Below are 72,089 nucleotides of genomic sequence, written 5' to 3'. Positions count from 1 at the left end.
ACTGTCGTCCTAGCACATTCAGTGGCACTGAAGGAGCAGTTGGACTCCTCCATTGGTTTGAAAAGCTTGAGTCCGTATTTGAGATGTGTGAATGCCCTGAGGCTCGCAGAGTGAAGTACGCTACTGGTACTCTAGAAGGTATTGCGCTGACTTGGTGGAATGCGCAAGTTCAGATTTTAGGGTTGGCAGCTGCTAACGCCACCCCTTGGAATGATTTCAAAGAACTGATCAAACGGGAATACTGCACACGTGATGACATCCACAAGCTAGAAGTGGAGTTCTTTCATTTGAAAATGACGGGGTCGGAAATTGAGGCATATACTAAACGGTCAAACGAGCTGGCCATCCTGTGTCCAACTATGGTGGACCCTCCTATCAAGCGTATTGAGTTGTATCTCAAAGGGCTAGCACCAGAAATCCAAAGTCACGTGACATCGGCCAACCTTGATAATATCCAGGATATTCAACGTCTTGCTCATCGCCTCACAGATCAGGCAGTGGATCAGAACAGGCTGCCTAAACGTATCAGTGCTACCAATGCTACTACTTCCGCTACTCCTAGTGAAAACAAGCGGAAATGGGATGGGGATTCCAGCAAGGGTTCAGCTACAGCTTAGTCTCAGGTTCAGCAGCGAAAGACTGATAACTACCAGAGCCCTAGTCAACAAGCTTCGGGTAATCAAAGACAGGGTGGATATCGGGGAAACCTCCCAAGGTGCAATACTTGCAACAAACACCACAACGGCCAGTGCAACAAGGGTCGTTGTCAGCGGTGCCTCAAGATGGGTCATGAGGCTAAAGATTGCAGGAGCACACGACCTGCGAATCAGAACCAACAACAACAACCACCTGCTCCATGAAACCAGCAACAGCAACAGTAGCGAGGCAACAGGGGATGCTATCAATGTGGCGCTGAAGGCCACTTCAAACATGATTGCCCCCAGTTAAACCAGAACCAGAACAACAACAACAATAATAATAATCTGGGCAATGGGAACAACAACGGGAGAAACAATAATGGCAACGACGCTAGGGGTCGTGTGTTCGTGTTGGGGCAGGGTGATGCCAGGAATGATCCTAACGTGGTTATGGGTAAGTTTCTTCTCGACGACTTTTATGTTACTGTTTTGTTTGATTCGGGTGCGGATACCAGTTATGTGTCTCTAAAAGTTAGTCTAATGTTAAAACGTACACCAACACCCTTAAACACCAAACATGTCGTAGAGTTAGCCAATGGTAAAAGTTTAGAGGCCACACACGTAGTCAAAAGTTGTAACATCATCCTGGCTGGTCAGACTTTCTCCATCGATCTCATTCCTATAGTTCTGGGTAGTTTCGACATCGTCATTGGTATGGATTGGTTATCCCAACAACAAGCAGAGATCTTATGCAAGGAGAAGATAGTTCGTATTCCCCGTTCTAGTAAAGAACCTCTCGAAGTTCAAGGCGACAAGAGTGGTGTCGTGGTTGGCATCATCTCCTTTCTGAAGGCTTAGAAATGTTTACGAAAGGGTCACACTGCCATTTTGGCACTTGTTACAGACGCATCAACGAAAGAGATGAGATTAGAGGATATCCTAGTTGTACGCGATTTTCCTCAAGTGTTTCCTGAAGATTTACCTGGGCTACCGCCTCACCGCTAGGTCGAATTCCAAATCGAACTAGCTCCAGGAGCAGCACCAATAGCTCGTGCACCGTATCGATTGGCTCCAACTGAACTGGAAGAACTGTGTAAACAACTACAGGAGCTCTTGGATAAGGGTTTTATTCGTCCTAGCTCTTCGCCTTGGGGAGCACCGGTATTATTTGTGAAGAAGAAAGACGGTACCTTCAGGATGTGCATAGATTATCGTGAACTCAACAAGGTGACAGTGAAGAACCGCTATCCTCTTCCACGTATTGATGATTTGTTCGACCAGCTGCAAGGGTCGAGCTACTACTCGAAGATTGATCTGAGGTCAGGTTACCATCAACTGAGATACCGGGATGAGGACGTCTCCAAAACAGCATTCAGAACTTGCTACGGCCACTACGAGTTTCTTTTCATGCCATTCGGATTAACGAACGCACCTGCAGTCTTTATGGACCTTATGAACAGGGTGTGCAAAGCTTACTTGGACAAGTTTGTGATTGTCTTCATCGATGACATCCTGATCTACTCTAAGAGTCAGGAGGGACACGAGCAGCATTTACGACTTATTTTGAAGCTCCTTCGAACAAAACAGTTATACGCCAAGTTTTCGAAATGCGACTTCTGGCTTCGTGAAGTCCACTTTCTAGGCCATGTGGTGAACAAGGATGGGATTCATGTTGATCCATCCAAGGTAGACTCGATCAGGAACTGGCCTGCACCGCGTATACCGACGGAAATACGCCAATTCTTGGGTTTGGCGGGTTATTACAGATGGTTTATCAAAGACTTCTCAAAGATTGCACAGCAGCTTACACTACTGACACAGAAGGGTGTTACTTATCGTTGGGGTAGTACACAGGAAACAGCTTTTCAGCACTTAAAGGATAGACTATGCAGTGCACCTATTCTCTCACTGCCAGAGGGCACAGACGATTTTGTGGTTTATTGCGACGCATCGATTCAGGGTCTTGGTTGTGTACTGATGCAACGGGATAAAGTCATTGCTTACGCTTCGCGCCAACTTAAGATCCACGAACGGAATCACACTACGCACGATTTAGAGTTGGGAGCTGTTGTTTTCGCGCTTAAGATATGGCGACACTACGTGTACGGTACCAAGTGTACCATATGCGTCAACGTCGATGGGTTGAACTACTGAATGATTACGAATGCGCCATCAAGTACCATCCAGGCAAAGCCAATGTTGTGGCTGACTCCCTCACTCGATAAGACACTACGCCTAGACGCGTACGAGCATTACAACTTACTATTCAGTCTAGTCTTCCTGCACAGATATGAAATGCTTAGGTAGAAGCATTGAAACTAGAAAACGTCATGGCTGAAGCCCTACGCGGCTCAAGGCAACGATTAGAACAAAAGGAAGACGGTGCTTATTACGTAACAGGACGTATTTGGGTCCCATTTTATGGCAACTTACGCGAGCTTGTAATGGACGAAGCACATAAGTCTCGCTACTCGGTACATCCAGGTTCGGATAAAATGTACCACGATCTCAGAACTACGTATTGGTGGCCTAGCATGAAGGCCCACATAGCAACCTATGTCGGCAAGTGTTTGACTTGTGCGAGAGTCAAGACGGAATATCAGAAACCATCAGGCCTACTTCAGCAACCCAAGATACCACAATGGAAATAGGAGGAAATTTCCATGGATTTTGTTACTAGCCTACCTAGATCTCAGCGTGGTAACGATATTATTTGGGTGATCGTGGATAGACTCACTAAGTCTGCATACTTCTTGGCTATCAAAGCAGACAAGTTCTCTACCTTAGCAGACATCTACTCGAAGGAAGTGGTTTTGAGGCACGAAGTGCCAACCTCTATTATTTCGGATCGTGATGCACGATTCACTTCAGAACTGTGGCAAGCAATGCACAAGGCTTTTGGCTCACGATTAGACATGAGCACAGCTTATCACCCTCAGACGGATGGGCAGTCTGAGCGCACTATCCAGACCCTAGAAGACATGCTTCGGGCATGTGTCATCGATTTCGGCGACAGCTGGGAAAAGAATCTCCCGTTAGTGGAGTTTTCGTACAACAACAGTTACCACACCAGCATTCAAGCCGCTCCATTCGAGGCATTATACGGGCGTAAATGCCGATCACCTCTTTGTTGGGCGGAGGTGGGTGATAGTCAGATCACAGGTCCAGAAATGGTAGTAGACGCAACATAAAAGATTGCACAGATACGACAACGCATGGCGGCAGCTCGTGACCGTCAGAAAAGCTACGCTGATAAGTGCAGGAAACCACTCGAGTTCCAGGTTGGGGATCGAGTGCTACTCAAAGTTTCGCCCTGGAAGGGTGTAGTTCGTTTTGGCAAACGGGGCAAGCTCAATCCGCGGTATGTCGGACCGTTCGAAGTCATAGAAAGAATAGGCAAAGTGGCCTACAAACTAAACCTACCAGAAGAAATCAATGCAGTTCACAACGTTTTCCACGTGTCGAATCTGAAGAAGTGTCTATCAGATGAGACCCTCATAGTTCCTTTGAAGGAGCTCACTATCGACGAACAGTTACATTTCGTCGAGGAACCTATTGAAATCACGGACCGGGATGTTAAGGTCCTCAAGAACACCAGGATACCACTTGTTCGAGTTCGTTGGAACTCCCGTCGTGGCCTCTGCCTGGGAACGAGAAGACCAAATGGAACTCAAATATCCTCAGTTATTCCAGAACAATGCAACTACTACTGAGGCTGAAGCTACTACAGAATTTCAGGTCGAAATTCCAAATCAACGGGGGGATGATGTGACACCCCAGGAAAACTAGTAAACGATACAACTTAACTAGTTTCCTCAGTAACCGCATGCTAAATTTCGGGACAAAATTTCTTTCAAGTTGGGGATAATGTGACAACTCGAGTTTCCAAGATTCTGTTTTCGCATTAAATGCACGTTAATTATTAACTTGGTGGTTCATTTGATTTGTTTGCTTTGTATTTATACACGTTGTGATATGATAAAACATATTGTGTTTATTACATGATTATGTGTTTAGTTGTATAGCATGAGGCTTGTTAGAAAACTTAAACTGTTTAACATATGAGAAGACCCGACGAAACGAGAGTGTTTCGCCATATTCCAATATTGACGAAACGGAGCCCATGTTCGTCACCTCCATCTCGACGAAACAAGGTGTTTCGTCACCCTTGTCTCGACGAAACAAGCTGACTCGCCGGTCCACTGATTCGCCAAGGCCCAGTAAGGGCCCAACTCGTTATACGGAATATTTATTCACTATTCTGTTCCATTCGTAACACTTTTAGGCAAAAGTTGAAACCCTAGAGCTCTCTTCCACTGTTGACGGCAAATACGTGTCCTCGCATCCCTCTCTAATCGATCTAGTTGTTATTCCATTCATCACGGTTAGTGTTTAACCTTTGTGTGATTGTTTGATTGTACCATCGTCTACTATTCTTGCTTGGAATCTCGATGTTAAATAATGGTTATGTTCATGATTGATTAGTGAGTTAGCAATAATAAAATCTATTGTCTGTTACGGATTCGTGTGTCGGATTAGATTGCTTGTTGTCGAATCATTAGAGTTTATGTTTATGACTTCAATTGTCCATGTCATGGTCCATAAATGGTACGAACATGTTACTAAATGATGAAACTGAGATGTGATAATTGCATGCTAGATTCTCAGAAATTAACAGATGATTATGCTATGATTCGTTAATCCATGAAATCGATGAATTGTTGAAGGACTGTATGATTCTGTATGACGGCTATTAGGGTTTTTCTGTACGTAACTGTTTTGTGAAGTAACTGACTCTTGACGAAACATTTTATGGCGAAACAAGAGTGTTCCACCGACACAAATTTTGACGAAACGTATATGGCGAAACACAAGTGTTTCGCCGAGACCTTTACGACGAAACAAGCGAGACGAAACAGAAGTGTTTCGTGGAAGGGGTTCATGGCGAAACAGGGGGGTGTTTCGTCGAATGGGTAATCTGCACAGTAACCTGGTTAAATGCTGTTAGAAGTTAAGTGGATTTATTAACTGCTGTTAGATGATATGCATGACTTGTATGAACTTGGAGATGTGCCTTATGTTATTCGTGATTGCTAATCCAATACTATGATTGTACATGCTTACATGGACTTAGTGGATATAAACTGATTATGTATACGTGCGTACTCAAGGACTTGATTAATTAACTGTGAGCATCCCTTAGCATACCGAGCAAACCAAGGTGAGTTCACACTCTTACCAAGGCATGGGATTCCCGGGGTAGGGAATGGGATTGAATGATTACTTGAACTTACATTGTTATAGGGAATTATGGATCACTGACTCGCTAGAAGAAGGTCACTTATAGATACTGCTAGACTAGTGATACAAATACTACTCTTCGCACACATGCCTGGAATGGCCGCGATACGAATACTAATCTTCGCACACATGCCAGGAATGGCCGCGATACTAATACTAAACTTCGCACACATGCCTGGAGGGCCGCGATACAAATATAACTAGTCTACAATACATGGGAAAATCCCACTAAACTTCGCAAACATGCCTGGAGGGCCGCGATACAAATAAATACGATACATGGTTTATTAAACGAACATATGATTTACAAAACGAACACTGTAACTAAACAACCAACTGTGAACTCGCTCAACTAGTTGTTGACTCTCTGTTACATGCCTTGCAGGTCGTTAGGTACACATGGAGCTTGCACAGGGAGGCGTGGTCGTTGTGGACAGGGATCGTGGTTGCGTTGTTAAACATTTATGACGTTTCAAACTTTATACTTATGTTGGGTTTACATTTATGCTTCTGCTAAACTTTGAAAATACTTATGTTTTGAACACCTTTCATATTGGTTTGGTTGAATTACATTTACTATTTACGTTGTTCAATATGGTTGGTGGCTTGATCCTGGTCATGTCACGCCTCCATGCGGTGATACTCTGCGTGTGGATTTTGGGGGTGTGACACTATAGACCATGCGTATATCCTGTTTCCCTCACGTCTTAAGAACCAAAAATACTAAAGGGAATACGGGCAATTTCTAGACATCTTCAAACAATTGAACATTAATCTTCCGTTTATCGAGGCACTTCAATCGATGCCTAAATACGCGAAATTCTTGAAAGATCTTCTTAGGAACAAAGAGAAGTTAGGGGAGTTGTCGAACGTTCCGTTGAATGGAGGGTGTTCCGCCATTGTGTTAAATAAGCTTCACGAAAAGCTTACCGATCCCGGTATTTTTACCATTCCTTGTCTATTCGGTAGTAATACCAACACTAGAGCTTTGGCCGACTTAGGTGCTAGCATCAATTTGATGCCCTTTTCTATTTATGAGAAGCTAGACCTAGGAGAGCTTGCACCTACCCGAATGACATTATCGTTAGCCGATCGGTCCGTTAAATACCCTAGGGGTATAGTTGAGAACTTGCTAGTTAAGGTAGACAAATTCGTGTTTCCCGCCGATTTCGTAATCTTGATATGGAAGCGGATGAGAGAGTCCCCATTATACTAGGTCGTCCATTCTTGCGTACCGCTAAAGCTCTCATAGATGTTTACGATGGTAAGATCACCCTTAGGGTCGGTGAGGAGAGAGTTACTTTTGAGATAGACCGTTCCATGAACCACCCGAGTGGTTCGGATGACTATAGTGGTCCTTGCCATTCCGTCTACTTCTTGAATTCGTTCATCTCGTGTGTCGATCATTGCTTAGAGTATATTAGTGGTGCGGACCTAGTGGTAGGAGAGAAGGTAGAAGAGGAGGTGAGGAGTGTAGATGAAGTTAAAGAGGAGGGGATTCCTTTAATCCCCGATGTGTTAGCGGTTAGTGATGACACCACCCAGACCCCACCCTTAGAGCTTAAGGTACTTCCATCTCATCTAGATTATGCTTTCTTAGGGGAGGGTTCCGAGCTACCCATTATTATTTCATCCGCGTTAGAGGGAAGTGAGAAATTGAGGTTGTTGGATGTGTTGAGGGCCAACAAAGAGGCCATTGCATGGAGGTTGTCCGACATCAAGGGCATAAGCCCTTCTTATTGCACTCACCGGATACTCATGGAGGATGATTATAAACCGGTGGTGCAACCCCAAAGAAGGCTTAACCCAAACATGCAAGATGTAGTGAAGAAGGAGGTTCTTAAACTCCTAGATGCCGGGATGATCTATCCTATTTCTGATTCTCCTTGGGTTAGTCCCACTCAGGTTGTCCCCAAGAAGGGGGGGGGGATGACCGTTGTCATGAACGAAAAGAACAAGCTTATCCCTTCACGTACGGTCATGGGGTGGCGCGTGTGCATCGACTACCGAAAGTTGAATGATGCCACCCGTAAAGACCACTTCCCACTGCCTTTCATAGATCAAATGTTGGAGCGTCTAGCCGGTCAACAATTCTATTGTTTTCTCGACGGCTTTTCCGGGTACTTCCAGATCCGCATCGCACCCGAGGATCAGGATAAGACCACCTTCACATGCCCCTATGGCACCTATGCGTACCGACACATGCCATTTGGGTTATGTAACGCTCCAGCTACTTTTCAGCGGTGTATGGTCGCCATATTTCAGGATATGATAGAGAGTTCCATGGAGGTTTTCATGGACGATTTTTCAGTATATGGTGATTCTTTCGATGCGTGTTTGAAGAACCTAGAGAGAATGTTAAACCAGTGTGTGGAGACGAAGCTTATGCTAAATTGGGAGAAGTGTCACTTCATGGTGACGGAAGGCATTGTTTTAGGGCATAAGATCTCTAGGGAGGGTATTGAGGTAGATCGTGCGAAAATAGATACCATTAGTAGGTTACCTCCGCCCACGAGTGTGAAGTCGATTAGGAGTTTTCTAGGGCATGCGGGCTTCTATAGACGTTTTATTAGGGATTTCTCAAAAATCACCCGCCCCATGACCTGTTTGCTAGAGAAAGATGTTCCATTCGTCTTCGACGAGGAGTGTCTTAAAGCCTTCAACTTTTTGAAGGAACAGCTCGTGAGTGCACCTATTCTTATCTCGCCAGACTGGAGCTTACCGTTTGAGCTAATGTGCGATGCGAGTGACTATGCCGTTGGAGCGGTATTAGGACAAAGAAAGGATAAGCACTTCCATCGAATCTACTACACGAGCAAAACACTCAATGATGCTCAAGAAAACTACATCACCACGGAAAAAGAGCTTTTAGCCGTAGTTTTCGCTTTTGATAAATTCCGCTCGTACCTCGTGTTATCCAAAACGATAGTATTCACCGATCATGTCACACCCCGACCACGTAAAACAACAAAACGTGGCGGAAACGTCGGGGAGTGTTGTAACAAAATCATTGTTTCACAACCATGGAATAAATAATTTTGTTTTATTGAATAAATGAACTCATTGTTTAAATACAATCAAATAAGTACAACTATTATCTTTCAAGTTTTAAAGTCGCTAAGGCATGAGTCCATCCTAAGTGTAGCATATATGATCAGTCATCTCAAAGCAGCACCTGAAACATGTGTAAAACTAGCTACGTCAGCATAAAAATGCCTGTGAGATACATAGGTTTTATTGATTTAGGATTCATGACTTATAAGTTTAAGGAAAAGGTTTTAATAAAAGTAGTCATGATCCTTGAAAAAAAGGTTTTCTTTTATAAATCATACCAAAATTTATAAGAAATCAGATGATAGAAATAATAATACATAGGTAATTAAATAATTAAGTAAAATGAGTTTGTATAAAATGTATTGTTTGAAAAACAATATTTTGATAAAAAGATTTATAGTATATATAAAAATATACTTCGGTTTTAAGAAAGTTGATTAAGTAATATATTAAAATATATTTTAGCTCCAAAACCATTAACCCATGTGTACTAAATAACGCCACGGTATGTAATGCGATGAAAACACTTATATATAAGAAGTACCAGCGGCGTATCTACCATGTTTTCATCACATTACACCCGTCCCGTTATCTAAACACTAACCAAAAACCAGTCATTAAGTAAATAGTATATTAACCATACTTTAGTTGGTAACATAAATAAGTTTTCAGTAGTATATCAAAAGTATACTTTGGATTTATAAATAACATATTAAACTATGTTTTGGTTTGAAAATAACATATTAAAACTATGCTTTGGATTATGAAGATAACATATCAACCTATGTTTTAATGATTAACAAATTATATGTTGGTTTTTGTACAATATCCCATATGAGAGCATATCAAACTATACTTTTGGGAGTATAACTTAATATACAAAAATAATGTGATTTAAGAATTCATTCAGACCTAGTGTATCAAAATACACCTTTGAGACTATAGAAATACCACAAAGGCAATCCCTATTTGGATGGAGCAACAAATTGGTTTCAGACATTCCATGACAACAGGAATGGGGTGTCAAATCCAATAACGCTATATCATACTACCAACCGGTCTGGTGAACAAAAATAAGTACTATTCCAACAATTAATTTCATAATCTTTGAAAAATCAGTGTTTAAACCACAACTAATCATTCAGTTTGTCAAAAGATAAGTATTAACATGTATAATCAATTATACTTTGAAATCATGAAAATAACAGATAGGTACACATGCTTCACCCCAAAACAGTTGTAAACAGTAAAAGAGGGGACTATGTACTTACTTGAGAGTGCTTAGAAGTCTTGAACAACTACCAAGCAAGCTAGAGGAGTCCCGGAATCAAACGGCACCTAGTATTGATAACTACATAAATAAACCGGACCCAAATCGGGAGATTGGATAGTATGAGGTCTCGTGAACCAAATGAGCGTGGGAACTCATATGATATGGTTTAACAAGGCCTACATACCAAAAGGAAACCTATCCTAAGTGCTTACGACCCATTATGATCCATTAAGGTAGCTTATGCTACTTTAACGCGTCGCATGCGCAATGCGCGTTCGAGACATCTAGCGCGTTCGAGACGTCTAACTAGCCTTATGACAAGTATTATATGCCAAAACATGTTTAACTATGCTATATAATCAGTTATGTGACAAAAACTACTTAAACTAGGTGATCATAAGGTATAACCTCGGAAGGTTATTCCCTATACAACTATGGTCACTAAACATGTTCGGTCGGATCCTAATGATCGACCAAACGGGTCGGGTTCGAAAGTATAAGCGATTGTTTAGATCGCTTACCTTACGGCCCTACACAAGCACTAATCTAAAAAGTGACGAGCTAAACATGCTAGAACATGTTTAGTTAAGTTAGAAAACAGGTTTGGTATTAAAACAAACGGTTTTAATACCCTAGAGTAGTTTGGTTACAAAATACGCGAGAAAACGTATTTTGGCCGAAACTACGACACGTCACTGAGCCTAGATAACGTGGTAATCAGTAGGTATAGTCACTAGGGACTATAACCATCGTGATTACGCTCACGTTATGAAGTTCAAACGAACTTCGCATTGACCATAAACTGGTCAATGCAGAAAGTCAAACGCAGTTTGACTTTAACGATAAAAACGAATGAAAAACGCGAAAGAATACTTACAGAAGGTCCCCGCAAGATTTGAACCCGATTCTCTCTCAGGTAGGAAGCATATACTTCCACTTAGAGAGCTTGAATCAGATTCAAATGTGAGGAATGAATGAAAACATGGTGGGTATATATAGGAAATCTAGAACCGTTAGGATCGTTCATCGTAAAACGAGCTTCGATCTCATCCGTACACATGTGCCCATGGTTTTGTGAAACCATGGGAGCCCATAGTTTCATTAAAACCATGTGCAAATGAGGGGAACAGCTGGAAAAAGCTGGAATTTAGATTTTTCATTTTGGTCCCTTCCTAAGATAACTATGGCAGAATGTCAATTTTGGTCCCTGAACTTCAGAATCTTGCATTTCGGCTCATTTTTGACACATTTAAGTCCCGTTAACCTCATTTCAAGGCTCTAAAATGAAGTTAAAGTATAGGGAACTTGAAATGTGCTCAAAAATATCCCGGATGTCGGCTCGTTTGGTCGTACGGTTGCGTTGTTCGGTAAATTACGACGGAAGTCGTAACGAACGCAAAAACGATCCAAATTAAGCGACGAATGGAATTTTATCATGCCAATCACTAAAATAAAGTATTTTAAAGATTACATAAATTTTTGGATGTCCGAATGTATTCAGAACGTAAGATATGAGCGAAAATGCAAACTTGTGCACTTTTTTGACGCTTTTAGTCCCTGAATGACCAAAAGTTTATTTTTGCGCACCAAACACCTCAAAGTCTATTTCTAAGCTATGTAAGGGATATTTAGGGCATATTTAACTTATGGTCAAGTTCCGGAAGGTTCGTTACTATACAAATCGATATAGTTTCGCAGTTTGACACAATTAGTCCCTGCGATCGAACAAACTTGATTTCAACACACCAAACCCTCCAAAACTTGTTTCTAAGTTATGTAAAGGTTATTTAAGGTATGTTAAGCCTATTTCACTATTCCGGAGTGTTTGTTGCATTGAACTGGTTATATTTACGCATCAGTGCGTGTATAACCTTCCAGAAAGCGATTTAGAGCTTGAAATCAGACAAGAATTGATATGTGCAAACGATACATATATTTTTACAAATCTCAAGTATGAAACACAATGTTTCATTGATTTTGATTGAAGTGACACAGGTGTCACAGTCTCCCCTACTTTAGGAAATTTCGTCCCGAAATTTAATTTTAAGGGAACTTGTGAAGATAACTGTGATGGTTTCGCTTTCGAATGAATCCCTCAAACCCTAAGTAAAACTCTGGGCCATGTTAGGATTCTTAGCGAAATTGACAACTATCAAAGTGAAGTCCTTGTAGTAACAAAATATGGAGTTTCGAACTATGGACAGAAGAACGTTTCTCATGAAGACTTATCATAGGAAACTTGTGTGTGCTTGAAATCAGAATTGGGGAGTGTAAGATAAAATGACATCGGTCAAGGTCCAAGACTTCTCCCGTATCATTACTCTTGTCACTATAGGTCTTAACACATGACAAAACTTCTTGTGGTTTCTGTGCACTGAATTCCATAATTATGTAGGCCTCCATAATTACGTAATTCCTTGCACAGTCCGCACAGTTCATTTCATAATGCGTAAGGGAAAAATCAATTGAATAAACATGAAGTGATTTGACTAGACCACCAAAGGATCTTTTTAACTAGATCAATGAACGATCTTTTTAACTAGATCAACACATGATCTCCTTAACTAGACCGTCGTACGATCTCCTTAAATAGACCACTTTAAGGGATCTTTTCAATTATATCATCACATGATATTTCTAACCAGATTTTCAAATCAATCTGTTTAACTAGACCACTCAAGGGGTCCAATTATAGTATAGTACTTTAAAACCCAAGGGACTTTACTACAACGTAGAAGTCCATTAAGGATTTAAGATAGTACCTTTGGATATCCTACTATGAATCCCTCATATAAGATATGGAAGATTTTATGAGGATTTGGATGGATCACACAAAACATATAAGAGAACATATAAGCACATAATCACATAATTAGTTAACTTGATCTTTAATTTGTTATCTTTGGACACGGATAATTAAAGCACACCAGGAATCTAATCCGTGGATTTCATTTGGCACTTTAATCATTATAAGAATCTATCTATGGAGATAGAAGGATCTTCAACAGGAGTTTGGTTTTGTTTCTTAAAAGAAACGAGCGTTAGAGATTCTTGGGGAGATCACAAGTGATCATAATCATGACAGAACTACACGAGTAGTTTGTCTTTATGTTGACATCATAAGGTTGCATCAAAACATTCACACAATCGCATAAGTTTTGCAGAAATAAAAACAACAAATCTTTATTTATGTAACAACCGAATTGTCTTGAAATGTCAAAAGATAACAACAAGAGGAAAATAACAAAACACTAATTGTTCACTGCTGCATCATTGTTCATGTTTGCCTCATTGATGTTAAACGCCCGTCCACGAGCTGGAGGTATGTTAACAAGTCTTGGGCAATTGTTTCTGTAGTGAGTAAGGTCACCACAGTTATAACATGACCCTGGTGGGAATCGTGCTTGAACAGCAGCAGGGTTTGCAGCAGCTTGATTTGCATAACGGCAGACGTTGATCAAATGTCCCAACCGCCCACAGTGGGTACATTTGTGACACTGCTCCTGCTCCAGATGATGACGGTTGCACTTGTTGCACAAAGGTGCGGTACCAACATAGTTTTGCCTTTTACGAGGTTGTGCTGGCTGGTTTGGTGCAACCTGCTTCTCTTGAGCAGTGATGGCACAGTTTTGAGAAGCCTTACGCTTCTCCTTTTTGGATCCTTCAACCTGCTTTTTTGGCTCAGCTGGAGCAGTCTTGTCAGATGGTCTTGGGTTGCCTTTTCGAAAAAGCTTTTTCTTCCTGATGTGGGATTCAGTTAAGGTGGCAAACAATTCGATGGCTTGTCTGACAGTAGTAGGGTTGCTGCCAGTAACAATATCTTGAACTAGGCCAGGAAGACCATCAATATATTTCTCAATCGCCTTATCCACAGGTGTAACCATAGCAGGACATAGCAGGCTCAATTCCTCATAGCGGTCAGTATAGGCGCGATGCTCATCGCTGTCTTGCTTCAGGTCATCAAATTCCCTTTCTAAAGCCCTCAATTCATGACGAGGACAAAACTCCCTCATCATAAGAGCCCTAAGCTCAGCCCAAGTTTGTGCTAATGCGACCTCAGCACCACGGTCTCTCATAATTTCGTTCCACCATGTGAGAGCCCTCTTCTGAAACACACTGGATGCAAATTCGACTTTTCGATTGTCTGGACATTGAACATGACGAAATGTACTTTCGATGCTTTCGAACCACTGTAGGAGCCCAGTTGCTCCTTCAGAACCGCTAAACTTGAGGGGGTTAGCTGAATTGAAACTTTTGAAATTGCAGGGAGCATTCTGGTTGTTATTGGTTTGGTTCACTTGAGCTATAATGTTTGGGAGTGCGGCAGCCATGTGCTGTGCCAGAATATCTGCCATTTCGGCATTTGAGAGCGGATTTTCGCGCCGAGGAGGCATTCTAAAAGGGGAAACAGGAAGGAAAACAAGTGAAAGGATTATACAAAAAGAATGAGATGAGACAAAATTGATGAAAGCAAAGATGGTGGTCATTTGTTTGTTACTACAAGGCAACAAACGACCCACGGTGATTAATCAAAGTAAATGGGTCAAAAATAATGTATCGCGAAGACATGCTCGCCTATAAGTGGACACTCACCCCAAGAGTTCCTAGGTAAGAGTGACTGGTCCGATACTGCGGATTTGTACGAACACTCTAGCCTTAGACAGAAAACTCAGGGTACAGGCATCCACCCTTCCAGTTTGCACGTGTTCACATTATTTAGACAAAACTTTGACGGGATTTTGAAAACTTAAAGGGTACAAAACCATATAATAAATCATCCTAGAACAGATGATTAGTTTTCAAAGCGGGATAGAAATTTGTGTTCTTATTGTGGTTGTCACCTAAGAATAAGTGACGGTATTGTTTTAAAACTAAACACAAGATAACTTGTGTTAGGGTCCTAGGAAGGTTATAGTCTAGGTCAAAGCATTACTAATAACCTAATTCCCTATAACCATTGGCTCTGATACCAACTTTTCTGTCACACCCCGACCACGTAAAACAACAAGACGTGGCGGAAACGTCGGGGAGTGTTGTAACAAAATCATTGTTTCACAACCATGGAATAAATAATTTTGTTTTATTGAATAAATGAACTCATTGTTTAAAAACAATCAAATAAGTACAACTATTATCTTTCAAGTTTTAAAGTCGCTAAGGCATGAGTCCATCCTAAGTGTAGCATATATCATCAGTCATCTCAAAGCAGCACCTGAAACATGTGTAAAAATAGGTACGTCAGCATAAAAATGCCTGTGAGATACATAGGTTTTATTGATTTAGGATTCATGACTTATAAGTTTAAGGAAAAGGTTTTAATAAAAGTAGTCATGATCCTTGAAAAAAAAGGTTTTCTTTTATAAATCATACCAAAATTTATAAGAAATCAGATGATAGAAATAATAATACATAGGTAATTAAATAATTAACTAAAATGAGTTTGTATAAAATGTATTGTTTGAAAAACAATATTTTGATAAAAAGATTTATAGTATATATAAAAATATACTTCGGTTTTAAGAAAGTTGATTAAGTAATATATTAAAATATATTTTAGTTCCAAAACCATTAACCCAAGTGTACTAAATAACGCCACGGTATGTAATGCGATGAAAACACTTATATATAAGAAGTACCAGCGGCGTATCTACCATGTTTTCATCACATTACACCCGTCCTGTTATCTAAACACTAACCAAAAACCAGTCATTAAGTAAATAGTATATTAACCATACTTTAGTTGGTAACATAAATAAGTTTTCTGTGACAACTTGAACTTTAGACTTATTTTGAGTAACGATACGTGTTTACGAGAACGTTATTAATTGAATGAATATTTGGGTATGTTACGTTTATGTGCATTATGTGTATGTATGTTATGTGTTGCACGAACCCAAACCACACACTAAAACCCGATCGCACAAGGCTAACCGGTCACACAAGTCCATTTGGGCCACACTTTGAAATCGGACCCCACTAGATAACCGAGTTGGGCTCGGCCCACTCCCCACTCGCAAACACTAAACCCTTTGGTAAGGGTTTGATTCTCATTATTGTTACAAAACATAACACACACACAACCCTAGAAGCTCTTGCTCTCCCTCCCTCGTTTTGCTTGGAACCCGACGGCAAGACCATCCGATCCTCCTCTTGTTCGGATCACCCTTCTTCACTCGTAATCGGTTAGTATGTTTGTTTGGTTGTGTGTTATGGATATTATGTTTTTATGTTTACCATGCTAGATGATCCTATCATGTATGAATTAGGGAATTATGCTAGTTATATTGAATGCATAGTAATCGGAATCGAAGGCCACTGTTATCGATATTGTTTTTATTTGAACACATGTTGAATAACCGGCTGTAAATTGATAAGGGATTTAGACTTAAGTTGCATGATAATTGGTAATCCTTGTAATCACATAGATCCGATTATATATTCTGTGTATTAGTATATTGATGTTCTTGAGATGAACACGTTGAATATGATATAAAAATCTGCTAATTTCTGTGATTGATCTGAAATCCGAAACTGCCTAAGTTGTTTGCTAGAATCACGGGATGATTGTTACAGGAATTATGGAAACCAGTTACACACACGGTTGCGACTCGGTACCACTCATTGCGAGTCGGTACCCCACTCGAGACCACAACAGCACAAGCCGGAACCATGGTTGCGAGTCCCGTTGCGACTCGTAACCAGACCATGATAAGCCGAAATCACCAGTTGCGACTCGCAACCTCCTGTTGCGACTCGTAATCTCCGGCTGTGACTCGTAACCGGGCCATGATGAACCGAGACCACCTGTTGCGACTCGTAACCACCGGTTGCGACTCGAGATCGCTGGTTGCGACTCGAGACCTCCTTTGCACGTACACTGTTTTGGGCCTACACTGTCACGGGCCCAACCTTATGACTGTTATGTTATTGGACTTGTTTACATAGTTGCTAGTTGGACTGCTTATGTTAATTGGGCCGACTACTTGGACTCGTTACTTGATATGAACTGCTGATACGTTTGTGTGATTTGCCATGATCATACTTGATACCATACGTGATACAAACGTGCTACATACGAACCTAACTTGCATAAGTAACTATGATAGGACGTGGTTGATCCCTTACTTGTATACTTGAGCATTTTATTGTCTGCCGAGCAAACCCAGGTGAGTCCACACTCCTACTAAGGCATGGGATTCCCGGGTCGTGGGAATGGGTTAAAGATTACCATTTACTAAGAACGTACATATGCTTTCCTAGACTATCACCTACCATGATCCTCGGATGTCAGGACGGTTCCGTGGGTTAGGATAACACCTACGTGGTCATATGCCAATTACTGCCTCGGATGTCAGGCACGCACGTAAAACCTACGTGTACGCATTACTTACTTCTATCCTCGGTACAAAGGATACGTACGTGAAACCCACGTACACCCCCGCGTCTCTTATCCTCGGTTGTGAAGGATACGTGCGTAAAACCTACGTACACCCCATACGCGCTACTGTTCTCGGAAGAAGAACAGGGATGATATGAGTAGTTGATACGAATAGTCTAGTGGTTACATAACATGGGAAGCCCCCACCTATACAACGTACTAACGGCCCAGTAGAGCCGCCCTTTACTTACTGTTACGCACTTACTTACTGTGAACTCGCTCAACTAGTTTGTTGATCATTCTGTTACATGCCTTGCAGATCGTTAGGTACATGGAGCTTGCACAAAGAGGAGCCGGTCGTTGTGGACAAGGATCGTATTACTTTGATTAGACACTTATGACATTTCAGTATTTTAACTTGGGTTTATAACAATGCTTCCGCTACTTAAACAATGCTTCGTTTTTGAAACATCGATCATGTCAGGATGAACTACTTAATGACTTTTATTATTATTAAATGCTATGTTTGATATGATTGATGGCTTGATCCTGGTCACGTCACGCTCCCAAGCGGTGGTACTCCGCGTGTGGATTTTGGGGGTGTGACAGATTGGTATCAGAGCCATTGGTTATAGAGAACTTTGTTTTAATATGGGAAAACGTTTTTATTAAAACCGGACTATAACCAGAACAGTGCTCTCAACGATCCACAACGACGCTTCGCTCCACGTGCAAGACTCGACATTTTAGGTAATAAGGTTTATGTTTATTGCCTACTTGCTAGAATTACTTAGAACTTTGCTCGTGGTATGCTTAGACTACAATGCTCACTATTTGCTATTGCTTAAGAACCCTTACGTGCTTACACTTTTCTGTCATCGCACTATTCGCGAACTTTTCTCACCTATTTCGCCTTTGACATGAAGATCAATGGCTGGAAGAATTAACATGACACAAGCCCAGTTAGAGGCTCTTGTTCAAGCCCAAGTTGCTGCGGCAGTTGCAGCAGCTCAAGCAGGTCAACACGCGCAGCAGCCTGTCTGCACTTTCAAGAACTTCATGGACTGTCGTCCAAACTCTTTCAGCGGCACAGAAGGAGCGGTTGGACTCCTCCACTGGTTCGAGAAGCTAGAATCAGTATTCGAGATGTGCGAGTGCCCTGAGGCTCGCAAGGTCAAGTTTGCTACTGGCACCTTGGAAGGAATCGCGCTAACCTGGTGGAACGCGCAGGTACAGATTCTTGGGTTGGCAGCCGCTAACGCCACCCCATGGAACGATTTTAAGGAACTCATCAAGCGTGAGTATTGCACGCGTGAAGATATTCACAAGCTAGAAGACGAGCTGTATAATCTGAAAATGGTTGGGTCGGAGATTGAAGCGTATACCAAGCGGTCAAACGAGCTGGCCGTGCTGTGTCCAACTATGGTGGACCCTCCATACAAGCGTATCGAGATGTATCTCAAGGGATTGGCACCAGAAATCCAGAGCCACGTTACTTCGGCTAACCTCGACAACATCCAGGAAATCCAGCGTCTCGCTCATCGCATCACCGATCAGGCAGTGGAACAGAATAAACTGCCTAAGCGTGTCAGCGCTACTACTACAGTCACTCCTTCAGCTACTCCCGTTACCCTCAGTGACAACAAGAGGAAATGGGAGGGGGATTCAAGCAAAGCATCAGTTTCGGTTCAGTCCCAGAATCAGCAGCGAAAGACTGACAACTATCAAAGCCCTAACCAGCAGTCGTCAGGTAGCCACAGGCAGGGTGGATATCGCGGAAATCTTCCAAAGTGCAACAACTGCAACAAGCACCACAACGGTCAGTGTAACAAGGGTCGTTGTCAAAGATGCCTCAAGATGGGTCACGAGGCCAAAGACTGTAGAAGCCTTCGTCCTGCGAACCAAAACCAGCAGCAGCCTCACGCTCAGCCTAACCAACAACAGGGCAACAAGGGATGCTACAATTGTGGTGCTGAAGGCCACATCAAGAGACACTGCCCACAGCTCAACAGGAACCAGAACAACAACAACAACAACCAGGGCAACGGCAACAACAACAACGGAGGATATAACAACGGCAACGAAGCTCGGGGACGCGCTTTTGTGCTAGGTCGAGGTGACGCAGTGAACGATCCCAACGTTGTTATGGGTAAGTTTCTCCTCGACAATATTTACGTTACTGTTTTGTTTGATTCGGGTGCGGATACAAGCTATATGTCTGTGAAAATGTGTCAACTGCTAAAACGTGCACCAACACTTTTACCCACCAAACATGTAGTAGAGTTAGCTAACGGTAAAAGTCTAGAAGCCACGCACGTAGTTCAGGGTTGTAACCTTATTCTAGCTGGTCAAGCCTTTTCTATTGATCTCATTCCCATAGTTTTGGGAAGTTTCGACGTCGTGATTGGGATGGATTGGTTATCCCAACACCAGGCAGAAATCCTATGCAGCGAGAAGATTATTCGCATTCCTCGTTATAGTCAGGAACCTCTCGAAGTTCAAGGCGACAAGAGTGGTGCAGTGGTTGGCATCATCTCATTCTTGAAGGCTAAGAAATGCTTACGTAAAGGTCACACAGCCATTTTGGCTCTTGTTTCAGACGCATCAGTAAAGGAAAAGAAATTGGAGGATATACCAGTCGTACGTGACTTCCCTCAGGTGTTTCCTGAAGATTTACCTGGCTTACCGCCTCATCGTCAGGTTGAATTTCAGATCGAGCTCGCTCCAGGAGCAGCACCCATAGCTCGCGCACCATATCGTCTAGCTCCATCAGAATTGGAAGAATTGTCAAAGCAGCTACAAGAGCTCTTGGAAAAGGGCTTCATTCGTCCAAGCTCTTCGCCTTGGGGAGCTCCAGTGCTTTTCGTGAAAAAGAAAGACGGTACGTTCAGGATGTGTATAGACTACAGGGAACTGAACAAGGTGACGGTGAAAAACCGTTATCCTCTTCCGCGCATCGACGACTTATTCGACCAGTTGCAAGGGTCGTGCTACTATTCGAAGATAGACTTAAGGTCGGGGTACCATCAGCTGAGAGTCCGGGATGAGGACGTCTCCAAGACAGCCTTCAGAACTCGTTACGGTCACTACGAGTTTCTCGTCATGCCATTCGGGTTAACGAACGCGCCTGCTGTATTTATGGATCTTATGAACAGGGTGTGCAAACCTTATCTCGACAAGTTCGTCATAGTATTCATCGACGACATCCTGATTTACTCCAAGAGTCAGGAGGAACACGAGCAACATCTACGTCTTATTTTGGAACTCCTTCGGAAGGAACAACTGTACGCTAAGCTTTCTAAATGCGATTTCTGGCTTCGTGAAGTCCATTTTCTAGGCCACGTAGTGAACAAGGATGGGATCCATGTCGATCCATCCAAGGTAGACTCGATCAGAAACTGGCCTGCGCCACGAACGCCAACGGAAATACGCCAATTATTGGGTTTGGCAGGATACTACAGACGGTTTATTAAAGACTTTTCAAAGATCGCGCAACCACTTACGCTACTGACACAAAAGGGTGTCACCTACCGTTGGGGCAACACGCAGGAAACTGCTTTTCAGTATCTAAAGGATAGGCTCTGCAGCGCACCTATTCTTTCATTGCCAGAAGGCACAGAAGACTTCGTAGTATATTGTGATGCATCCATCCAGGGTCTTGGATGTGTGTTGATGCAACGTGATAAAGTGATAGCCTACGCTTCTCGGCAACTCAAGGTTCATGAACGCAACTACACGACGCACGATCTAGAGCTGGGAGCTGTTGTTTTCGCGCTTAAGATATGGCGACACTACCTGTACGGTACCAGGTGCACGATTTACACCGATCACAGGAGTCTCGAGCATATCCTTAAGCAGAAGGATTTGAACATGCGTCAACGACGATGGGTCGAGTTACTTAACGATTATGAATGCGCTATCAAGTATCATCCAGGCAAAGCCAATGTTGTGGCTGACGCCCTCAGCCGGAAAGACACTTTACCTCGGCGCGTGCGAGCGCTACAGCTTACGATTCAGTCTAGCCTTCCAGCACAGATACGAACTGCTCAGATAGAAGCATTGAAGCCCGAAAACGTCAAGGCTGAAGCCTTACGAGGCTCACGACAGCAAATGGAGCAGAAGGCAGACGGCGCCTACTATGTAACGGGGCGTATTTGGGTTCCACTTTATGGCGGTTTACGCGAACTTGTAATGGATGAAGCTCACAAGTCTCGCTACTCGGTACATCCAGGGCCGGATAAGATGTACCACGACATCAGCACTACTTATTGGTGGCCTAGCATGAAGGCCCACATCGCTACATACGTTGGAAAATGTTTGACCTGTGCGAGAGTCAAGGTTGAATATCAGAAACCAGCTGGTCTACTTCAGCAGCCTAAGATACCGCAATGGAAATGGGAAGAAATTTCCATGGATTTTGTTACAGGCTTACCTAGATCCCAGCGTGGGAACGATACAATATGGGTCATAGTTGATCGACTCCCAAGTCTGCACACTTCCTGCCGATTAAGGAAACGGACAAGTTCTCCACTCTCGCAGACGTCTATCTTAAAGAAGTTGTTTCGAGGCACGGAGTGCCCACCTCTATTATTTCGGATCGCGATGCACGATTCACGTCAGAGCTTTGGCAAGCAATGCATAAATCTTTCGGCTCACGATTAGACATGAGCACGGCATATCATCCTCAAACGGATGGGCAGTCTGAGCAAACGATCCAAACTCTAGAAGACATGCTTCGGGCATGCGTTATCGATTTCGGCAACGGCTGGGAAAAGCACCTCCCTTTGGTGGAGTTTTCGTACAATAACAGTTACCATACCAGCATTCAAGCCGCTCCATTCGAGGCATTGTACGGACGTAAATGCCGGTCACCTCTCTGTTGGGCAGAGGTGGGGGATAGTCAGATTACGGGTCCAGAGATTGTAGTGGACGCCACAGAAAAGATAGCACAGATACGGCAACGCATGGCGGCAGCACGCGACCGTCAGAAAGCCTACGCGGACAAGCGTAGAAAGCCTTTGGAATTTGAGGTCGGAGACCGGGTTTTATTGAAAGTTTCACCCTGGAAGGGTGTGGTACGTTTTGGCAAACGGGGCAAACTGAATCCGCGGTACGTCGGACCATTCGAGATCTTAGAAAAGATTGGCAAGGTAGCCTACAAGTTGAACCTACCAGCTGAACTCGGAGCAGTTCACAATGTCTTTCATGTGTCGAACCTAAAGAAGTGCCTATCAGATGAAAACCTCATCATTCCTTTTAAGGAACTCACTATTGACGAGCGGTTGCAGTTCGTCGAGGAACCAGTTGAAATCACGGACCGGGATGTGAAGGTCCTCAAACACAAGAGAATCCCTCTTGTCCGAGTTCGTTGGAACTCCACACGTGGCCCAGAGTACACCTGGGAACGCGAAGACAGGATGACAGAAAAGTACCCCCAGTTATTCGAAACCAGTGCTACCACTACTAAGGCTGAAGCTACTACTTCGGAATTTCGGGACGAAATTCCAGATCAACGGGGGGAGGATGTGACACCCCAGGAAAATCAGTGAACGCTATAACTTACCTAGCTTCCTCAGTGAGTGCATACCAAATTTCGGGACGAAATTTCCAATTAGTTGGGGATAATGTGACAACTTGAACTTTAGACTTATTTTGAGTAACGATACGTGTTTACGAGAACGTTATTAATTGAATGAATATTTGGGTATGTTACGTTTATGTGCATAATGTTATGTGTTGCACGAACCCAAACCACACACTAAAACCCGATCGCACAAGGCTAACCGGTCACACAAGTCCATTTGGGCCACACTTTGAAATCGGACCCCACTAGATAACCGAGTTGGGCTCGGCCCACTCCCCACTCACAAACACTAAACCCTTTGGTAAGGGTTTGATTCTCATTATTGTTACAAAACATAACACACACACAACCCTAGAAGCTCTTGCTCTCCCTCCCTCGTTTTGCTTGGAACCCGACGGCAAGACCATCCGATCCTCCTCTTGTTCGGATCACCCTTCTTCACTCGTAATCGGTTAGTATGTTTGTTTGGTTGTGTGTTATGGATATTATGTTTTTATGTTTACCATGCTAGATGATCCTATCATGTATGAATTAGGGAATTATGCTAGTTATATTGAATGCATAGTAATCGGAATCGAAGGCCACTGTTATCGATATTGTTTTTATTTGAACACATGTTGAATAACCGGCTGTAAATTGATAAGGGATTTAGACTTAAGTTGCATGATAATTGGTAATCCTTGTAATCACATAGATCCGATTATATATTCTGTGTATTAGTATATTGATGTTCTTGAGATGAACACGTTGAATATGATATAAAAATCTGCTAATTTCTGTGATTGATCTGAAATCCGAAACTGCCTAAGTTGTTTGCTAGAATCACGGGATGATTGTTACAGGAATTATGGAAACCAGTTACACACACGGTTGCGACTCGGTACCACTCATTGCGAGTCGGTACCCCACTCGAGACCACAACAGCACAAGCCGGAACCATGGTTGCGAGTCCCGTTGCGACTCGTAACCAGACCATGATAAGCCGAAATCACCAGTTGCGACTCGCAACCTCCTGTTGCGACTCGTAATCTCCGGCTGTGACTCGTAACCGGGCCATGATGAACCGAGACCACCTGTTGCGACTCGTAACCACCGGTTGCGACTCGAGATCGCTGGTTGCGACTCGAGACCTCCTTTGCACGTACACTGTTTTGGGCCTACACTGTCACGGGCCCAACCTTATGACTGTTATGTTATTGGACTTGTTTACATAGTTGCTAGTTGGACTGCTTATGTTAATTGGGCCGACTACTTGGACTCGTTACTTGATATGAACTGCTGATACGTTTGTGTGATTTGCCATGATCATACTTGATACCATACGTGATACAAACGTGCTACATACGAACCTAACTTGCATAAGTAACTATGATAGGACGTGGTTGATCCCTTACTTGTATACTTGAGCATTTTATTGTCTGCCGAGCAAACCCAGGTGAGTCCACACTCCTACTAAGGCATGGGATTCCCGGGTCGTGGGAATGGGTTAAAGATTACCATTTACTAAGAACGTACATATGCTTTCCTAGACTATCACCTACCATGATCCTCGGATGTCAGGACGGTTCCGTGGGTTAGGATAACACCTACGTGGTCATATGCCAATTACTGCCTCGGATGTCAGGCACGCACGTAAAACCTACGTGTACGCATTACTTACTTCTATCCTCGGTACAAAGGATACGTACGTGAAACCCACGTACACCCCCGCGTCTCTTATCCTCGGTTGTGAAGGATACGTGCGTAAAACCTACGTACACCCCATACGCGCTACTGTTCTCGGAAGAAGAACAGGGATGATATGAGTAGTTGATACGAATAGTCTAGTGGTTACATAACATGGGAAGCCCCCACCTATACAACGTACTAACGGCCCAGTAGAGCCGCCCTTTACTTACTGTTACGCACTTACTTACTGTGAACTCGCTCAACTAGTTTGTTGATCATTCTGTTACATGCCTTGCAGATCGTTAGGTACATGGAGCTTGCACAAAGAGGAGCCGGTCGTTGTGGACAAGGATCGTATTACTTTGATTAGACACTTATGACATTTCAGTATTTTAACTTGGGTTTATAACAATGCTTCCGCTACTTAAACAATGCTTCGTTTTTGAAACATCGATCATGTCAGGATGAACTACTTAATGACTTTTATTATTATTAAATGCTATGTTTGATATGATTGATGGCTTGATCCTGGTCACGTCACGCTCCCAAGCGGTGGTACTCCGCGTGTGGATTTTGGGGGTGTGACAGATTGGTATCAGAGCCATTGGTTATAGAGAACTTTGTTTTAATATGGGAAAACGTTTTTATTAAAACCGGACTATAACCAGAACAGTGCTCTCAACGATCCACAACGACGCTTCGCTCCACGTGCAAGACTCGACATTTTAGGTAATAAGGTTTATGTTTATTGCCTACTTGCTAGAATTACTTAGAACTTTGCTCGTGGTATGCTTAGACTACAATGCTCACTATTTGCTATTGCTTAAGAACCCTTACGTGCTTACACTTTTCTGTCATCGCACTATTCGCGAACTTTTCTCACCTATTTCGCCTTTGACATGAAGATCAATGGCTGGAAGAATTAACATGACACAAGCCCAGTTAGAGGCTCTTGTTCAAGCCCAAGTTGCTGCGGCAGTTGCAGCAGCTCAAGCAGGTCAACACGCGCAGCAGCCTGTCTGCACTTTCAAGAACTTCATGGACTGTCGTCCAAACTCTTTCAGCGGCACAGAAGGAGCGGTTGGACTCCTCCACTGGTTCGAGAAGCTAGAATCAGTATTCGAGATGTGCGAGTGCCCTGAGGCTCGCAAGGTCAAGTTTGCTACTGGCACCTTGGAAGGAATCGCGCTAACCTGGTGGAACGCGCAGGTACAGATTCTTGGGTTGGCAGCCGCTAACGCCACCCCATGGAACGATTTTAAGGAACTCATCAAGCGTGAGTATTGCACGCGTGAAGATATTCACAAGCTAGAAGACGAGCTGTATAATCTGAAAATGGTTGGGTCGGAGATTGAAGCGTATACCAAGCGGTCAAACGAGCTGGCCGTGCTGTGTCCAACTATGGTGGACCCTCCATACAAGCGTATCGAGATGTATCTCAAGGGATTGGCACCAGAAATCCAGAGCCACGTTACTTCGGCTAACCTCGACAACATCCAGGAAATCCAGCGTCTCGCTCATCGCATCACCGATCAGGCAGTGGAACAGAATAAACTGCCTAAGCGTGTCAGCGCTACTACTACAGTCACTCCTTCAGCTACTCCCGTTACCCTCAGTGACAACAAGAGGAAATGGGAGGGGGATTCAAGCAAAGCATCAGTTTCGGTTCAGTCCCAGAATCAGCAGCGAAAGACTGACAACTATCAAAGCCCTAACCAGCAGTCGTCAGGTAGCCACAGGCAGGGTGGATATCGCGGAAATCTTCCAAAGTGCAACAACTGCAACAAGCACCACAACGGTCAGTGTAACAAGGGTCGTTGTCAAAGATGCCTCAAGATGGGTCACGAGGCCAAAGACTGTAGAAGCCTTCGTCCTGCGAACCAAAACCAGCAGCAGCCTCACGCTCAGCCTAACCAACAACAGGGCAACAAGGGATGCTACAATTGTGGTGCTGAAGGCCACATCAAGAGACACTGCCCACAGCTCAACAGGAACCAGAACAACAACAACAACAACCAGGGCAACGGCAACAACAACAACGGAGGAAATAACAACGGCAACGAAGCTCGGGGACGCGCTTTTGTGCTAGGTCGAGGTGACGCAGTGAACGATCCCAACGTTGTTATGGGTAAGTTTCTCCTCGACAATATTTACGTTACTGTTTTGTTTGATTCGGGTGCGGATACAAGCTATATGTCTGTGAAAATGTGTCAACTGCTAAAACGTGCACCAACACTTTTACCCACCAAACATGTAGTAGAGTTAGCTAACGGTAAAAGTCTAGAAGCCACGCACGTAGTTCAGGGTTGTAACCTTATTCTAGCTGGTCAAGCCTTTTCTATTGATCTCATTCCCATAGTTTTGGGAAGTTTCGACGTCGTGATTGGGATGGATTGGTTATCCCAACACCAGGCAGAAATCCTATGCAGCGAGAAGATTATTCGCATTCCTCGTTATAGTCAGGAACCTCTCGAAGTTCAAGGCGACAAGAGTGGTGCAGTGGTTGGCATCATCTCATTCTTGAAGGCTAAGAAATGCTTACGTAAAGGTCACACAGCCATTTTGGCTCTTGTTTCAGACGCATCAGTAAAGGAAAAGAAATTGGAGGATATACCAGTCGTACGTGACTTCCCTCAGGTGTTTCCTGAAGATTTACCTGGCTTACCGCCTCATCGTCAGGTTGAATTTCAGATCGAGCTCGCTCCAGGAGCAGCACCCATAGCTCGCGCACCATATCGTCTAGCTCCATCAGAATTGGAAGAATTGTCAAAGCAGCTACAAGAGCTCTTGGAAAAGGGCTTCATTCGTCCAAGCTCTTCGCCTTGGGGAGCTCCAGTGCTTTTCGTGAAAAAGAAAGACGGTACGTTCAGGATGTGTATAGACTACAGGGAACTGAACAAGGTGACGGTGAAAAACCGTTATCCTCTTCCGCGCATCGACGACTTATTCGACCAGTTGCAAGGGTCGTGCTACTATTCGAAGATAGACTTAAGGTCGGGGTACCATCAGCTGAGAGTCCGGGATGAGGACGTCTCCAAGACAGCCTTCAGAACTCGTTACGGTCACTACGAGTTTCTCGTCATGCCATTCGGGTTAACGAACGCGCCTGCTGTATTTATGGATCTTATGAACAGGGTGTGCAAACCTTATCTCGACAAGTTCGTCATAGTATTCATCGACGACATCCTGATTTACTCCAAGAGTCAGGAGGAACACGAGCAACATCTACGTCTTATTTTGGAACTCCTTCGGAAGGAACAACTGTACGCTAAGCTTTCTAAATGCGATTTCTGGCTTCGTGAAGTCCATTTTCTAGGCCACGTAGTGAACAAGGATGGGATCCATGTCGATCCATCCAAGGTAGACTCGATCAGAAACTGGCCTGCGCCACGAACGCCAACGGAAATACGCCAATTATTGGGTTTGGCAGGATACTACAGACGGTTTATTAAAGACTTTTCAAAGATCGCGCAACCACTTACGCTACTGACACAAAAGGGTGTCACCTACCGTTGGGGCAACACGCAGGAAACTGCTTTTCAGTATCTAAAGGATAGGCTCTGCAGCGCACCTATTCTTTCATTGCCAGAAGGCACAGAAGACTTCGTAGTATATTGTGATGCATCCATCCAGGGTCTTGGATGTGTGTTGATGCAACGTGATAAAGTGATAGCCTACGCTTCTCGGCAACTCAAGGTTCATGAACGCAACTACACGACGCACGATCTAGAGCTGGGAGCTGTTGTTTTCGCGCTTAAGATATGGCGACACTACCTGTACGGTACCAGGTGCACGATTTACACCGATCACAGGAGTCTCGAGCATATCCTTAAGCAGAAGGATTTGAACATGCGTCAACGACGATGGGTCGAGTTACTTAACGATTATGAATGCGCTATCAAGTATCATCCAGGCAAAGCCAATGTTGTGGCTGACGCCCTCAGCCGGAAAGACACTTTACCTCGGCGCGTGCGAGCGCTACAGCTTACGATTCAGTCTAGCCTTCCAGCACAGATACGAACTGCTCAGATAGAAGCATTGAAGCCCGAAAACGTCAAGGCTGAAGCCTTACGAGGCTCACGACAGCAAATGGAGCAGAAGGCAGACGGCGCCTACTATGTAACGGGGCGTATTTGGGTTCCACTTTATGGCGGTTTACGCGAACTTGTAATGGATGAAGCTCACAAGTCTCGCTACTCGGTACATCCAGGGCCGGATAAGATGTACCACGACATCAGCACTACTTATTGGTGGCCTAGCATGAAGGCCCACATCGCTACATACGTTGGAAAATGTTTGACCTGTGCGAGAGTCAAGGTTGAATATCAGAAACCAGCTGGTCTACTTCAGCAGCCTAAGATACCGCAATGGAAATGGGAAGAAATTTCCATGGATTTTGTTACAGGCTTACCTAGATCCCAGCGTGGGAACGATACAATATGGGTCATAGTTGATCGACTCCCAAGTCTGCACACTTCCTGCCGATTAAGGAAACGGACAAGTTCTCCACTCTCGCAGACGTCTATCTTAAAGAAGTTGTTTCGAGGCACGGAGTGCCCACCTCTATTATTTCGGATCGCGATGCACGATTCACTTCAGAGCTTTGGCAAGCAATGCATAAATCTTTCGGCTCACGATTAGACATGAGCACGGCATATCATCCTCAAACGGATGGGCAGTCTGAGCAAACGATCCAAACTCTAGAAGACATGCTTCGGGCATGCGTTATCGATTTCGGCAACGGCTGGGAAAAGCACCTCCCTTTGGTGGAGTTTTCGTACAATAACAGTTACCATACCAGCATTCAAGCCGCTCCATTCGAGGCATTGTACGGACGTAAATGCCGGTCACCTCTCTGTTGGGCAGAGGTGGGGGATAGTCAGATTACGGGTCCAGAGATTGTAGTGGACGCCACAGAAAAGATAGCACAGATACGGCAACGCATGGCGGCAGCACGCGACCGTCAGAAAGCCTACGCGGACAAGCGTAGAAAGCCTTTGGAATTTGAGGTCGGAGACCGGGTTTTATTGAAAGTTTCACCCTGGAAGGGTGTGGTACGTTTTGGCAAACGGGGCAAACTGAATCCGCGGTACGTCGGACCATTCGAGATCTTAGAAAAGATTGGCAAGGTAGCCTACAAGTTGAACCTACCAGCTGAACTCGGAGCAGTTCACAATGTCTTTCATGTGTCGAACCTAAAGAAGTGCCTATCAGATGAAAACCTCATCATTCCTTTTAAGGAACTCACTATTGACGAGCGGTTGCAGTTCGTCGAGGAACCAGTTGAAATCACGGACCGGGATGTGAAGGTCCTCAAACACAAGAGAATCCCTCTTGTCCGAGTTCGTTGGAACTCCACACGTGGCCCAGAGTACACCTGGGAACGCGAAGACAGGATGACAGAAAAGTACCCCCAGTTATTCGAAACCAGTGCTACCACTACTAAGGCTGAAGCTACTACTTCGGAATTTCGGGACGAAATTCCAGATCAACGGGGGGAGGATGTGACACCCCAGGAAAATCAGTGAACGCTATAACTTACCTAGCTTCCTCAGTGAGTGCATACCAAATTTCGGGACGAAATTTCCAATTAGTTGGGGATAATGTGACAACTTGAACTTTAGACTTATTTTGAGTAACGATACGTGTTTACGAGAACGTTATTAATTGAATGAATATTTGGGTATGTTACGTTTATGTGCATAATGTTATGTGTTGCACGAACCCAAACCACACACTAAAACCCGATCGCACAAGGCTAACCGGTCACACAAGTCCATTTGGGCCACACTTTGAAATCGGACCCCACTAGATAACCGAGTTGGGCTCGGCCCACTCCCCACTCACAAACACTAAACCCTTTGGTAAGGGTTTGATTCTCATTATTGTTACAAAACATAACACACACACAACCCTAGAAGCTCTTGCTCTCCCTCCCTCGTTTTGCTTGGAACCCGACGGCAAGACCATCCGATCCTCCTCTTGTTCGGATCACCCTTCTTCACTCGTAATCGGTTAGTATGTTTGTTTGGTTGTGTGTTATGGATATTATGTTTTTATGTTTACCATGCTAGATGATCCTATCATGTATGAATTAGGGAATTATGCTAGTTATATTGAATGCATAGTAATCGGAATCGAAGGCCACTGTTATCGATATTGTTTTTATTTGAACACATGTTGAATAACCGGCTGTAAATTGATAAGGGATTTAGACTTAAGTTGCATGATAATTGGTAATCCTTGTAATCACATAGATCCGATTATATATTCTGTGTATTAGTATATTGATGTTCTTGAGATGAACACGTTGAATATGATATAAAAATCTGCTAATTTCTGTGATTGATCTGAAATCCGAAACTGCCTAAGTTGTTTGCTAGAATCACGGGATGATTGTTACAGGAATTATGGAAACCAGTTACACACACGGTTGCGACTCGGTACCACTCATTGCGAGTCGGTACCCCACTCGAGACCACAACAGCACAAGCCGGAACCATGGTTGCGAGTCCCGTTGCGACTCGTAACCAGACCATGATAAGCCGAAATCACCAGTTGCGACTCGCAACCTCCTGTTGCGACTCGTAATCTCCGGCTGTGACTCGTAACCGGGCCATGATGAACCGAGACCACCTGTTGCGACTCGTAACCACCGGTTGCGACTCGAGATCGCTGGTTGCGACTCGAGACCTCCTTTGCACGTACACTGTTTTGGGCCTACACTGTCACGGGCCCAACCTTATGACTGTTATGTTATTGGACTTGTTTACATAGTTGCTAGTTGGACTGCTTATGTTAATTGGGCCGACTACTTGGACTCGTTACTTGATATGAACTGCTGATACGTTTGTGTGATTTGCCATGATCATACTTGATACCATACGTGATACAAACGTGCTACATACGAACCTAACTTGCATAAGTAACTATGATAGGACGTGGTTGATCCCTTACTTGTATACTTGAGCATTTTATTGTCTGCCGAGCAAACCCAGGTGAGTCCACACTCCTACTAAGGCATGGGATTCCCGGGTCGTGGGAATGGGTTAAAGATTACCATTTACTAAGAACGTACATATGCTTTCCTAGACTATCACCTACCATGATCCTCGGATGTCAGGACGGTTCCGTGGGTTAGGATAACACCTACGTGGTCATATGCCAATTACTGCCTCGGATGTCAGGCACGCACGTAAAACCTACGTGTACGCATTACTTACTTCTATCCTCGGTACAAAGGATACGTACGTGAAACCCACGTACACCCCCGCGTCTCCTATCCTCGGTTGTGAAGGATACGTGCGTAAAACCTACGTACACCCCATACGCGCTACTGTTCTCGGAAGAAGAACAGGGATGATATGAGTAGTTGATACGAATAGTCTAGTGGTTACATAACATGGGAAGCCCCCACCTATACAACGTACTAACGGCCCAGTAGAGCCGCCCTTTACTTACTGTTACGCACTTACTTACTGTGAACTCGCTCAACTAGTTTGTTGATCATTCTGTTACATGCCTTGCAGATCGTTAGGTACATGGAGCTTGCACAAAGAGGAGCCGGTCGTTGTGGACAAGGATCGTATTACTTTGATTAGACACTTATGACATTTCAGTATTTTAACTTGGGTTTATAACAATGCTTCCGCTACTTAAACAATGCTTGGTTTTTGAAACATCGATCATGTCAGGATGAACTACTTAATGACTTTTATTATTATTAAATGCTATGTTTGATATGATTGATGGCTTGATCCTGGTCACGTCACGCTCCCAAGCGGTGGTACTCCGCGTGTGGATTTTGGGGGTGTGACAGATTGGTATCAGAGCCATTGGTTATAGAGAACTTGGTTTTAATATGGGAAAACGTTTTTATTAAAACCGGACTATAACCAGAACAGTGCTCTCAACGATCCACAACGACGCTTCGCTCCACGTGCAAGACTCGACATTTTAGGTAATAAGGTTTATGTTTATTGCCTACTTGCTAGAATTACTTAGAACTTTGCTCGTGGTATGCTTAGACTACAATGCTCACTATTTGCTATTGCTTAAGAACCCTTACGTGCTTACACTTTTCTGTCATCGCACTATTCGCGAACTTTTCTCACCTATTTCGCCTTTGACATGAAGATCAATGGCTGGAAGAATTAACATGACACAAGCCCAGTTAGAGGCTCTTGTTCAAGCCCAAGTTGCTGCGGCAGTTGCAGCAGCTCAAGCAGGTCAACACGCGCAGCAGCCTGTCTGCACTTTCAAGAACTTCATGGACTGTCGTCCAAACTCTTTCAGCGGCACAGAAGGAGCGGTTGGACTCCTCCACTGGTTCGAGAAGCTAGAATCAGTATTCGAGATGTGCGAGTGCCCTGAGGCTCGCAAGGTCAAGTTTGCTACTGGCACCTTGGAAGGAATCGCGCTAACCTGGTGGAACGCGCAGGTACAGATTCTTGGGTTGGCAGCCGCTAACGCCACCCCATGGAACGATTTTAAGGAACTCATCAAGCGTGAGTATTGCACGCGTGAAGATATTCACAAGCTAGAAGACGAGCTGTATAATCTGAAAATGGTTGGGTCGGAGATTGAAGCGTATACCAAGCGGTCAAACGAGCTGGCCGTGCTGTGTCCAACTATGGTGGACCCTCCATACAAGCGTATCGAGATGTATCTCAAGGGATTGGCACCAGAAATCCAGAGCCACGTTACTTCGGCTAACCTCGACAACATCCAGGAAATCCAGCGTCTCGCTCATCGCATCACCGATCAGGCAGTGGAACAGAATAAACTGCCTAAGCGTGTCAGCGCTACTACTACAGTCACTCCTTCAGCTACTCCCGTTACCCTCAGTGACAACAAGAGGAAATGGGAGGGGGATTCAAGCAAAGCATCAGTTTCGGTTCAGTCCCAGAATCAGCAGCGAAAGACTGACAACTATCAAAGCCCTAACCAGCAGTCGTCAGGCAGCCACAGGCAGGGTGGATATCGCGGAAATCTTCCAAAGTGCAACAACTGCAACAAGCACCACAACGGTCAGTGTAACAAGGGTCGTTGTCAAAGATGCCTCAAGATGGGTCACGAGGCCAAAGACTGTAGAAGCCTTCGTCCTGCGAACCAAAACCAGCAGCAGCCTCACGCTCAGCCTAACCAACAACAGGGCAACAAGGGATGCTACAATTGTGGTGCTGAAGGCCACATCAAGAGACACTGCCCACAGCTCAACAGGAACCAGAACAACAACAACAACAACCAGGGCAACGGCAACAACAACAACGGAGGAAATAACAACGGCAACGAAGCTCGGGGACGCGCTTTTGTGCTAGGTCGAGGTGACGCAGTGAACGATCCCAACGTTGTTATGGGTAAGTTTCTCCTCGACAATATTTACGTTACTGTTTTGTTTGATTCGGGTGCGGATACAAGCTATATGTCTGTGAAAATGTGTCAACTGCTAAAACGTGCACCAACACTTTTACCCACCAAACATGTAGTAGAGTTAGCTAACGGTAAAAGTCTAGAAGCCACGCACGTAGTTCAGGGTTGTAACCTTATTCTAGCTGGTCAAGCCTTTTCTATTGATCTCATTCCCATAGTTTTGGGAAGTTTCGACGTCGTGATTGGGACGGATTGGTTATCCCAACACCAGGCAGAAATCCTATGCAGCGAGAAGATTATTCGCATTCCTCGTTATAGTCAGGAACCTCTCGAAGTTCAAGGCGACAAGAGTGGTGCAGTGGTTGGCATCATCTCATTCTTGAAGGCTCAGAAATGCTTACGTAAAGGTCACACAGCCATTTTGGCTCTTGTTTCAGACGCATCAGTAAAGGAAAAGAAATTGGAGGATATACCAGTCGTACGTGACTTCCCTCAGGTGTTTCCTGAAGATTTACCTGGCTTACCGCCTCATCGTCAGGTTGAATTTCAGATCGAGCTCGCTCCAGGAGCAGCACCCATAGCTCGCGCACCATATCGTCTAGCTCCATCAGAATTGGAAGAATTGTCAAAGCAGCTACAAGAGCTCTTGGAAAAGGGCTTCATTCGTCCAAGCTCTTCGCCTTGGGGAGCTCCAGTGCTTTTCGTGAAAAAGAAAGACGGTACGTTCAGGATGTGTATAGACTACAGGGAACTGAACAAGGTGACGGTGAAAAACCGTTATCCTCTTCCGCGCATCGACGACTTATTCGACCAGTTGCAAGGGTCGTGCTACTATTCGAAGATAGACTTAAGGTCGGGGTACCATCAGCTGAGAGTCCGGGATGAGGACGTCTCCAAGACAGCCTTCAGAACTCGTTACGGTCACTACATAAGCACTAATCTAAAAAGTGATTGTTTAGATCGCTTACCTTTCGACCCTACATAAGCACTAATCTAAAAAGTGACGAGCTAAACATGCTAGAACATGTTTAGTTAAGTTAGAAAACAGGTTTGGTATTAAAACAAACGATTTTAATACCCTAGAGTAGTTTGGTTACAAAATACGCGAGAAAACGCATTTTGGCCGAAACTACGACTCGTCACTGAGCCTAGATAACGTGGTAATCAGTAGGTATAGTCACTAGGGACTATAACCATCGTGATTACGCTCACGTTATGAAGTTCAAACGAACTTCGCATTGACCATAAACTGGTCAATGCAGAAAGTCAAACGCAGTTTGACTTTAACGATAAAAACAAATGAAAAACGCGAAAGAATACTTTTTTTTTTTTGGGTAAAGGGTTACCCCGGTGAAATTTTATATCAACCAATAAAAGAAACAGGGTGTGCTGTGACATCAACACACACTACTAGTCTTGACAAACCAAGGCTAGAAAACAAGAAACAAACAAAAACCCAACAAACGTCACAACCAAGCCAAACCACTAAACTAGGGAAACACAACCCACAAATACAAACAATGAGAAAAACATACTATGGACTCGTTAACCCGGATCTATCTCCAGATTCTTTGAGATCAGCCACCTTTCCATTATCTTCTTATATTTCGGTTGCCCACCTACCTTGAGCCCCATAATCCTAAGCCGTACCGTATCAGTGATAATTTTTGAGAGAGCCCCAACACTTCGTTGATGAGGAGAGAATAAGCGATTGTTCCGTTCCTGCCATATAAAATACGTGGACGCCGCTACCATGAGTTTGCAAACAATATGCTCCAGAGTTCTTGAGCTTGTATTGAGCTCCATCCATTGCATGATCGATGACCAGGTATTCGTAACATTCCCCATATCTACCATGTTTCTAACCAGACCCCATACCTCAGACGCATAAGGACATTGGAAAAATAAATGGTCTCTAGAATCACGATCGTACTTACATAAAGGACAGCACATGAGCTGTAAATTAGTAGCACTTCCCGCTTCCCACACCGACATCCTATCTTGTGTCTTGAGTTTTGTGACAACCCTCACTAAACCAGGTATCCGTACGATTTAATTAATAATTAATTGCTGCTTGATTACTGTGCTTAACTGAAATTGCTGATGAACTGCTACTTGACTTTATTACTTGAACATATCTGCATCATACTTTACATACCGTCACTACATTATTTTACATGCTGAACCTTAGTGACAAACATGATGCACAAAAGCACAGTAGCATTAGAACGGATAACCTATTGAACATGCTGATAAAGCCAGCATCAGGCAGACACTGCCTCTAAGGCCTGTATGAGCCAGAAATATTTTACTACACCCATAGTGAGTGTAGGGATACAAGGATTGTAGAACTGCGTCTCTAGGAATAAGATATAATGACTGGATGTGCCTAAAACGTACTCTAAGCACCAGACACAGCACTTTAATTAACATACCAGCTTTTGGCTAACTAATAAAGTGCCAAAACATGAGGAAAATATTCCTGACACTTTGAGAAATAAGTTGTGTCACTAAAAATGTTATCTACGACACTTAAAAGCTTACTTAAGCACTTTAACGGATTACTATCCAACCGAACAACCAGACTTTACCCGGAACATAAAAATATTGACAGTAACATTATTGGTCTTTTTCTGAGCCAGTTAGGGTCCCTGAATACCCTAACACCCGCATTAAAGCACAACACACCACTAACCGAGTTAACCCCAAATCTAACCTAGTTAAACTAACTAAACACCAACTAATCTTGTTGGAATCGAACCAAGACCCCCCCCCCCTTGTAACCGGCCCAACTAGGAGGAGACAATGCTTGGTTACTTTTGATTATTTTATTCTATTGTGTCTAGTATCTAGAGGGTATTTGATCCAATGGACTTAGAACTTGAGTTTGTCTATAAAATCTACACTAAACACACTTGATCTTTCACTTAACACAACTCAACTTCAAACACCCCTCTCCCTTGCCATAGCTCACGGCCGAAACACCCCTCCCCTCTACATCCATTTTCGGCTTCCATCTTGCACATTCCAATCATCTACAAGTGTTACGGGTCACGCATTAGGAGTCTTGGAGCAAACGGAAGGCGAAGGACCTCTCTATCTTGCTTTTATCCACCTCTTCTTCGCATAGGTTCTTCCCTAGCCCCGAGCTAGAGGTATAATGCTTAAAACTCATACTCGAACTAATCTAAGGTGGTTAATAAGATTTGTAACGGTTAAAACTCGGAAACTTGCGTTTTGAAACATTAAAGTCTACTAAAAACATGAATCTTGTTGGTTAAAAGCATAATAGTTGTGTAAAAGTTGTAGTACTTGAAAGTTGTGATTATTTAGGCCCGATCTACGTTGTGGTAGCTCGGATCACCATTTAACCCGGTTTGGTTAAGATCATGGATCTTGACATAAGCTTGTTTCGGACGGTACAAGGGTTAAAAGGTGAAACTCTACTACACGAGAAACATGAACTTGTGTAAAAGTATTTTTACTTGTAAAATAGTGTTTAAAACTAGCGGATCTACGTATCTGCAAGTGGTATTTTCAAAGGACCAAGTGTCGAGAAAATCATGTTTTCTAAAAGTCGGATGACACACTAACAAGTATGATTTTTACAAACCACAAGTGTATAAACACTTGTGAAATGAAAAAGTTTCGACAAAATAACGATCTTTGTAAAAGATGACGGGAAGATGTAAAGATGGATTTATTCTAAAAACAAGGTTTTTACGAGATTAAACTATTTTATACAAAGATCCACAAAATATAACGGGATCTACACTATAGTTTTCGGAAAAACTACAAGTTCATGTGATCATGCGATTTACATACTTGTCGACTAATTTGATGTGTCAGAAATTGTTTGATTGAATCAAGAAGTTGTTGAAATGATTTTTGTAAAAGAAAATGATACGCTTGAAAGCGTGGCCACCTCCAGTTACAGGGGAAAGTCTGGCGAAATTTTTCTAAAAACATAACACTTAGAATTATTTACAAGTGTTAGAATTATTTTTGATTTGTTTTCAAAATATATTTCGCCATGACTTTATTTACAAATATTCGGAGGTGGGATTTTCACAAAACTAAACGTGATAAATATATATTTGGTAAATATATTTTCCACCACACTGTTTATGATTATTTTGTGAAAATACACAAATATTATTTTTAGAGTAAAAATAATATTTACAAACGTTGACGAATCCAAAATAAGACGAACGCTTTCACGATAAACATATAAGTTACAACGGTAATTATTATTACCACACGATTACTAAAACGTAACTTACACATTATACGAAAATGATTATGAACGAATATTTTATCAACGTATTATTTTTTGGGAAAAATTATGTGAAATGGAAATATAATATTTTTGAGAAAAATATTTATATTTGGAATTAGAAATGAAAATATATTAAGTGAGACTTAATATTATAAATTGAACGCACATGTATTAAATCCCCCATCCTTGGGAAGGAGATTAACTACCAAGTACATGCAAAATATAAACACGGAATAGTTGTCTAACTATTTCCCAAAAACCTAAACTATAAAGCTAAGGCAAGGCCATCCGTCTAATAGAATTAGTACATGTAGGTCGTCGCACAGCTGACATTCGGAGTACTTGGTAGAGACGCACTGACTGTGAGTTCATGTCCCCCTTTTCTCTTAACTGTTTTCAGTTTTCTAAACTGCGGGGGTGAAATACATGTTACTATTTACGAGTACTTTATACATGGTATGGTTAGCGTAAGGAGGGTTACTACTTAGATCATGTGAGTGGGTAGGCGCAACTTGAGGCCATTAATCCTCATTGTAGGACCGAGGGACAGTAGCGGTAGATCTATCTGGGTGTAGCGAGCCCAGCCCCAGGCCCAGCATAACGGACCTCGGGGTGACTTTGTGCCCAACGCAAAATCCGCTAGGTTTGAGTCTTCCTACTTGCACTTCACACATATCAATGGCCTTGCAAACCATTGGTGATCTCTTTTTCCTTATTTGCTACATACCAGGATTTTTGATAAATACAAAGGTTTATTTACTCACCTACACATGAACTCGCTCAACATTATTGTTGATTTTTCAACTTACATGTATTTCAGGGAATTAAAAGATCTGGCACGGTATGGCACGTTTTCCCGCTGCACTAGTTTCCAAGGTCATCCGGGGTTTAGGGAATGTGACTCTTTCCTGGACAAGTCACAGTCCTTAAACCGTGTTTATGTTATGTTTAAGTTGTAATGTTTGTTGAACAAGATTATGGTTGTTAGGGTGTTTCCCGTTAAAACAATGTTATGGTATTTTCGGTTTTAACTTAATGGATGATTCTTGCATGTTTTAATTCATATAGCTTTGTTATGATTAAGCTATGGTATTAAGAAGTCACACCAAACTAACCACGCTTCCGCAAAGCCAGGGTGTGACAAGTTTATTCTTGATAACTAGCCAAAGATGAAAAGAGTGACGAGGAATGCATTGAGTAAACCACACCGAATTAGCCCAAGTAACCTTATCCTCTCTATGCCGCAAATTGTTCCAAACCTCCCAAGATCCAAAGTGCTGAATTTTGCCTTCCAAATCTTTCCAGCCGAACCGATCTTCCACATCCACTATAAGTTGAGGGATATCAACATTTATAAGGACTGGATAAATATCATACCAAGCTTCAGGCCACAACCATTGACCATTTTCAGATATAAGATCAGCAACCATAGAATTAAGAGAAAAACCAGCATTCGCTATCGCCCTAGGGGAGATAAAAGACCGGAGAGGACTGTATGAACACCAATTATCACTCCAAGCATTAGTTTGTCGCCCACTTCGAATAGTTATCCAAATAGATGACCGAATACAAGGCCGAATAGCCAAGAGTTTCCGCCGTCCCCAAGTAATATTACCTCTACATTGAATCTCCCAGAAGCTTTTACCTTTCAGCTTATAGGAATGAATCCATTGAACCCACAGAGATTTACGATTCGTTATTATGCTCCAAATGTGAGACGTCAACATGGCTTTATTCACGTCCATAATGCTTCTAATGCCTAAACCACCCTCATCTTTAGGCGTACAAACATGTTTCCATGCCACTTTAGCCCTAGCCGAACCCTGCAAACCCCCATTCCATAAAAATGAGCGAAATTTTTTCTCCAAATCCCTTATAACACCATGAGGAAGCATAAAGACCGAAGTCCAATAAGAATACATGGCTGCCAAAACCGAGTTAATAAGTTGGAGTCTTCCAGCAAACGACAAGGATTTGGACATCCAGTTATCTATTCTTCTTTCAACACGTTCCAAAGGAGTTTTACAGTCACTGGCCATGAGTCTGGTTGATATCAGTGGAACTCCGAGATACCGAACCGGCAAGGAGCCTTCATGAAAAGGCATAACTTCAAGAATTAGATTCTTAATGTGCCGAGGAACATTACTGAAGAAAGCCGTACTTTTAGAAGGACTAGGGACAAGACCCGAGATATTAGTGAACTTTCCAAGAGCATCTCTCAGATGTTTAACCGAAACACTATCCCCATGAGAAAAAACAAATAAATCATCTGCAAACGAGACACTTACTATCTTTTGTTTTGAGCATCGAGCATGGAATTTAAACGACGTGTGAGAGGCTGCTTGCTGCAAAAGAAGGGTCAAGACTTCCATTACTAAAGTGAACAGATACGGAGACAAAGGGTCCCCTTGTCTAAGTCCACGTTTTCCCGCAAAATAACCATGAAGTTCCCCATTAATGCTCAGCGAGTAGGTCACCGTTGAAACACATGACATGATCCAATTCACCATTTTACTATGAAAACCAAATCGGTTGAGAATTGTCTCTAGAAAAGACCAGTTGACTGTATCGTATGCCTTTTGGATATCAATTTTAAAAGCACATCTAGCAGGGCCTCTACTAAGATGATAATTATGCATCAATTCCTGCGTCAGGAGAATATTATCAGTGATTTTTCTACCCGGAACAAACGCCGACTGATTTATGCTGACCAAGCTTCCCAAACTCCCTTTAATCCTATCTGTGATGATCTTACTGATGCATTTAAAGAGCACATTACAGCAAGAAATAGGTCGGTAGTCAATAACGGAGTTAGGAGTATCCTTTTTAGGAACGAGAGCCAAGATCGTGTGGTTGACTTGTTTCAGAAGTTTACCATTTTGAAAGAAATCAAGAACCGCATTCGTTACCTCATCGCCTACAATATCCCACGATTGCTTAAAGAAAGCAGATGTGAACCCACCAGGGCCCGGGGCTTTATTTTCACCAATACTAAACATGGCTGTTTTAACCTCCTCTCGAGTCACTTGTCTGACCATGTTATCAGCCGATACTTGGCTAAGGGTATTAATAAAGAGATCCTCATCATCAAAATTCTGAACTATCTGATCAGTACCCAAAAAATTTGAATAATGCTCCACAAGGGCAGTAGTAACATCCTCACCTTCAAATCTATTCCCATGTACATCATGAATACAACTAATTTTGTTTCTGAAATTTCTGCTTTTCACCACATTATGAAAATAAGCCGTATTCGAGTCACCTGCACACAGCCATTGAACCTTCGATTTTTGCTTTAGGAAACATTCTTCGTCATAGGCCGCCTCCTGAAAGTCATGAAGACACTTGGCAGCCAAATCACGAGCTTCTACATCAAGGGGATTAGAATCAACTAACTGCTGAGCCGAATCTAGCTCATTACGCAACCTTTTAACCTTCTCATGAAGGTTCCCTTGCTGGTGCAAGAGTTTACGGAAACATGGTTTCAGATTTCTCATTTTCCTAGTAACCGAAAACATAGCATAACCTCGAACATCCTTGGCCCATTCACGAACAACAAGCTGCCTGAAATCCGGTTTAGAAGTGAGAAAATTTGGAAATTTAAACGGCTTTTGCTTTTTACGAGGAATAGCTGGTAACTTTAGGATACAGGGGGTGTGATCAGAGACCCTAGCCGGCTGAAACAAAGCATAAACATCAGGGAATAAATCCATAAATTTAATGTTACTCATGATACGATCTATTTTCTTGAGGACTCCAATCCCTTCTCTAGGCTTTTGGTTCCAAGTGTAATGAAGCCCATGACTCCGAACATCCACAAGCTCAGTAACTTGGATGCAATCAAAGAATTCCCTCATACTAATGGTATGACTCGAAGGACCATAAAGACAATCCTCCATGTTGAGAGCTGAATTGAAAACCCCTAACACTACCCATGGTTGATCGTGAGTTAGACTGGAATGCTTACAGATATCCTCCCAAAGGGACCTACGATCTTGATATTTATTTTCCGCATAGACAAAGGAGCAAAGAAAGGTTTTGGATTCAGCTTTTAACAGAATTTGGGTGTGAATAACCTGGTCAGACTGTGAGAGCACCATGAGATCAACATCCTCTGTATTCCACCCCAAGATAATTCTGGTTCCTCTTTGACATAGACCGCCATTCGAAGTCCAATTCCACCTACGAAAGACCCCCTTACAAACCTTATCAAGATTACTAACATTCACATGCGTCTCCAGAACCGCACAAATACTCAACTTATTTTCATCAATAAAAATACGAACTTCGTTTTGTTTCAGGGGACGATTTAAACCCCTTATATTCTAGGCAGCTACACTACCCATTAAAACCGCTTGCACCGGGAGTGCTTGCCCCCTCAGACTGAGTATTCTTAACATTATTACCCATGAATTTAGACACTTCAGTAGGGATCCGTTCAAAAACCTCATCATTCTCTAAACCAGCTTCCTTCTCAGGATTCACACTACGAATATGCTCATTATCAGCCTTTGGTTGTTCATCATCTTCAACCGGAGTTAACACCTGAAACGAGTTCGACACCTGCATAGTAGGCTGGTCACTGTTTGTTTTGGTTCCCGATGTACTCGCTCCAGAATTATTTATCTTAGGTCTATATATAACCTTCGGTCGCTGTTGTTTCTTTTGGGGAAAAGTTTGTTTAGCTACCCGTCTTCTATCAGTTACGAACCCTTCCTCATCTACCGAAACATGTTTAGCCTTCCCTTTGTCAACCTTACTACATGTATTCTCGTCATGGCCAAACAAACAACATGTAGCACACCGAAGTGGTCTCCATTCATATTCTACTTTAATTCGTTCCAAAATATAGCCCTCCTCGTCCATCTTTGGGATAGCAATAGATATATAATCTTTGAGCTCAGTTTCTGCATTTACCTCTATCATAGCACGGGCATAACTACTCCTACCCCAATTCTCTGCACACATATCTGCTGTGTATGAATCCAATCTTTTAGGAACTCCCAGCTTAGAAGCCAACAAGCTTAAGCCATCATCCGAATAAACTGCAATCGGAACATTATGCATTTTGACCCAAAGAGGAAGTGATTTAATGCCATCTTTTTTTAAGCTAACCTTCGGCGACCATACATTAAGAAATAAAGGGATTTTCCTTATCAACCACGGACCTCCTTCCAGCACTTTCATCATACCCTCCTTCTCCTCAAACTTGAAGAAAAAGAAACCCGATGAGTTCATCATTAGTTTAGAAAAACCAAACTTCGACCAAACGTTTTTGGCATAATATTCTACCACCGGGAAGGGTAGTCTATTCCCTAAAAAATAACCATATAATACATTCTCAAATTTCTCCTGGACCTGTTGAACCACCTCTTTAGGAATAACAATGTCAGCATCATCTCTTATTTCAGCTGGTTGCATAAACCTAAAGTTTACCTCCCTTTTGATCCGATTCTTGGACTGAAGCTTTTCAGCATACGAACTCTTGCTATCTTTTTTAGTAGGATCCCAAAAACCCTCATCATTAATTGCAGCATCCTTGTTTTCCACGTTACACGAGCTAGGGTTTGCATGGATGTCCTTCTTAGCTGCCGTATAGTCACCTCCATAACCCCACGTAGCATTCAATTCCACAGGTTTTGAGATCTCAAATAGACCATCAATCACTGACACATTATTAGTAGCAAACATACCACGTCTCGGCAACATAGGATTACCCTCAATATTTGTTACTCGCAGTCCAATCCCACGCACCGGTGGTGTGTTATCATCATTCCCAGGTGTACCATGATCCAAAGGTTTGATACCATCACTGCAAGATTTGAACCCGATTCTCTCTCAGGTAGGAAGCATATACTTCCACTTAGAGAGCTTGAATCAGATTCAAATGTGAGAAATGAATGAAAACATGGTGGGTATTTATAGGAAATCTAGAACCGTTAGGATCGTTCATCGTAAAACGAGCTTCGATCTCATCCGTACACATGTGCCCATGGTTTTGTGAAACCATGGGAGCCCATAGTTTCATTAAAACCATGTGCAAATGAGGGGAACAGTTGGAAAAAGCTGGAATTTAGATTTTTCATTTTGGTCCCTTCCTAAGATAACTATGGCAGAATGTCAATTTTGGTCCCCTGAACTTCAGAATCTTGCATTTCGGCTCATTTTTGACACGTTTAAGTCCCGTTAACCTCATTTCAAGGCTCTAAAATGAAGTTAAAGTATAGGGAACTTGAAATGTGCTCAAAAATATCCCGGATGTCTGCTCGTTTGGTCGTACGGTTGCGTTGTTCGGTAAATTACGACGGAAGTCGTAACGAACGCAAAAACGATCCAAATTAAGCGACGAATGGAATTTTATCATGCCAATCACTAAAATAAAGTATTTTAAAGATTACATAAATTTTTGGATGTCCGGATGTATTCAAAACGTAAGATATGAGCGAAAATGCAAACTTGTGCACTTTTTGACGCTTTTAGTCCCTGAATGACCAAAAGTTTATTTTTGCGCACCAAACACCTCAAAGCCTATTTCTAAGCCATGTAAGGGATATTTAGGGCATATTTAACTTATGATCAAGTTCCGGAAGGTTCGTTACTATAAAAATCGATATAGTTTCGCAGTTTGACACAATTAGTCCCTGTGATCGAACAAACTTGATTTCAACACACCAAACCCTCTAAAACTTGTTTCTAAGTTATGTAAAGGTTATGTAAGGTATGTTAAGCCTATTTCACTATTCCAGAGTGTTTGTTGCATTGAACTGGTTATATTTACGCATCAGTGCGTGTATAACCTTCCAGAAAGCGATTTAGAGCTTGAAATCGGACAAGAATTGATATGTGCAAACGATACATATATTTTTACAAATCTCAAGTATGAAACATAATGTTTCATTGATTTGGTATTTGTTTGATACTTGAAGTGACACAGGTGTCACAGATCACTCCGTGTTGCGTTTTCTTTTTCAAAAGAAAGACGCCAAACCCCGACTCATTCGGTGGATTCTTTTGCTTAGCGAGTTCGATATTGAGATTAGGGACAAGAGAGGGGCCGAAAATGTGGCGGCCGATCATTTCTCGTGTCTAGAGGATGCCAAGAGGGAAGAGATTCATGAGGAGGAGATTGGAGACACGTTCCCTCATGAGTGTATAGAGTTTGTCGAAGCCGAGAAAGAAGGATTGCCATGGTTTTGCGACTTAGCGAATTATCTCTCTAGTGGCAATGTTGTGAGAGGGATGTCCACACAACAAAGGAAGCGATTCATTAGCGAGGCGAGAAAGTATGATTGGGACGATCCTTTTCTCTTTAGGATAGGAGGAGATAGAATACTTAGACGTTATGTGTCGAGAGAGGAAGGGTGGAATATCATTAAACATGTGCATGAGGGTCTCACGGGAGGACACCATGGTGCACACACCACCGCCCAAAAGGTATTCGATTGTGGTTTTTATTGGCCTACCGTACTTAGAGATGCCGTTGAGTTCGTGAAGATGTGTGATGCATGTCAACGAACCGGCAATATTTCTGCCAAAGATGAGATGCCTCAAAATCCCATACAAGTAGTAGAGGTTTTTGACGTTTGGGGCATCGATTTCATGGGACCCTTCCCAAACTCCAAAGGAAACCGTTACATACTCGTGGCAATTGAATACGTGTCTAAATGGGTTGAGGCTCAAGCTCTTCCCACAAACGAAGCCCGAGTAGTTTTGAAATTCCTTAAGAAGCTCTTTTCCCGATTCGGTACACCAAAATCCTTGATTAGTGACCGTGGCACTCACTTTTGCAACGCATTGATGGAGAAATTGCTTGCATGCTACGGTGTCACTCATCGTTTGTCTACCGCATATCATCCACAAATAAGTGGACAAGTGGAGAATGCGAATCGCGGTATCAAACGAATCTTAGAGAAAACAATTGGTAAAAGTAGAAAAGATTGGTCCGACAAGCTAGACGATGCATTGTGGGCGTTTAGAACCGCCTAGAAGACACCTTTAGGAACCACACCATTTATGATCGTCTACGGAAAAGCTTGTCACCTTCCCGCAGAGTTAGAGCATAGAGCGCTTTGGGCATTGAAATCCATTAATTTAGACATGACCTTCGCCGCTAGAAAGCGTTTCTTTCAAATTCATGAGCTTGAGGAGCTTAGGGATACGGCGTATGCTCGATCGTTGGGAATCAAAGAGAAAACAAAGTTGTTACATGATAGAAGGTTGAGAAAAGTGAAGGAATTTAGCAAAGGCGACAAAGTGCTTCTTTATAATTCACGGTTGAAGTTATTTGCGGGAAAGCTGAAGTCAAAGTGGTCGGGACCTTATATGGTTCATTACGTGTTTCCGTGTGGAGCGGTGGAGATTATGGATGAGTCGGACGGTCATAGTTGGAAGGTGAACGGCCACCGGTTGAAACGTTACATTGGAGGAGCGATAAACAAGGATGAGAGGGAGGAAATTCCTCTCGAAATCCCACCAAAAGCCGCCAACTAGTGTTTTGGGTGAAAACCCAAGTGTATATTTTGTACCGTTTGTATCTTCGTTTATTTTTCGTAATTTTTAGTAGCTAACGGTCGTTTTTGTTAGTTTTTCGGGTCCTAGTTTGTATCTTGAGTCATTTGCAGGAGTGCATTACCGAGGATTTGCAGGAATTTGCGAGAGAAATGAGGTTCCAGGTAAGTTTCATACTTAGAAAATTTTTTGGTTGGTTTTTGGATGGTTGGGAAAAAGAGTCAAAATTTTTCTAAGGCATTTAAACAACAATTCTAGCAATATTATTTTGAAAATGCCCTTTAGCCGGCCGCCACCCACTAAACAACCGTCTCGCCCCCAAGCCAGCACGAAACTATATTTTTTCGGAAGTCTACAACGTGGTGGCGGGCCGCCACCCACCTCAGGTGTTTCTGGCGGACCGCCAGAAACCTCATCTATAGTCGACGCACATAACACCACCTAACCTAGTTTTTTCGGAAATTTGGATCGTGGTGGCGGGCCGCCACTTGCCATATCTGTAGCCCATTAATTTAAAACTCAACTCACCTATTAATTTAATCCCCCAAATATTAATTTCAAACTCCAAACACGCCGTAAACCTTACACCCACCATTCACCGCCGATACCCTTTTCTTCTCCTATCCATCGCTGAACACCCCTTCTTCATCACCTAATACCCACCGCCATCTCACATATCAAACATTACACCACCGTAAATCCTTACACCCACCACTCACAGTCGATTCCACTTAACCTTCTTCTACCCAGTTACCGTAAACACCACCATTACCCTCACCCTTCTCACCTTTATGCCGACCACCCCCATACCTCACCACATACATCACCTGCCTTTTCTTCTCCTTTTCTTCTCACTGATACCCACCGAAAAAAACACCCAAAATCACCTCCCATTATAGATATAACCTTCACATACCCGATTCCATCCATCAATCCACCATCTTTCATCATAAATTTGGGACTTCACTTGGGGATTCAAGCTCAACCGAAAATACTTCTAACTTTTCTTGTTTCTCTCAAGTCCAAGGTATGCTTCTTGTAACTTTTTGTATTATGAGTCAACATATATCAGTTACTTTTTTTGCTTAGTTTAGTTTTAGTCTAGGGTTAAGTTTTGGGTGAATGTGGTGTCTTGCTAAGATTAGAGGATGTTTGAGGTTGAGGTTGGGTTCGGTTTGGGTGTTTAAGCAGAATACAGGTTGTGGGTTGGATGCGGTTTGGATATTTCAGTAGAAATTCAGTTGTGGGTTGTTTAGTTTGGGGGTATGCTCGACATGGCGGTCATATTTTAGACTCGGATTTGCTAACATTGAGTGTGGGGATTCGGTTGGGTAAATTTTTAGACATAAATTCAGATTTATAGCATCCGTTTTGACCGTTTCACTAAGGCGACACTAAAGTTTTCGACTTTACATCGGTTCGCACTCAATGTTGGGTTGGATTGTGGTTTGTTTTCGGGATATTGATGATTGTCGGGTTGGAGTTGAACTTGATTCGCCGAATTTGATTCGTTTGTAGTGCATTGACGTGTAAGATTCCAAACTTGCGAATTTGAAACGGAACTTTTGCAAAGAATGAAACCTCTCTTAATTAGGCAAAGTTGTTCAATGCTAAAATTTGTTTTAAACTACGACATGGCTGATTTTAAGCAAGTTTGGATGTCGATTTCGGTTTGGTAGGCACTTGGGTTTACTTGAGGGCAAGTAAAGTGTCGGGAGAAGGTATAGTTTGTAATTTGTGTACTTTGCATCTAAGTTAGATCGAGTCTAGTTCAATGTTTATTTTAGGGTCTTTGGTGTCGTTTTAATTGTTTTTGAGTCGTCTTAGTATCTTATTGTGTCTTTTGCTCACTTGATTTGTGATACCACTCGCCCGTACTCAATCTTCATTCGGGCGAGGTTCGGTTTATGCTTAAAAAGAGATTTGCAAAACGTCGCTCTAACATCACTTTGTTTTGAACTACGGCCGCGAACGTAATGCTATACGGCCGTTGTTTTTGTATATAAAAAAAGTAAAAAATTCAAAAATACAAAAAAATTCAAAAATTGAAAAATACCAAAAATAGTTCGTGACTAATATTCTGCTTTTCTTCGTCCTGTCATACTTGAATTGTTTTGCAGAATGCCAGGTGCAGGAACTTTAAGTCGGGCCAGCAGGAAACGAGGTACAGATACTCGCCCAAGAGGGGGCCCGGTGAGTAGGGAGCTCGAGCCGGTTCAGCAGGTTGAACCGGAACTAGTATGAGTGGTGCAACAGTCAGATTATAGCAGAGTTATTGAGTATACGGGGCCGGGACGTCCGCATGGTCCACGTCAAAGGATCTTGGATAGCCCTCTTTTACAGTTTGAGCAAAATTCAGAGGAGTCGCGGAGGTTAGGTGCCTTGTTTACGGCAGAGCTGCTGTCGTATAGGAGGATTGATTGGGAGGTGTTGGATCGTTTAGGGGCAAGGGCCTGGGTGGAACAGTTGTTAGGACCGAAATTCAGGAAAGTTTTGGATTGTGATGCGCCACAGTACAAGGAGATCACGATGGAGTTTCACTCGACTTTTGACTATAAGCAAGGAAGTTTTAATGAAAAAGGTGCAATATTCTTTGCCTTGGGTAGGAAATCTTATGAGATGACAGTCCCTGAGTTTGCGGTGGCGACTCAGTTTTATACGGAAGAAGAGGTTAGGGCTCCCGAGTTTATTAATAGTTTGCAGGGAGTGTTTAAGAAACAGCGTGGGTTTTGTGTTCTGGCGGGTGAGTTAGCGAGGTTTTGGGGCACCATATCGAGGGTGCCATATGCTATAGGGGCAGTTGCTAGTGATATTACTGATCCAGTTCTTCGTTATACCCACAAAATTCTAGCAGCGACTCTGGTTGGTAGAGGAGAGGGAGACAACAAGGTTAATCAGGTGAGCTTATTTTGTCTGATGTGTATGGTTGAGCTGAGGCCAGCCAACTTGGTGACAGTGTTTGCTTTGTCTATGAAGAGGTTATGGAGGGGCGGTGTTGGTGCCCGTATTTACTGTGGGCCGTTGATTACTTGGTTGGCCGAGAGTTTAGGTGTGTTTGAGAGGTACCCGGCTGATAGGATGAAGAAGGGCCCTGACCCTTGCTTTATGAGTGTTAGGGATTTGCAGTCTGCTGCGATAATAGCTCGTACTGATCCGATTACTTGGGAGCCGATACGAGAGGGTCCACAGGTTCAGCCTCCGCCTGATTCAGGTGCTGCGGAGGCTATGCAGGGTGCGGTTCCTACCCGTTGTCAGAGGCCTCGTATTCCCCGTATTCGTCAGAATATTCTTGCTAGGCAGTACCCGTTAGCGCAGCCACGACCCGATCCACTTACCTTGGATTCATTATATGATTCTATGCAGGCGATTTTCGGTGACTTGCGTATGTTTGTTGATGATCAGATCAGTGGGCTTAGGCAGGAGGTGTTAGCAGAGGTTGTGGCAGGTCAGAGGCGATTGGAGGATGGTATGCGAGTCATTATGCAGAGTCTTAATGCGCAGCCACCATCTTCTTGGCAGCAGTCTGAGGCAGGGCCCAGTGGGACACAGGCGGGTGATGAGGTGTTGGATGATGCAGAGTAGAGTGAGGATGCAGGGAGGATGACAACTTATATCTTTTGTTTCTTTTTATCTTTATGTTGTTTTTAATCCTCGTCTATTGTTTTGTACTTAAATACGTTAAATAGGCTGGTTGGGATTTTGGGGATGGTTGACGCTTGGTTGTTGGATGTTTGCACTAACACTTAGTAGCTTATATATTATCTTTTGCTAGTGTTTGGTGTTTGCGTGATTAGGTTGATATTTGTAGCCGCTTTCGTTCGCGTGTCCGAGGTTAGGAGTTGTTTGCTGAGCGCGTTTCGAATTGGATGGCTTATGTGGAAATGACTGGCACTTTGACAGTCTCACATATTCAGCTAAGTCGTTTCCCTTTTTGTTGTTGTATATTTTTATTTATTTCGTATGCAGTTTTTATTCTTAGGTAGTTGTTTAGTCGTATTTTCGTTCTTGCATTAGGGACAATGCAATCTCTAAGTGTGGAGATGGGATACATGAAAATAATCGAGTCTTATTTATGAAAAAAACACAAAAAAAATAAAATTTTTTGAAAAATACAAAAAAAAAATAAAAAAATCCAAAAAAATCCAAAAAAATTGAAAAAATCAGAAAATGTCCTTCGATATGAGAAGTTTGCATTTTTAAACGGAAAATGATAGAAAAGATGATTTTTTGCTCGGGTTGGAATAATAATAATATGAGATTATATTAAATCGAGCTTGCGTCTAGTTAGGGATATATGGATAGGCCCGGGTTTGGTTTTAAGTCCCTTTGAGTTAATACACCTTAATTGTCGGTCTGCTAGTGGGTTTTCGCCTGGGAAATATGGGATATTGAAACTGCCGATAATAGTATAAGGGGCACCGTTATAAGTTAAAACCGTTAGAGTTTGTGATCATGCGAAAAAGAAAATAGAAAAAAAATAAAACTGAGCTAGAAACTAAATGAAAGTAATGCATTCCTATGTAGTCTGGGCTGGGGATAGCGACTCTACAGCCGGATTGCCTCTTGGTTAGGGAAAGAATCGTCTACAAAGAAAAAAAAGAGAGAAAGAAAAGCGAAAAAAAATGGAAAAAGAAAAACAATTTGATTGTAAACTCTCTTGGTTTTGATATAAGACGGTTGGGAATTGGTCCAGTGATCGTTCTCTTAGTCCTATAAGCTTGAGGCGGGAGTAGGTTGTGACACCCCAGGAAAATCAGTGAACAATACAGTTTACCTAGCTTCCTCAGTGAGTGCATACCAAATTTCGGGACGAAATTTCCAATTAGTTGGGGATAATGTGACAACTCGAACTTTAGATCTATCTTGTAACGTTGCATGCTTGTGTTTAATTTAATGATTGTGTTATATGTTATGTGAGTGTATGTATGTATGTTATAAACGATCTGACCGCACAACCTATGCTCGATCGCACAAGGCCGTTTGGGCCTTATTCTTGTACGCGGACCATTAGGGCAGCCCATTGAGGGTTCGGCCCATCCTACCTTAGCCGATTTACATATGGGGGTGTTGTAACCATTCCCCACTTTTTACAAACTCACAACACACACTAAAACCCTAGTTCCTCTCTTTCTCTCTCACTACCTCGCTCAAACCCGACGGCAGCCAAGCACTCCATCGGTTGAAGATCCTCTCGGATTCGGATCAATTCTTGTTTACCTACAATCGGTTAGTGTAATATTATTCTTGTTGTATATGTTGGTTACATGTGAATATGTGGGTAAAGTCAATATTGTATATGATTGCAAGCATGTTATCGGTCCAAGGATATTGTAGAATAATGGTTTGATGAAAGTGGATAACTTTGATTAAAGAGAATGTCGGCCATGTGGGTGTGGTTGTAGTCTTGATATAATCTAACCATGTGCATAGTTAATGTGTATTGTCAGAAGTAGTTAAATATAATAGTTCTATGTGGAATAAATGATGTTTAAGTGTGGCATGATGATTTCGTTTACATGATGAAGGTACGAATAGATCTGATCGAGTTCATGCTGTTGCAACCGTTATGATTATTAGATAATCATTAGGGATTCTTGTCGTAACTGTTAATGTTGATGTTCATGAAACCGATTCACAGGTGACTTAAATAAATGATTGTGTAATGTTAATGAAAATCGGCTGTGATGTGGTTGGATGTTTGATTTATTCGTATGAATTAACATGAAGTATTTTGAATGCTCTAATGTTATGAATTTTTAACATGGAATTAGGGTTCAGATGAAACACTAGATAAAACCTTGATTTAATCGACTTTTGATCAAAAAGAAACTGTTAGAATTGTTTTGGTATAATCGGGAAATTTTAAATGGTGTAACCGAAATGCATGAGTTTAGGAAAGTTGGTAACAAATCGCACATGAACAATTATTATCACAAGCTTAACCGGATCGTACAAGATCCCTTTGGATCGCACAAGGCCTGTCTATTTGGGCTTGTTGAACTGTGCTGCTATTGGGCTGGACCGCCCAAGGCCCCCACTCGCACAAGATGGATTGGATCGTACAACCCAATCCAATCGCACAACAGTCCTGGTCGCACAAGGGTCTCCAGTCGCACAAGTTACCTCGATAGCACAAGCTGTATGTTGTTATGTGTTACTATTTGGGCCGGGCATGTTTGGGAAGCAAATGATGGATCGCACAAGACGGTTGGGCTTGTGCGAGCCCATCCTCGAAAATGATATGACTGTTGAGCATGAAGTGTCGTATTTGCCATGGTCCGTGCGTGTTTCTTATATGCTACCTTATGTGATACTTGTGTGCAATACTTGAGTCAAATCCTGACTTGTGTGGTAACCCTGTTAGGACGTGGTTGACCAATTACTAGCTTTCCAGTACTCTTTGTGTATCTGCCGAGCAATCCAAGGTGAGTTCACACAGCCAAGGCATGGGGTTCCCAGTGTGGGAATGGGATTGAATGAATTATACGTACATACTTAGTTAACGGAACCTAATGATATGAGTCCTCAGGGTGAGGATGGTGAATGATAAGATACGGCTAGACTAGTATACCTACTTGAACAGATCTTCGCACACACGCCAAGGGTTGGCTGCGATAATTATGACTGATCTTCGCACACATGCCTCGGGAAGGCTGCGAACTAAACATATTAGAACTTCGCACACATGCCAGGGTGGCCAGCGATACAAATATACATAGTCTAGGATATTTGGGAGTATTAACCCAAATCTTCGCATACATGCCGAAAAGGCCCGCGATGGAAACCAATACTATACATGAACAATGAACGAACTAATACGATACATGATAGATGAACGAACGCAATGCTTGCTATACCATTTCTATTACTGAACTTACTTTCTGTGAACTCGCTCAACTAGTTGTTGACTCTCTGCTGCATGCCTTGCAGGACCTTAGGTACATTACGGAGCTTGCACAGGGAGGAGCAGGTCGTTGTGGGTAAAGGATCGTGAATGCTATTTGAACACTTATGATCATGGTTGTAAAACAAGGTCTCCAAGGCCGAGTACTCCCCGAGTAGTCGCTACAAGGTAAGTTGCCGAGGCGACTTTCTTCGACTCCGACTCCGACTAATTACTTGGAATCGATCAAATGCGGTCAACATTGGCCAAAATCGGATCCAGTAGGTCAACTCGGGCCGAGTTTGACTTAAAATAAAATAAAACATAATTTCTATGTCTATCATATTTAAGAATGAATATCAATTTCACGTATTTTGTTATAAATATTAGTAAATTTATGTTATTTGACATATATTTCATTTCCGAAAACTAATTTCTATATAATTTGGCATCTCCGAGTACTCCCCGTGTACTCTCCGCTTAGGCCGAGTACTCTCAACTCCCCGGTCGACCGACTAGGGAGCGCCTAGCGACTTTTACAACCATGCTTATGATGATTCATACATTAATATTTATGTTTGGGTTACTTAAATGCTTCCGCTATACTTAACTATATTACACGTTCAATATGATTGGTGGTTAAGATCCTGGTCAGTCACGCTCCCAAGCGGTGATACTCCGCAGGTGGATTTTGGGGGTGTGACAGATTGGTATCAGAGCCATTGGTTATAGAGAACTTGGTTTTAATATGGGAAAACGTTTTTATTAAAACCAGACTATAACCAGAACAGTGCTCTCAACGATCCACAACGACGCTTCGCTCCACGTGCAAGACTCGACATCCTAGGTAATAAGGTTTATGTTTATTGCCTGTTTGTTAGAACTGCTTAGAACTTTGCTCGCATTACGCTTAGATACACATGACTTATTTATATAAGAATACCTACGTGCTTACACTTTTCTGTCATCGCCCTACTCGCGAACCACTCTCACTTACGTTACTTTTGCCATGAAGATCATGTCTGGACGAATTAACATGACACAAGCCCAGCTAGAGGCTCTCGTTCAAGCTCAAGTTGCTGCGGCACTTGCAGCTGCTCAAGCAGGTAGTATACCCTGCAGTATAGCACACACTAGGATCTTTAGATCCTACACTCCTAAACTAGCCCTTGTATTTAAACTTTGCCCTATTCGTACCCAATAGGTCAACCAGCGCAGCAGCAAGTTTGCACCTTTAAGAACTTCATGGACTGTCGTCCCAGCACTTTCAGCGGCACAGAGGGGGCAGTGGGACTCCTCCACTGGTTTGAAAAGCTCGAATCTGTGTTCGAGATGTGCGAATGCCCAGAGGCTCGCAGGGTGAAATACGCCACTGGCACGCTAGAAGGAATAGCACTAACTTGGTGGAACGCCCAAGTTCAAATCTTAGGGTTGGCAGCTGCTAACGCCACACCCTGGAACGACTTCAAGGAACTCATTAAGAGGGAATACTGCACGCGTGATGACATCCACAAGTTGGAGAACGAGCTTTATCACTTGAAAATGACGGGGTCAGAGATTGAAGCCTATACGAAGCGGTCAAACGAACTGGCCATTTTGTGTCCAACTATGGTGGACCCTCCAGTGAAGCGCATTGAGTTGTATCTCCAGGGACTTGCGCTAGAGATCCAGAGCCATGTTACATCGGCAAACCTCGACAACATCCAAGACATCCAGCGTCTTGCTCATCGCCTCACAGACCAGGCAGTAGAACAGAACAAGCTGCCCAAACGCGTCAGTGCAACTACTACTCCAGCTGCTACTTCTGCTACACCCAATGACAACAAACGGAAATGGGATGGGGATTCCAGCAGGGGATCAGCTTCCATTCAGTCTCAAGCACAGCAGCGCAGGACGAATGACTACAAGAATCCGAGTCAGCAATCATCTGGCAGTCAGGAACAGGGTGGATACCGGGGGGTACACCCACTATGTAACAGGTGTAACAGGCACCACAGTGGAAGGTGTCGCAAGGAACGTTGTCAGAGATGTCTCAAGCTAGGACACGAAGCCAAAGATTGTAGAAGCTCACGGCCAGCTAATCAGAACCCACAACTTCCACCACCAGCTCCTCAAACCCACAGCAGCAGCAACCACAGCGTGGAAACCGGGGATGTTTCTAGTGTGGGGCAGAAGGTCATTACAAACGCGATTGTCCTCAGTTGAACCAGAATCAGAACCACAACAATAACCAGGGCAACGGGAACAACAACCACAACGGGGGAAACAACAACAACAATGGCAACGAGGCAAGAGGTCGAGCTTTCGTGTTAGGACGAGGAGACGCAATGAACGATATTTGAACTTATAACTTATTTTGGGTTTTCATTATTATGTTTCCGCTACTCAAACAAAGTTTGACTTGAACATCAATCGTTTTGGGTTTTATGAATTATTTTAACTACTATACTTTATGTTTGATATGATGGATGGTTTGATATTATTGAACGCATCTGCTGTATTTATGGACCTTACGAACAGGGTGTGCAAACCCTACCTAGACAAGTTCGTCATAGTATTCATCGACGACATTCTGATTTACTCCAAGAGTCGGGAGGAACACGAGCAGCATCTACGCCTTATTTTGGAACTCCTACGGAAGGAACAGCCATACGCTAAGTTTTCGAAATGTGACTTCTGGCCTCAGGAAGTCCATTTTCTAGGCCACATAGTGAACAAGGATGGGATCCATGTCGATCCATCCACGGTGGACTCGATCAGGAACTGGCCTGCACCACGTACGCCAACGGAAATACGCCAATTCTTGGGTTTGGCGGGTTACTATAGACGGTTTATTAAAGACTTTTCAAGGATTGCTCAGCCGCTTACGCTACTGACACAGAAGGGTGTTACATCGCTGGGGAGAGCCCCAGGAGACTGCTTTCTAGTACCTAAAGGATAGACTTTGCAGTGCACCTACTCTCTCATTGCCAGAGGGCACGGACGATTTCGTAGTATATTGTGACGCATCCATCCAAGGTCTTGGATGTGTGTTAATGCAGCGCGACAAGGTTATTGCTTACGCTTCACGACAACTTAAGATTCATGAACGGGACTACACGACGCACGACTTAGAGCTGGGAGCTGTTGTTTTCGCGCTTAAGATATGGCGACACTACCTGTACGGTACCAGGTGCACGATTTACACCGATCACAGGAGTCTCGAGCATATCTTTAAGCAGAAGGATTTGAATATGCGTCAACGGCGATGGGTCGAGTTACTGAACGACTACGAATGTGCCATCAAGTATCATCCAGGCAAGGCCAATGTTGTGGCCGACGCCCTCAGTCGAAAGGACACCCTACCTAAGCGCGTGCGAGCGCTACAGCTTACTATTGAGTCCAGTCTTCCTGCACAGATACGAGCTGCTCAGATAGAAGCATTGAAACCCGAAAACGTCATGGCTGAAGCCTTACGCGGTTCAAGGCAACAAATGGAACAAAAGGAAGACGACGCCTACTATGTAACGGGGCGTATTTGGGTCCCACTTTATTGCGGTTTACGAGAGCTTGTAATGGACGAAGCTCACAAGTCTCGCTACTCGGTACATCCAGGGTCGGATAAGATGTACCACGACATCAGAACAACATACTGGTGGCCAAGCATGAAGGCCCACATCGCTACGTACGTTGGAAAATGCTTGACCTGTGCGAGAGTCAAGGTCGAATACCAGAAACCAGCGGGCCTACTTCAGCAGCCTAAGATACCTCAATAGAAATGGGAAGAAATTTCCATGGATTTCATTACAGGCCTACCTAGATCCCAGCGTGGGAATGATACTGTCACACCCTGGCTTTGCGGAAGCGTGGTTAATTTGGTGTGACTTCTTAATACCATAGCTTAATCATAACAAGCTATATGAATTAAAAAAAATATGCAAGATCATCCATTAAAAATAAAATGGTAAAACATTGTCTTAACGGGTTAACACCCAACAACCATAAACTTGTCTAAACATTACAACCACAAACAAGACATAAACACGATTCAAGGACTGTGACTTGTCCAGGAAAGAGTCACATTCCCCGAACCCTGGATGACCCTGGTGTCTTATGCAGCGGGAAACCTGCCATACCGTGCCAGATCCTTAATTTCCTGAAATACATGTAAGTTGAAAAATCAACAATAATGTTGAGCGAGTTCATGCGAAAGTGAGTAAATAAACCTTTATCTTTATCAAAAACCTGGTATGTAGCAAATAAGGAAAAAGAGATCACCAATGGTTTGCAAGGCCATTGATATGTGTGAAGTGCAAGTAGGGATGACTCAAACCTAGCGGATTTATGCGTCGGGCACTAAGTCACCCCGAGGTCCGTTCAGCTGGACCTGGGGCTGGGCTCGCTACACCCAGATAGATCTACCGCTCCTGTCCCTCGGTCCTACTACGAGGATTAATGGCCTCAAGTTGTGCCTACCCACTCACATGATCTAAGTAACAAACCTCCTTACGCTAACCATACCATGTATAAACATATTCATAATCATAGTAACATGTATTTCACCCCCGCAGTTTATAAAACTGAAAACAGTTAAGAGAAAAGGGGGACATGAACTCACAGTGAGTGCGTCACAATACCAAGTAATCCAAATATCCAACTGCTGCGCAACGACCTACATGTGCTAATTCTATTAGACGGATGGCCGTGCCTTAGCTTTATAGTTTAATTTTTCGGGAAACAGTTAGACAACCGTTCCGCGTATATACTTGGTAGAAGATCTCCTTCCCAAGGATGGGGGAATTAATACATGCGTGTTTATAATATTAAGTCTCACTTAATATATTTTATTTCTCATTCCAAAATATAATTATCTTTCTCAAAAATAATATATTTTCTCTTCGTATAATACTTTCCAAAATAATACGTCGACAAGATACGCATTCGTGAATATTTCCGTATAAAGTGTAAGTTACGTTTTGGCGATTAAGTGGTAATAGTAATTACCATTGTAACTCATATGTTTGTCGTATAAGCGTTTGTATTATTTTGGGTTCGACAAAGTTAGTAAATATTACTTTTACTCTAAAAATAATATTTATACATTTTCACAACATAATCATAAACAGTGTTGTGAAAAATATATTTACCGAATATATTTATCACGTTTAGTTTTTGTGAAAATCCCACCTCCGAATATTTGTGATAAAGTCATGGCGAAATATATTTTGTAAACATTTCAAAAATAACTCTAACACTTGTAAATAATTCTAAGTGTTAGATTTTAGAAAATTTCGCCAGAGTTTCCCCTGTAACTGGAGGTGGCCACGCTTTTAAGCGTATCATTTTCTTTTACAAAATCATTTCAACACTTCTTTTAATCAACCAATCAATTTCCAACACATTACACAAGTTTCAACACTTCAAACTTGTAGACTAGTATGTAAAATCGCATTATTACATGAACTTGTAGTTTTTCTAAAACTATTGTGTAGATCTCGTTATATTTAGTGGATCTATGTATATAATAGTTTAGTCTTGTAAAAACCCCGTTTTTGGAACAAATCATTCTTTACAACTTCCCGACAACTTTTGTAAAAATTGTTATTTTGTCGGATCTTTCGTTTCACAAGTGATTTTCTCGACACCCGGTTCTACGAATATACCACTTGTACATACGTAGATCGGCTCGTTTTAAATACTATTTTACATGTCAAAACACTTTTACACAGAAGGTTCTCTGGGCGACAAGGGCGAATAAGGCGATCTGGTTATTCCTGTGAAATCAGTTCTCGTGTCAATCAAATCCTGGGTCTGATCGACGTTTGTAATCAGGCTAGGGTTCTTGCGAGTAGAGGTTTTCAGTTTCTTTTCGTTCGTTCTACTTAGCGTTGACTTCTGATTTCGTATTTAGGGTTTAAGCTTCTCTTCTTCGGTAATTGATTGTTGTTTAGTTGCTGAGTTCTGTGTCCGATTGGGTTCTGGTTGGATTTTGATCGATTATAACCTTGACGGCGGCTAGGGTTTTGATCGATTTCAATTGTGGTTCCGGCTAGGGTTTATCAAGATTGATTTGTTTCAGCCGGCTTTCCTTGTGTGCTGAATACCTGTTGACGGCAGTTTCATTGTTCAACAGTAATTCAGGTTTGTTTTTTCTTTGAAGGCTGCTAGGGTTTGTCGAATCTGGGATGGATGATTTAAACGGCTCTGGTGGATATGGTAGTAGTTCTGGTGGTAATCAACAGGAGTTTCATGCGACACCGAGGGCAACGTTTGAAGAAATTGCAGCAAGGTTTAAAATCATTGACGATATCTCGGCTCAAACTGAACCCCGTAACGTTAACATAATTGATGAATTGATAAAGAATTCAGTTCCAATTGAAGCTGAAAACCTGCGGTCAGCAACTAGGGTTTCTGATTGGGAAGGGATTAAGCAAGCTACTAAGAGATATGCGCAAAAATTAGAAGTGGGGGGAGTGAATGCATTGGCTGCACAAGGCTCACCACAGAATTCGGGGGCTGCAAACCCGGTCTCATTCGCTAGTGTTGTGAACTCTGAAAAGGAGAAAGTAAAGATTAATTTTCGGATGATGGAATCTAGTGAGTCGGTTGATGGTGCTGATGTGGTTATTCCATTGTCTTCGGTCAAGCAAGTCTCAGACAGGTATGCTAACACGTTGTATGGATATTTTCTAGGCAAACGGCTGGCTTTTCCTGTGGTGGATTATTTTGCAAAGAACAACTGGGTGAAATATGGTCTCTCTAGACTAATGATGAATGCAAACGGGTTCTTTTTCTTTAAATTCAAAACAAAGGAAGGGATGGATAAATTGGTGGAGGATGGGCCTTGGTTGATTAGAAATGTTCCGATAATCTTGAAGGAGTGGTCGGCCTCTGTCAAGTTGGAAAAGGAAGACATAAAGGCTATCCCTGTTTGGGTTAAGATGCATGAAGTGCCGTTAGCAGCATATACTGAGGATGGTCTTAGTTTGCTTGCTTCTAAGATAGGGGTGCCTAAGATGCTAGATTCATACACTGCTACAATGTGTGCTGAGTCATGGGGAAGAAGTAGTTATGCTAGAGCTCTCATTGAAATTCAAGCCGGGGCTGAATTAAAGAGGAGTGTTACAGTTGCAATCCCATCTTTACAGGGTAATGGTCACTCAATGGTGGAGGTGAAAATCGAATATGATTGGGAGCCTTTAAGGTGCTCTTCTTGTTGCGTGTTTGGTCATGAGGATAACTCGTGTCCAAAGAGGCCTCAGGTCGTTTTGAGTGGGGAGTCTAGTAAGAAAATTGATGATTTTCAGGTTGTGGGTGCAAAGAAGAAGAAATCTACTAATCAAGGTCTTCACATGAAAAATCAGAAGCCTAAGGTAGTGTACAGACCAGTTGTAAACCCTAAATCAATCTCGTCCTTGAAGAAGCCGGTGAACAATCAGGTATCAACGTCAAACCCCTTTGATGCTCTTAAGGATGATGATGGTGGACAGGGAGGGAGTACTGTGGGTCGTATAGAGAAGAAGAAGGAAAAGTCGAGTGACAGGCAGGATTCAGAAGAAGAGGAGGTCGAAGAAGTCTACAATGAAACTAGTGCTTTTATGACATCGGGTACTCATCCGTTCTCTTCGAAAGCAGGGGCAAGCACCTCTTCTACAAAATTCTCAAATGGGTAGGCGTCTTTTGGTTCGTTTGAAGGGGTTGCCGGTTTGTGGCAGCTTTATTTTTTATGATGGCGGCTGAGGATTTTGTTTTGTTTTTTCCATTGTTTTGTCTGCTAGATCATGATGTATAGTAGGCTAGGAAACGTGGTGTCATAGTTGTTTTGTTTTGCTGGGTCATACATATATGGGGCATGTCCTATATATGAACTAGTGTGGAACACATCCTCACTACTTGTACTTATTTGCGGTTGCATTTTAATAGAATCACCGGGGTAACCCTTTACCCAAAAAAAAAACACTTTTACACAAGTTCATGTTTCCCGTGTGGTGGAGTTTCACCTTTTAACCCTCGTACCGCTAGAAACAAGCTTATGTTAAGATACATGATCTTAACAAAGTCGGGTTAAACGATGATAAGAGCCACCACATCGTAGATCGGGCCTCAATAACCAACATATTCGAATACTACAACTTTTACACGCGTTATAAGCTTTTAACCAACAATATTCGAGTTTTAGTAGACTTTAAAGATTCAAAAGATGGGTTACCGACTTTTAACCGTTAAAAATCCTTTTAACCACTTTAGATACGATCAAGAACAAGTTTTAAATGTTATACCTCTAGCTCGGGGCTAGGGAAGATCTTTGGCGAAAATGGCGTGGATAAAAGCAAGTGAACGTGGTCCTTCAACTTCCGCTTGCTTCAAGCTTCCTCGTACGTGATCCCCGACACTTGTGTGAGCTTGGAATGGCAAGACAAGAACTCGACAATGGATGTGTGGGTGTGGGTAGTCTCGGCCGAGAGGGAGAGAGCAAGAGGGAGAGAGAGTTGAGTGAAATGTGTGTGTAAATCTTGTGTGTTATGTGGTGATTTTATAGACAAAAATTTTGATTATCGTCCATCGGTTACAATGTCGTCTAGATATCCACAATCACAAATAAAATATTCAAAACTTGTACCCTTAGTTACAAAGGGACCAAATCGGCCCAAGGGGGGGGGGGGTCACCCGGTTGGATCTTGATTGTTCAGTTAGAGTTCAGTTTGGTTAAGTCGGTTAACTTTAGGTATTAACCCCGTTAGTTGTTTAATGCGTTATAATGCGGGTGTTAGGGTAATCAGGGACCCTAACTGGCTCAGAAAAATACCAATAATATTTCTGGCAATATTTTTATGTTCTGGGTATAGTCCGGTTGTTCGGTCGGATAGTAATCCGTTAAAGTGCTTAAGTAATCCTTTAAGCGTCGTAATTAATATTTTTAGCGACACAATTCATTCTGCAAAGTGTCAGGAATATTTCCTCATATTTTGACACTTTATTAATTAGCTAGAAGCTAGTGTGTAAATAAAAGTGCTGTGTTTCGTGCTTAGAGTACGTTTTAGGCACATCCAATCTCTGTATCTTATTCCTAGAGACGCAATTATACAACCCTTGTATTTCTACACACACTACGGGTGTAGTAAAATATTTCTGGCTCATTCAGGCCTTTAGAGGCAGTGTCTGCCTGATGCTGGCTATATCAGCATGTCAAATAGGTTATCCGTTCAGGTGCTACTGTGCTTTTGTGCATCATGTTTGTCACTAGAGTTCAGTAAGTAAATAATGTAGTGACGGAAAAATCAAAGTATGATGCAGATATGTACAAGTATCAACAATCAAGTAGCAGTTTATCAGAAATCTCAGTTAAGCACAGTAATTAGGCAACAATTAATAGTTAATTAAGTCGTACGGATACCTGGTTTTGTGAGGGTTGTCACATTCTCCCCCCGTTAAATAAATTTCGTCCCAAAATTTTAAATTCTGCTTGTAGAAGCAGGGTTCTCAGGAAATAAGTGGGGGTATTTCTCCTTCATTCGGTCTTCACGCTCCCAGGTGAACTCAGGACCATGTCTAGCATTCCAACGAACTTTGACGAGCTTGACACTGCTCCGGCGGGTCTTGTTTACTTTCCAATCCGTGACCTCGACAGGTTCTTCAACGAAGTGGAGCGTGTCATCAATATGAATTTCGTCGGTAGGAATGGCAACGTTAACTTGAGTTGGACTTCTCTTCAGATTGGATACATGAAATGTATCGTGAACATTATTCAGTTCGGCAGGTAGATCCAACTTGTATGCTACGGTCCCAATTCTTTCCAAAACCTTGAAAGGACCAATGTAGCGTGGATTCAACTTCCCACGTTTCCCAAAGCGTGCCACACCCTTCCAGGGTGATACCTTCAACAAAACCATATCCCCAACCTCAAACTCCTGAGGTTTCCTTTTCAGATCTGCGTAGGTCTTCTGACTGTCACGAGCCGCAATAATGCGATCTCGGATTTGCGCGATCTTATCCGTAGTTTCCTGAACTACATCGGGACCTACCAATTGTCTATCACCTGCGTCAGACCAACAGAGCGGCGACCTACACTTGCGCCCATATAACGCTTCGAATGGCGCGGCACCAATACTGGTGTGGTAGCTGTTGTTGTATGAAAACTCAACCAGGGGTAAGTGCTTATCCCAGCTACCGCCTAAATCCATCACACATGCTCTCAGCATGTCCTCCAACGTCTGAATCGTCCGCTCGCTTTGGCCGTCGGTCTGCGGGTGAAAAGCTGTGCTCATATTCAGCTTTGAGCCAAAAGCTTCCTGGAAGGTTTGCCATATCCTCGATACGAACCTCCCGTCTCTATCAGAAATGATCGAGAGAGGTACTCCATGGCGTGTAACAATCTCTCTCATATAGATTTCGGCCAATTTGCTTGTATGATCCTTCTCGCGGATAGGCAAGAAGTGTGCTGACTTTGTTAAGCGATCCACTATCACCCAGATAGTGTCATGGCCTCTTGGCGTCCTTGGCAACTTCGTAATAAAATCCATGGAGATTTCTTCCCACTTCCACTGGGGAATTTTTGGTTGCTGCAGAAGTCCCGAAGGCTTCTGGTATTCCGCCTTAACTTTGGCGCAAGTTAAACATTTGCTCACGTAAATAGCAACATCGCCCTTCATCCTAGGCCACCAGTAATAATCTTTAAGATCCTGGTACATCTTATCCGCTCCAGGGTGGATAGAGTACCGCGACTTGTGAGCTTCTTCAAAGATAATCTCTCTTAAACCACCAAACAGAGGAACCCACATCCTTTTCCCAAAACACAACGTTCCTTCCCTGTTTGGCACCAATATCTTCTCCATCCCACGGAGATATTCTTCCTCAAGGTTTCCCTCCTTGAGAGCTTCCTTCTGTGCTGCACGAACACGCGCGGAAAGGTCGGTTTGAATTATCATTTCCATAGCCCTAACCCTTATGGGCTTGATTCTCTCTTTACGACTTAGGGCATCAGCGACCACATTCGCCTTCCCTGGATGATACTTGATCTCGCAGTCGTAATCGTTCAACAACTCGACCCATCGCCTTTGCCTCATATTCAACTCCTTCTGATTGAATATATGCTGGAGGCTCTTGTGATCTGTGAAGATTGTGCACTTTGTACCGTAAATGTAGTGTCTCCAGATCTTCAAGGCAAAAACCACTGCGCCTAGCTCCAAATCATGAGTGGTATAGTTCTTTTCATGCACCTTCAGTTGGCGTGATGCGTAGGCTATAACCTTTTGACGTTGCATCAACACACAACCCAATCCTTGACGCGATGCGTCGCAATATACCACGAAACCGTCAGTGCCTTCTGGTAGAGCTAAGATTGGCGCGTTGCAAAGCTTATCCTTCAATGTCTGAAACGCTTCGTCCTGTTTGATTCCCCAATCAAACTTCTTATCTTTCTGCGTGAGGAGTGTCAATGGTTGAGCGATCTTTGAAAAGTTCTCGATGAACCTTCGATAATAGCCAGCCAAACCCAAGAATTGCCGAATCTCAGTTGGCGTCTTTGGCGTTTCCCAATCTTTGATCGCCTCGATCTTGGTGGGATCCACGTGGATTCCATCTCCATTCACCACGTGCCCAAGGAATTGCACCTCACGTAGCCAAAACTCACACTTAGAGAATGTTAGGACCGGTTTGACTCCGAAACGATTGCGTATGACACGTTCGACGTGCGGAAACCGTGAACGTGAATAACCGAAACACACGAGACGTACTATTAACGTGATTCTTTGATAGATCTGAAAAGATACAAGAACCGTGAATCACCTTTTGCCTTTCTCTCTCTACTTTCTCTCTCTAGCTTCTCACTCTAACCTCTAAGCTCCAAAGATCAAAATGGCAAAAGTGTCTAACTAAAAGCCTAAGGCTTCTATTTATAGGCCAAAGGTGATAAGGAATCTTTCCTTATTTACAATAATGCCACCTTGCCTTTAGTAACAAGATATTACATTGTAAACACTATAGTTCTTCTGTTTCAGCTACGAACTGAGATGACGGAGGCGATAGACATTAATGTACCAACAGACTCCCCCTTGGATATTACCGTAGTCAATCTCAAATCTTCAGACTTGTAGCTTCTTTTCTTTTCTTTCTCTCACTTTAGCCTGAATATAATCCCGGTGGATCTGTCTTCAGCTTCAGCTCCCCCTTTCGGTAAACTCTTCAGGCTCCCCCTTTCGACAAGCTTCCGTGCTTTGGGATCGACACCTGGCTTTCCAGTTACAAGCTCTTCCAGGAACGATACCTGGCTCCTTACACGCTTCCGTTAGCATTGAGCTCGTCTTCAGACTCCCCCTCAGACTCGGCTGTCGGGATCGTAGTCTGGAATAACATCTGCAACACTCATACGTTTATAAGTGACAGTGTTTTGAAATTGTCCAGAAATCGTAATCTGGCTCTTTAAACTTTCTAAATCAAGATTCTGGCTTTAAGATATAATAATATGAATATATCCAGGATTATCTTGACTCTCTCCCCCTATCAAAATGCTTTATAGATTTGACAGCGTTAAAGAATCCAAATCGAAAAACTGACTCTTTTAAGATTTTAACAATATGAGCATCCAAATCCTTCACGGTTGATCATCCAAGTCCAAATTAATGACCTTGGAGATATCACAAACTATTTTTAAATTTTGATTTTAATTTTAAAAACTTCAAGTTTCAAATTAATGAACTTGATTTATTTCCAGAAACACGATTAGCATACTTAGATTTTGAAACACAACATTCAGACATCGGTTGTCGAAAATAAAACGGAAATCAAAATCTTTTTGTATTTTTCTGAAAATATAAAGCAGTAAAGAAATATGTACAAACATATTTACAGACAATATTTTTGTTTGAGTTCGTGTAAGAGGATCATATCAGTTTTTGAAACAAATCACTAGCACCGTTAAGCTTTAATCATTTTAAGTTCTAAATGATTCACCTCGATTAACGATATAGTTGTCCTCTTAAATTTTCACACAATTTTCAATCTATTCAGGATACGTTTTAGATATTTTAGGAACTTAGCTCGATTTATGTTTCCCACCTCTTGAATATACTCCCGTATCTAGAATCTCAATATTCAGTCTTACAGACAAGAGTACTACAATGATGTCTGTACATAAATTAGGGGTTTAATGCGAGAATTGAGGGATCTCAGGTCAGAACTTCCGTTCAGCAGAGAGATATCAATTTCGACTTTGCGGTGTGTCCCCTTTAGAGAATCTTTTAGCTACAACAGATGATTATCAATTTTATTGTCTAATCACTGAGGGCTAGAATGCTATGTTTCAAGCATTTACTGCAAAGCATTATCCAAGGACTAGGTCAGAACTACCGTTCAGCAGAAGTCCCGGAATAATACCCCAGACATCATAGAGTATTAATACCTAGTATATCAGAATACGAGACCTTTCAAACGAGATTTCAGGGGTTACCTATATATCCAAGTAGTGTTCCCCACAAATTTCGCAAGTTTGAAATTTTAGGTTTATATCCCGAATAAATCTACTAAATGTACGAAAACCTATCGTCACATCATCAGTGAGACCATTTATCACATTTGACATTACATTTCTTTAGCGTGCTGTGATAGTCCACTGATGTACTATCATTTCCTCTTTTATCAACAAAAACTCAAATTTTTTTGAATTTTATCATGTTTTTGGCTTTTTCAAATTTTCTAATGTTTTTGGATTTTCTGACAATAATATCTCTTACTCCCCCTAAAATTCAAAACCATTTAAAGAAAATTTGACAACCTGATATTGATAGCTTTGTCTCGCCATCCATTTTCTGCTACTCATGCACTGATTTACAGAAAACATAATGTACCCCCATGATTTACAACACATTGATCTTTTACAGTTTGAAAACCGTTTTTCAATCTTGTGAAATTAATCATGTTTGTTCAGCCGTGAGGGTTTCGGCGTATTCAATCAGAACTTCCCCTGATAACAAACTATTTTCCCATTATGATTTCAAAACACTTAAGTTTGTTTTAATCAAAATGGTTTTTCCGGAAAATAAGTTTTGTTTAATTCAGACACGGGGTTTATTCATCACCTTGTTCTTTCATCAACTAATTCGAAAGTTAAATCAAGTACAACTTAATGTCCTTGATAAAACATTTCTCAAGAAAGATGTCGATTCCTACTCCTCAATTACCAACCTGGGAGTTCCGGCAAATTCAAATAACATATTTTTGAATTTTTGTATTTATGAAAAATTTAGAGACAAACATATTTTTGATTTTCAAATTTTTGACAAAATGAAAACATATTTTTGGTTTTTTAAATTTTTTTTTTTTTTTTAATTTTTTTTTTAATTTTTAGAGTTTTTGAAAATATTGTTTATTTATGTACAGAAATCAAACAAACTCCCTGTTTAACCGTTGCAAGGATCAGCAGCCTCCGGTGCCAGGCTGCTTCGTTTCTCCTTTGGTTGACATTCAGTTTTCTTCAGAAACACCTGCACATTCAAATTTTATCAAATACGACCCAATAATTTTCTTTTCATTAAAGATGGATGCCGATTCATGCTTCGCGATAAAGGAAGCTCCGGCAAATCAAATTGTTCAATCAAACATTTTATCCACCCAAGCCTCACCAGCCTTGGGTGTAACCTTGACTTTAGCAATCTGAATCTTAAAGTTTTCAGCCTTAAGTGGTGGAAAATTTGCATCATAATCAATCGAAATTGACTCCTCAGCCTTATTCACCTCATAAGTTGAACTTTCTGTTTCTGTTTTCGATTTCCAGATTTGTTTTTGTTTCTCATTTTTAACCAAATCAACATGTTTCTTAACACTCCATGTTTGACCTTTTGGAGTCCCACGTTTGTAAAAATGTGACTCTTTTTGAACATTTGGACTCTGAACAACATCTTTTGGTTTCCAAAATTGGTTTGGTTTTGTTGCATCAACAGTTGTTTTCCAACTTTGTGTTGTTCTAAGTTCGGGTGTCACTGGTTTCCAAGTTTGTTGTGAGTCAGCCTTTGACAATTTTGGCTTCCAAGTTTGCTTTGATTCAAACTTGGTTGACTTTTGAATCACAACTTCATATTTCTGTTTTTGAACATAAACAGACTTCTTTTTCGTCTCAACACCAACAGGTTTCAGATTTGGACATTTGCGAGCAAGATGTCCTGTTTGATCACATTTAAAGCATGTTCTCTTTGAAACATCTTTGACCTGTTGTTGTTGCTTTTTCTGGGCCTGAAACTCTTCATTTGACTGTTGTCTAAATTTGAGTTCTTTCTCTTCTTCTGAACTTGTTCCGTGAACGAAGTTCATTTTTGCCTGAAAATTCGGAGTTTTATTTTTATTCCAATTTTGTTTCTTCTTATAACCCAACCCAGCCTTCATGTTTTTCTTCTTGTAACCAGGTTTGTTATAAAAAGTTTTGTGACCTTTACCAGCAAATTTTGGAATTTCAGATTTTTCAATCTCAACCATCTTGAAAACTTTGTCAATCTTTTCTGAAATCACATTCTGAATCGGGAATACAACGTCTAAGAATAATTTGTCCGATCCAATCATGGTATAAACCAATCCCTTTGAATCATCATTCAAACTTTTCTCAGATTTTGTGTTCTTCAGATATGCATCATGAAGATTTCCTTCATCTTCATCCTGTGATTCAGTTTTACCTGTATGAACCGACTCTTCGTTCAAGATGCTTTCAACGACTTTACCTACCACCTCTGAATCATGAATATCATCAGATTTGGAATAGGTTATGTCAATGTTGTCTGGCAATTTGTCTACCATGTTAAAAGCTTTTTCGACCTTTTCCTCATCATAAAATGCAAACTTTTCCGGTGGTGGAACTTGATGAAACTCTGAGCCAATGCCTTTCTTGTTCTGCTCAGACTCACCATCACCCGGTTTTATATTGAAAATTCGTTCAAGCACATATGACGACACATGGTAACTTTTTAACTTGTTGTTTTCCTGTTCTAAATCAACAATCTGTTGCTTTAGCTTAGCAATATCCTCAATATATGAATTAACAACATCTTGTTTTATAGCATACATTCGTTTTAGCTCTTTTGTTGTTTCAGACATATAATTCATTCTAGATTGAGCATATTTCATTTCGTCTTTCACTTTTTCATATGACTCTTTTATAATCTCATATGATAATTTCATTGAATCATATTCCTTTTTCATTTTTTGACAAGCAATCTCTTTTTGTTCACATTCATTTGTCATTTTCAAAACGTTTTCTTTCAAAACCTCATTTTCTTTTTCTAATTTGTTACATTTTTCTGAAAGTTTTTCATCATTTTCTTGTAAAACTTTTTCTTTTTCTAACATTTCTTTGCATTTAATTTTGAAAATGTTTTCGAATTTTGTGAATTCAAGTTCTTTTATTCTGAACTGCTCATCTTTTTCTGTACAAGCTCTGCACGGTACCATGCATTTCTTGCACTGTTCAAATGGTTTTAAGAATTCAGAATCAGAATGTACCTCAGTGTTTGGCACTTCGGTGTTTTCAGCTTCCTCTGGTTGCTTCATCTCAGCATCATTCAGCTTTTGTTCAACACTGACTTCTTCGCCAACATCACCAACATCTGATTTTTCATTTTTCTTTTCTTCTTCTTCAATTTGCTGTTCTTCAACTTCTTTCACCACTTCAGCTTCTACAGCTTCTGTTTCGACTTCTTCAGCATCCTTCTTCAGATTAACTACCATCTCTTCAACACTCTTCTTCATTTTCTCTTCATCCCTTTTTCTCAAGCATGACAGCATAGCATATCGGATATCTCTTTCGTATTGTTTAACGTATGCATCATCTTTCGTCACTCTTCTGTAATATTCAGCTCTCAACGGGACAGCAAGAAGAACATCATCAAAGATTATATCTTTCTTTGGAACAACTGGTTCTCCTTCTCTATTGTAATAACACTCTCTCTTCTTGTCCCATCGTTTGTTGCTGACAGCATTCTCATATTCTTCCTGCATCTCATCCATTCTTCTGTAAACCACATCTCTTTCTTTATGTGTTTTCTCACTCAAGATCTCTTCTCGAGTTTTCTCTTTGTTCTCAATCTTTTCTTCATGGTTTTTAGCAGGTTCTTTTTCTTCTTTAATTTCAGCAACATTCGCAAACTTTCTTGGTGCTGTCGTAGCTTTCCCATGAGCTGTTTTGCGAACAATATCATTTCGATCTTCTTCTGGACAAATTTGAGACCAATCATATCCTTCATCAGGATATATGACAGGACAAGCTCTTGAAGTTGTTTTTGGTCTATCTTCAATCAACTTTGGCTCTTCTCTGCTTCGATGGTAGATCGCCTTTTGATAATAATCATCATTGAAAGGACGTTCATTTCTTTCAGCAACTTCTGCATTCTTACACTCTCTTTTGAAATGACCCTTTTGCTTGCATTTGAAACAGGTCACTTTTGACTTGTCAAAACCGAGCTTTGTTGATGGACCACCAAGAGATTGTTTCCCAGTAATTTCCATGTATCTTTGAGCTCTCCGAATGCAGCTTGCTAAACACCAACGAATATCAATAAGTTCCATCTCCTCTGGATCAATCTGGTCGTAGTCTTCTTTCGTCAGTTCAGAATTACCGATTTTTCCAGCTACCAGACCTTCATATGATTCCAGGACAGATGCAAGAAAGCTCATTTGCTGCTTCGCTGCATTGATACTCATTGCTGGAGAATTCTTCAGTTTAAGAGCAATGTTGCACAAAATTTCATCTGTGTCTTCAGAATTTGTTTTTGAAGATGAATGATATCCAGACTGATGACTTGTTGACGTTGTTTGAGATTCATTCATCTTTTCACCAATGAATGCTGTCTTTGGTGAACCAACGCCTTTCTCTGAAAGTACACTACTTTTGTAATACAAGCCAACATTCTGTTGACGTGAAGACTCTGTCATCTTGCTTTGTTTCTGCAGCTCTAGATCATGACTCTCAATCTTTTCAAATAATGTATCAAGAGAAATTGTATCATATGAATCATCATTTTTCAAAATAAACACAAACGTTTGCCACTGATCAACTCGTGGTAACGCTTCAATCACTTTATCGATGATTTCTTCTCTTGTTTTAGCAATTTCAAATCTTTCGAGTTCAATTTTTAGGTGACAAAATCTTTCTATCATTTGTCTCACCGATTCTCCTTTTAAACTATCAAAAAGATCA

The 72,089-nt window shown here is 42.2% G+C and overlaps 3 protein-coding genes across 3 annotated transcripts; 2 read left to right on the top strand and 1 right to left on the bottom strand.

Annotated features, from left to right (window-relative positions):
* Positions 1-42,885: 42,885 nt before the first annotated feature.
* Positions 42,886-44,256, bottom strand: LOC110875994. Its single transcript, XM_022124179.1, has one exon. It carries the CDS (start codon positions 44,254-44,256, stop codon positions 42,886-42,888), a length of 1,371 nt encoding a protein of 456 aa, XP_021979871.1.
* A 2,304-nt stretch (positions 44,257-46,560) lies between these two features.
* Positions 46,561-47,037, top strand: LOC110875995. Its single transcript, XM_022124180.1, has one exon. The coding sequence runs from the start codon at positions 46,561-46,563 to the stop codon at positions 47,035-47,037; it is 477 nt and encodes a 158-aa protein (XP_021979872.1).
* A 517-nt stretch (positions 47,038-47,554) lies between these two features.
* LOC118481864 lies at positions 47,555-50,826 on the top strand. Its single transcript, XM_035977179.1, has 2 exons — positions 47,555-48,082; positions 49,176-50,826. The coding sequence occupies exon 2, from the start codon at positions 49,585-49,587 to the stop codon at positions 50,635-50,637; it is 1,053 nt and encodes a 350-aa protein (XP_035833072.1). The 5' UTR covers positions 47,555-48,082; positions 49,176-49,584; the 3' UTR covers positions 50,638-50,826.
* The last annotated feature ends 21,263 nt before the right edge of the window (positions 50,827-72,089 follow it).

Source organism: Helianthus annuus, chromosome 9 (assembly GCF_002127325.2).
Source record: "Helianthus annuus cultivar XRQ/B chromosome 9, HanXRQr2.0-SUNRISE, whole genome shotgun sequence".
NCBI classification, from domain to species: Eukaryota; Viridiplantae; Streptophyta; class Magnoliopsida; order Asterales; family Asteraceae; genus Helianthus; species Helianthus annuus.
Note: the sequence above shows the minus strand (reverse complement) of the source record. Positions and strands in the feature narration are given on the sequence as shown.

Bases quoted from the DNA above. Each gene is read 5' to 3' on its own strand.
- LOC110875994 (XM_022124179.1), bottom strand. From the start codon at position 44,256: ATGTTGCCGAGACGTGGTATGTTTGCTACTAATAATGTGTCAGTGATT.
- LOC110875995 (XM_022124180.1), top strand. From the start codon at position 46,561: ATGATCGTCTACGGAAAAGCTTGTCACCTTCCCGCAGAGTTAGAGCAT.
- LOC118481864 (XM_035977179.1), top strand. From the start codon at position 49,585: ATGGAGTTTCACTCGACTTTTGACTATAAGCAAGGAAGTTTTAATGAA.